General features: G+C 39.7%; 4 protein-coding genes across 8 annotated transcripts in view; 3 read left to right on the forward strand and 1 right to left on the reverse strand.

Moving 5' to 3' along the window:
* The window catches only part of LOC122965641 (solute carrier family 23 member 1-like), a 7,082-nt gene extending 4,699 nt beyond the window's left edge, over positions 1-2,383 (forward strand). Inside the window, exons 7-11 of the mRNA XM_044329797.1 lie at positions 210-463; positions 606-770; positions 866-974; positions 1,157-1,252; positions 1,445-2,383. Of these exons, the coding sequence (XP_044185732.1) occupies positions 210-463; positions 606-770; positions 866-974; positions 1,157-1,252; positions 1,445-1,701 (881 nt within the window). The 3' untranslated portion in view covers positions 1,702-2,383. The remainder of the gene's footprint in view (positions 1-209; positions 464-605; positions 771-865; positions 975-1,156; positions 1,253-1,444) is intronic.
* An 8,219-nt stretch (positions 2,384-10,602) lies between these two features.
* Positions 10,603-31,998, forward strand: gpcpd1 (glycerophosphocholine phosphodiesterase 1). Of its 2 annotated transcripts, XM_044376814.1 has the most exons (21): positions 10,603-10,958; positions 11,255-11,345; positions 11,773-11,863; positions 11,983-12,067; positions 13,303-13,378; positions 14,502-14,543; positions 14,890-15,013; positions 15,272-15,512; positions 15,706-15,868; positions 15,998-16,127; positions 16,254-16,308; positions 16,411-16,503; positions 16,976-17,053; positions 24,042-24,081; positions 24,762-24,820; positions 25,058-25,123; positions 25,228-25,364; positions 25,558-25,693; positions 26,306-26,466; positions 27,927-27,961; positions 30,276-30,425. In XM_044376814.1, exons 2-21 carry the CDS (start codon positions 11,288-11,290, stop codon positions 30,317-30,319), a joined length of 1,914 nt encoding a protein of 637 aa, XP_044232749.1. In that variant the 5' UTR covers positions 10,603-10,958; positions 11,255-11,287; the 3' UTR covers positions 30,320-30,425. The 2 variants fall into 2 exon arrangements, with proteins under 2 accessions (XP_044232749.1, XP_044232748.1); XM_044376813.1 differs by lacking the exon at positions 27,927-27,961 and having other exon boundaries at positions 10,604-10,958; positions 30,276-31,998.
* A 3,028-nt stretch (positions 31,999-35,026) lies between these two features.
* napbb (N-ethylmaleimide-sensitive factor attachment protein, beta b) lies at positions 35,027-42,629 on the forward strand. 2 transcript variants are annotated; one of them, XM_044329673.1, is made up of 11 exons: positions 35,027-35,265; positions 36,916-36,995; positions 37,203-37,319; positions 37,845-37,891; positions 38,414-38,491; positions 38,634-38,689; positions 39,722-39,806; positions 39,922-40,026; positions 40,109-40,177; positions 40,275-40,325; positions 41,338-42,629. In XM_044329673.1, the coding sequence occupies exons 1-11, from the start codon at positions 35,165-35,167 to the stop codon at positions 41,437-41,439; spliced, it is 891 nt and encodes a 296-aa protein (XP_044185608.1). In that variant the 5' UTR covers positions 35,027-35,164; the 3' UTR covers positions 41,440-42,629. The 2 variants fall into 2 exon arrangements, with proteins under 2 accessions (XP_044185608.1, XP_044185609.1); XM_044329674.1 differs by lacking the exon at positions 37,845-37,891 and having other exon boundaries at positions 35,247-35,265.
* Positions 42,630-44,022: 1,393 nt separating this feature from the next.
* On the reverse strand, positions 44,023-49,273 carry gzf1 (GDNF-inducible zinc finger protein 1). Of its 3 annotated transcripts, none has more exons than XM_044329500.1 (8): positions 48,900-49,273; positions 47,387-48,399; positions 46,948-47,131; positions 46,663-46,832; positions 46,040-46,134; positions 45,698-45,865; positions 45,388-45,545; positions 44,023-45,062 (listed from the first exon to the last, which is right to left on the reverse strand). In XM_044329500.1, the coding sequence occupies exons 2-8, from the start codon at positions 48,385-48,387 to the stop codon at positions 44,286-44,288; spliced, it is 2,553 nt and encodes an 850-aa protein (XP_044185435.1). In that variant the 5' UTR covers positions 48,388-48,399; positions 48,900-49,273; the 3' UTR covers positions 44,023-44,285. The 3 variants fall into 3 exon arrangements, with proteins under 3 accessions (XP_044185435.1, XP_044185433.1, XP_044185434.1); XM_044329498.1 differs by having other exon boundaries at positions 47,387-48,402; positions 48,900-49,269; XM_044329499.1 differs by lacking the exon at positions 48,900-49,273 and having other exon boundaries at positions 47,387-48,876.
* Positions 49,274-71,777: the final 22,504 nt, after the last annotated feature.

The raw sequence follows: 71,777 nt of genomic DNA on the forward strand, positions 1-71,777 counted from the left end.
GTTCACATGAATACTGTCAACACACCTGTTGTTCTTTAATTCCTTATTATTATTATTCTCTTATGTTTAATACATCAGTCAAAAGTCATATTACTACCGACAGGAAGATACATGAGAGCAAGAGGGGAGAATATTTTGAACACTGCTGAAAGTACTTAGATGTTTTTTTATAGACTATTGAATCATGATCATACTGACTTCACATTCAGGTCAGTGGGGTATGCCAACTGTGAGCCTGGCATGTGTGTTTGGCATTATGGCTGGAATAATATGCTCCATGGCAGAGTCTGTGGGCGACTACTATGCATGTGCAAGGCTGTCAGGGGCCCCTCCTCCCCCAAAGCACGCCATCAACCGAGGAATTGGTATCGAAGGGATCGGCTGTGTGTTGGCAGGGGCCTTTGGCACCGGCAATGGCACTACCTCATATAGTGAAAATGTAGCCGCCCTAGGTATAACTAAGGTAATGTATAACTAAATGTCCTTACTCCAGTTTTTAACATCCATTTCACTGATAAATGATATTGATATGATTTTAATATTATGCACAAAGTACTTTTATTGTGATTCTAAAATTACACAATATGGTGTTTGTGTGACAACAGGTGGGTAGTCGAACAGTGATTCTACTAAGTGGAGTTTTTATGATTTTGATGGGGATGCTGGGTAAAATTGGAGCCATCTTCTCAACCATCCCCACCCCTGTGATTGGAGGGATGTTTCTGATCATGTTTGGAGTCATTACCGCCGCCGGAATTTCCAATTTGCAGGTACACAGCAGAAGTAAAGTTTTAAAAGTCCGACAGATGTACAGTGTCGCTCTTAGCAGTGTTACTCCTCAGAATTTTGACATCTCATTTTGTAGTCAACAGATATGAATTCCTCCAGGAATATCTTTGTTTTTGGTTTCTCCATGTTTTCTGCACTCGTCATTCCAAACTGGATCATGAAGAATCCTGATTACTTAGTGACAGGTATGATGGACACACAAGAAAGGAAACTACCTTTTGCTGATATGAAAGTATTCAGTTTTTCATTTTTGAAAACTGCACTGTGATACGTAACACTTGCATTCCCTCTTATGAGCTGATATTGGACAGCAGGATCAATATCTATCTAATATCCACTCCCCTCCCCTCTCTTGTCTATGGCTCAGGTGTGACAGAGCTGGACCAAGTGTTGCAGATATTGTTGACCACTCATATGTTTGTTGGAGGGTTCCTTGGCTTCTTCCTTGATAACACAATTCCTGGTAAGCTCACGTGAGAGGTTAAATATCAAAATATAATGCACACGGTAGCTGTAGCAGGTTATTGGCATACCATTCGTTTCTGCTTTATTGTTCCTCGGAATACTTTTATCATTATGTAAGTTACATGTTAATATATAGAAAGGTGTGTTTTACTCCTCTCTTCTAATGCTCTTTCTATTATCACCGTTATAGGCACTAAACGTGAGCGTGGCCTGTTAGCCTTCGACAAAGTGCATCTTGAAAACTCTAGCAGCGTCTTGAGAGCTGAAGATGTATACGACCTTCCCTTTGGCATCACTTCTTACCTCTCATCTCAATCCTGGGTTCGTTACATCCCTTTCTGCCAATGGAGGGGGCAGAAATCTCAGTACGAGTCTAACGAGAACGATATGTCCCAGGGCCAGGACAGAGAGCATCTGCCTGATAACGTAACAGAATGTCCTCTATAAGACCACACTTCTCAGGGCACTCTATCTCTAGCTTTGACTTCTTGTTATTTCTCTAAATTGAAACACTTTCTATTGTTGCACTGATTGTAAGTTGCTATGCATTACAGCATAAGTCATATAACATAAATGCACTTTCTCAGCTTTTGTTTGATTTTTTTTTTTTTTTTGATGTACACCAAATAACTACTGCTATTTTATATTTTCACCATGTGAGCCTGTTTACAGAAAGAAATAAAGTGTGGACTGTAGCTCTCTCATGCTGTCAACACCAATTAAAAGAGAACTAAACGATCAAAGTGTTACTAAATCCCACCATTACTCAGAATCTTTCCTATAACTCACAGCAGGTCACGCAGAGACAGGCAACTAGAATAACATGCCCTTCGCTCTCTTTCAAATGAAAGTGAGTCTAGCCTGTGGATAAATTTATTATCACAGAGCCCTATCTTCACACACACATACAGGCGGCGGCTTAAAAACCAGCATCAACCCTTGAGCTACTATTGTGTTTCCTTTTGCAAAAGCAAACAGATAACACATCTCGTCAATCATTCTCTTTCTCTCCCGTGCCTTTATCTCTTTCTGTATTCATTTCCTCTGTCTAGTCAACTTTGAGAGGCAGGTGGTGTACGGTGTCATGCTTTGATCTGTGGAGTTTTTTCCTCCAATGGTCAATGATTGACTGCCCATCCTAATGTGATTACAGGATAGTATAATTTACATGTCAAAATCTCACCTTTTCTTTTTTGTAGCTGTGCCGAGAACACATTACAGAATATTAAATTTTGTAAATTGGTGTAAGTTGGTACTCTAGGAGAGGATTTTTGCGCAGTGATCTACTATAAGGTTTTATGTAACACTGCAGTGATCTGCATTTCAGTGGGAAATGATAATGATAACTCAGAAATTCGATTCTCATCAGGGAAGACTTCAAACTTACCAGCATCATATTTTTTTTCTGTCTGAGACTTCAGGCTTGAGGAATTGCTTTTATTTTCTCTCTTTCAAATCTACATTATCTCATATATTCTCCCAGCTTCAAGGCACTTTATTCAATTCAATTCAATTCAATAAATCATTATTGTCCCCGGAGGGTAATTCTGGTGCAGCATAAATAACATGGGGACAACATATAGAAACAACAAAAACACTATCAACAACAAGTAAAAGTAAGCCTCAAGTTTACAACATGCAATGAGTAAAAAAGTGAAGGTGGTGGAATGTACAAAGTGCAACAATAAAAGGCCGCCAATAGTTTATGGTTAATGGCAGCTCCTTAGGAAAGAGGGGGCCTTGAGCTCTGGAGCTCCTGAGCCTAGGGACCCTATACCTCCGCCTAGAGGGCAGAAGGTAGAACTTCTGGTGCAAGGAGGCCAGGATGGAGGTGGCCTTTCTGACCACGTGTCTGTTGTACAGAGCAGATAGACTGAGCTGGGACGCCCTTGTGATCTTAGAGCAGGTGTTCACCACTCTCTGTAGCTTTGTGATACTTTGCACCTTAAGGTTCCCAAACCAGCAGATCAGGACAAAAGTTCAAATGAATTCAATAAAGATCTATAAAAATGAGTCATAATGCATCAAAAGAGTTTAGCTTTCCCAGTAAAAACAGTCTTTGTTGTGCTCTGGAGTGGATGGTATTATCCTCCCCTTTCAGTTTGTCATCAATTATTGTGCCCAGGTGTTTGAAGATATTAACAATTTCAACTGTGCTGTCTGCTATGACAGTCTGAGATGGAGTGGGTGGGGTTTTTTATGTTGAGATCTATTTGTTAGCTCTTGAAAGCTTTCAAATACCCAAGTTTATCTTTCTGACATACAGTAAATATTAGCGCAAATGGAGTTAGGAGAACGGGGCGAGAGACTAACAGAAAGAAACAAGAGAGAGAGAGATTGTGTATTCATGACTAGTAGATGGGATCATACTGCAGGGAAATGTGATGGATCGCTCTAAACACTCCTCCTGATTCATTCATTCAAACACAAACAGGGTTAAGAAAAAAAATATCCAAACGAATGCACACATAAATAAATATATGCAAGCTGATTTAATTTGAGGGTACCCAGATTCATTCAGATGAAAAGTGTAATCTAGATGGATATGTAGGCAGCTATAGTGCCTTCATATTCCCTCCCTGCATTGTGGGTTGGAATTACAATATTAAAGGCTATTTTTCAAGCATCACAGGACAAAAAAGTATTTTTCTGAATTTAACCCAACGCTGACCTCCAAGGAAGGCCTGAAGGCAATCATATCCCAGTTATCACCAGCAATATTTAATGCCTTTACACCATGCTAAGTGCAAATACATCAACAGGAAGGATGCATTTAGATGTTACATATTTCATTTCAAAATTTGACCAGACATTTTTACAACATGTCTCTGCACACATCCTGGGAATATTGATGAATGAATATTGAATATTTATGAATATCTTATTCCAACCTCTATTCAGTATAGGAGTTCTGGTGATATACTGCAGGAAAAAACGGTGTAATACCCTCACGCAGCAACAACATGTGACAATAACAATAGTACATATCATAATATAAGTCAGGTTATGCCTTGAGCTCCTTTAGTGGGCCATAAGAGTCCTTTCATTTCATGAGCTCAGTGACATATATATCTGATATTTCAGTGCTCGGAAATATTGGATGAATCAGCCAATATTCAACCCTATATATATATAGCTTTATTGCTGACATAAGGAGCAAACCACTATGTCATACTCAGTGTCCTCTGCTGTTATTTTAATAATGGGATTAAAGTCATGCACACATACAGTAAAGCACGTTAAACTGCACTAACTGTATGTGTATAACTGAAGATGTTAATAACAATTGATTTATTGGTTGGATGTTGCCTAGTAACATCGCAGACACTAAGTTGAGTGATGTTTCATTGTCCTTACCTCCAGCTAAAGATGCTGCATCTGTGGCTCCAACCACGTAACCAAAAATAAAGCTGTTACCTTCCTGACCAGTGCTTTTTTGCAGTGATGAGAGCTACTAAATGTGGTAGATTTCCAGGAAGCTAAAGTACAGCTTGTTTATAGAATACACCAACTGTGTGCTTTATCAGATATACAAAGCAACATTATTGTATTCTGCATCTGCATTTGTTCTGTTTTGCCTCCTCATGTAGCAGCAACTATAATTGTAGCACTGTTTGCTCCAGCCTCAGGGCACTTTTACTCTAAAATAAATCTACTACAATGACAGAAAAGTGCATATAGAAAAACGCACAAATACACATGTGAATGAAAGAGCTCAGCAGGTTGCAACTGGTAAAAGTGATCTGTAATGAGAGCGCTGCTGGGTGCTGAGAGATAGATTGAAATATTCATAATGCTGCAGTCTCTCATCATGATTTCTCTCCGTCTCCTTTACTCTTTCATCAACATGCCTGTCTCTCCCCCGGTCGTCTTGTACCACATCAACCACGATCGGGAATTAGACCGCTGTTACAGACACCAAAGCAATCAGGTCCATACATATACAGCGAGTAAGCTCTCCAAACTGATAGGATAAAACAAATCCAGAGCAGAGGTTGTTAGCATTTTTCCCAGGTCAGTTGGATAACTCTCTCCCTGCCCCTGCATCATCACAGTGATGTCCCATTGGTGTTCATTAACAAAGCTGGACAAGAAATGAAGACAGCCCACTTTAAGGCAGAGTTCATACCGAAATGAAAACTCTCATTGTACTCATTAGTACTCTGCAGCATCTGCCTTATCTGAAACAAGAGGGATTTTGTAATCCCTGATTCGTTAAAAGAACTGAGACTTTTTAAACTGCTTTGTTTCCATACATGCGGGGTGCTGAAAATAAGCCAATTGTATGTCAAAGATCAGGGATTGTTCTCGTAATGAAGCTCAAGTCCTGACAGCGAATTTTCTGGGGAACTGCTCTAAATTATACTGCATTCTGCTCCTTGCCGGTCAGTGGCATGGTGTAATATTTCATTTGAACACTGAAGGGAGCTACAGGCTAAACTTTGGTTTTGAGTCTGGACATGAGACAATGTAGTCTCAATAAATGTGTTAATAAGCTCTTATCATGAATCAGCTGAAAGGAGCTTCTTGCATTCTTGTGAAGATGAAGATGTTTCTACACTGCAGCAGTGTTACAAACCGATTAAAATAATATGTCATTTAGCTCATCTGCAGCACAAGAATCAGAGAGAGACATGAACTATACAGTCTTTCTTTAGTTTGTCTGTGGTTTATTGGTTTATAATAGTGTGTAGGGTCAAGTAGGGTGGGAGTCACACTAAATTGAAAATGTTGTAGCAGCTTTAGACTTATCCCATCATTTAGTAATAGAGTAAACTCTGCATACACAACAGTCCTAGAAGGACACAACGGTTTTTAGTTGTGTTATTTAACCTGCTAACAGAGTGCACTGGCCTCAGAAGTTGATCTACATCACAAATCATATACGCTGGTATCATACATCATTTTATCATAGGCTGCCAGTGGTTGACAGTATAGTGAGAGAGTATAGGGTTATTGAGGATGAGGCATGAGAGTGATACTGAGGCACTTAAGAAGATGATAAATTTAAAAAGCCTTTAATACTTCATGTAATAGTTAGTCATAGTTAAAAAAATGACCATGCATTTTAGCCATTAAGGCCGTCATCAGGGCTGCTTCCTTTAAATGTGGGTAAATAGTCACATGATCAGTATGGACAAGTAGTGGTCACATAATTAATGTAGACAGGTAAAATCACATGACAGACACAAGGAAACCTCACATCTAAACATTTACATAATATCAAGGCAAAAAAAAAAACAGCAATAAACTAACAATATATATAAAAACATCAACATCTTTAAGTTTTCAGTACAAACAAGCGAAACAGCTCATGACACTGTTCAAAGAACCAAGATCCCTAAATCAAAGACAATTATAGAAAAGGAGAGAAGTCAAGTTCCCCATTCAAACCAGGATATTGTGTAGCTTTCAATGTATAGATTCAAAACGATTCTCTTTGTAAGAGAAGTGAAAGGGTCTGTTTCAATAGTCAAAAGAAGTTCCTTTGAGCAAAGCACTTTACACCCATCTGTTCCTGTGGAGCAACTCAGTGGTCACAGCTGGATAGCTGGTGTAAATAGCCTACATGTCACTGTGAAATAAATAAATGAATGAAATCATCCCGGTGCAAGATTCATCAGCTCAGGGAGTAACATGCATTACTTCCTGGGCTAACACTGTGCATAAATCAACCAGATCCATTTGAACACAATGCCAGGAGCCGTATTCACAAACGTTCTGAGAATATTGTTCCTAACTGAGCCTACACATTTCCAGCGAGAAGTCCTAGCTTAGGAGTGATTAAGGAAAATTCTCAGAGCAACTCTGAGCGAGGAAGGAACAGAAACTTTTACCTTACTGAGGTGTGGTGGACCCCGTATGACTCATTATTTTAAAAGGTGTGACTGGTTGATCAAAAAAGAAAAAAATAAAGGAAATAAAATGCACTCTTAATGATAATGGACATAGAATGAACAGTGAAATTGATTGGCCTAATCATAGAACTTAGTCTCTATTAAGACACGGTGTAATTATAAATACTATTTTATGTTGAATAAATTGTAAGGCATACTCTAAAAGTAGCCTATGAAATGTTTTAAAACACAGACCTACTTGTGCAGTAGCCTATTCACATGCTGATAATTGTTATATATATATATATTTTTTTTACATTTATTTATCATGCTGGTCATTTTGGTACTTAATCTATTTGATATTAACAGAAATGGCTCAGCTTTATATTTTTTCTGTCCAGTTGCCAGCAAATTCAAATTTTTTCGAGTTGCCAAATATCTTGATATTGTGATCACTTTCATTTCTGGCATTATAGTGTTATTGGGTTGGGAGATGTGAGTGCATCTCTAATGAGATCGACCACAAACATTATCCCTGCACCATCTAATCTGTAGTGTTTCATCAACTCTGTAATTCAGTGTTTGGAGAATATTTCTCCTTCCTCTTTGTCTGTCTGTCATTTTCTCCTCTACTTAAGAGACTCTTAAAAGTCCACCTCTCTACTCTCAACAGTTTTTCACCTTATGAGCTCTCTTACGGGCTAAGATGCTTTGTGAATAACTTTTGTCTTTACTAGGATCTATTCTTGTGAGGAGAAATTCTTAAAAAACGTAATACTTTTTCACTTTGTCACGAGGAAGCTTTATTATATGTCATCAATCAGAAGTGAAACCAGTCGTTTCTGGGGGGAAACCCTGAACTTCCAATCAAAACGAAACGTTGTTTAAAGTTTAATCGTAGAATAAGGGTGTACATGGTGGTGTTGATAGCAGATCATCTCCTCAATGCTTGTAAATCTGAGGATATTTGAGCTACAAGTCACCTGATCTCTGTCTGTCCCGGCCGGCCACACTGTGAAAAACGAGAATTTGTTCTGAGCCCATCAGCGTCAAAACAGCTGAGTTACCTTATCAAATATTAACATTTCAGTTCGGTTATGTAATTGATCGCTTTCTCAGAACGGGTCTTCTGTTTTTGTGTGTGTTTTGAAATATTTTCGGTCGCCAGTCAAGGCTGCAGTGTTCATTACGTCATTGTCCCAAAACAACTCGAGTCTCCTCCTATTTAGCGTCGGACCACGTCTTCAAAACAAGTCATAATCTTCCCGAAAATGTGCAAATGTATTGATTTCTTCTAACGGTACGTTCACGCTCTGTTGTCATTCTGTCGCAATGCACCGTCAGTGATATTTATAGTACTATTTACTCTGCTCAGTTACAGCTGTCTGTAGCAAACACACACAAGCCGGCTGATGCTGCATTTTACAAGACCTCGTAAACTTCTACACTGCCGGTTAATAACATGATCAAACCTATAATTATGTTATTATTATCTTATTGTTATTTCCAACAACCATTTGATCATAAATGACGGTATAACCAAAATGACCATGTAACAAAGATTTGTTAAAGGTAGGTAAAGTTACATAGTAGACTATTACAATGTACCGCAGATTTGAAAAAAGAGAAACCATGCAGCTATTTGTATGATTTTTGGCTAATTAATTCGCTAAAAGTTCTTAATTGTGTCGCTTTTACTGTCATTCACAGTATTGCGAAAAGATGCGACTTTCATGTTTGCGTTTACCACTTTTTAAAGGTCGAACATGGTGCTTTAACCTCAAAGAAATGCTGTTACCGACGGTACTTAAACACATCATATGCGACAGGACAGAGTAAGGATCCGGAGCAAGGCGGTCTGAACCAGCCTTGTCAAGCGGCGACAGGAAGCACGAACACAACATGCGACATGGAAACGTGCCTTCCACATAAAAGTGCGAAATATTTGTGAGGGTAGACTTGGACCATTTGAGTCCACATCTGGAAATATTGATTATCTGATTTATATTTATGTAATACTGAAGCCACGAGCATAAATGTTTCCATTGCAAGTTAAACCACCACAGAAACAGTTTGATCAGCCTTCGTAAAAACAGACTATTTTTAAAATGATTTACAATGACTGAAAATTATACAATCAATTTCTGGAAATTGAATATCACAATATTATTGTCTAGACGTTGTGTCAAAGGATCCTGTGTGGTATGTACGTAATTGTGGTGGCGAATACTAAATCCCTGATTTAACTAGTGTCTCAATATGGTCAAATTTGAAGACAGATTGTCTGTAAATATTAGAATTAGCCTTTAAAATCCAACATGTGTAATATTGTGTGTAGTCATAGAATGCAAACATCACTTTGGGTCATTAACCTCCTAAATTACTACTAATTAATATATTATTAATGGTCATGTTTTAAACCCACATCAGAGGGAAACTTAGGCTGTCAAAGTTGACCAAATTTCCACCATCAACCGCTTAGAGTGCCGTCTAATAGGGGATGCCAATATAACAAGCCAATTTCACTATGCGCCGGAAAGAGCTGCGGTTAACATGCTCCCAGCACCCTTATCGAATGCACTGGCATCCTCTGTGGGGCCTGCCCAGAGCACTGATATGTTTTGGTTTTAAATTATGTCATGTGGAAGGTTTTAGTTATCGGTGGTGTATTTATTTTAAATAGAATCTACACATTTGAGGCTGTATTTGTATTTATGTTGGATATTACTCATGAATATTTTGCATGTACTTTGTATGTTTCCAAACAATCGGCACATTTCCGTTCTATTTAAAGTTCACTTAAAATTATATTAATACTTAAATTCTATATTGTCTACTAATGATTTCCCAGTGTGAGTTTTGCATGTCTTTCTTGTGTTGTTAATTTTGATTTGATTTAGTCGTATATTGTAATAGTAATCAGATTTGCTACATAAAATTTATTTTAAATAAATCAAATATTGTAATAAACTAAAGGTATTCAAACTCATGTATTCACATTCCACCTGGGGTGAAGTTCACCTAGGACAGTGGTTCTCAAACTTTTTCACATCAAAGACCACTAAACTGAGACAAAATAAACCACAGACCCCCATTTGATAAGATTTTGTTCCAGGGTCCCCCATCTGATTTTTGCTTTTAGGTGCTTTATTACACAAAGTGTATGAAACCCATGACCAAAATAGTCATACATTCAGTCATTGTGTTACTTGTGGATGGAATTTAAGTGAAAATAAATGATTCCCCCTTTTTGCTGGGGACCCATGGTAACAGCCTCAAGGTCCCCTGGGGGTCCTGGACCTCACTTTGAGAACCACTGTTCTAGGGCACCAAATATGCTGGGTAGCAGTTTTCTGTGTAGTGTAGGCTTCATTATTAGAAAATACATCTGGAGTCCTCTTCATCCATCTCGATATAAATCATATGTTATAATTATGAATGATTTATTCCTCCTCCATTACACTGAAGCGTATGGTTTATTCTGAAAGTACACACCGGAAGTTTTGCGTTTTCATTTCCGTTAGCTTGATGTTTATGTAGCTGAATGTTTGCTAGCGGTAGTCAATCTTTGTCTAAAGTCAAACAGGTTATCCAACGCCAGTGTCAGAAACTCGTATCGCGGCCAAATTGATGTCACAGGGAAGCTTTGACTGAGCCGTATGCGTTATTTTTTAAAATTATTTTAGTTAAGTCTAAGCTTAACATCGAGACATTGTTTCGTTAGAGGCAGTGATGGCTAGCGGTAGACTGAGTTCAGGTTTGTTTTCGCTCAGACCGAAACCTCTCAACGCGATAGTCGAACCTGGTTCACTGTGAGTGCTCCATCTTTGAGGCTCACAAGTACCGACACCTAGCTGCCAAAAACAAGTAGGTAGCTGTTGTCTCTCCTGTGTTGTGGTTGTCTTCTCTTTAAGTTGAATGTCTTGCTATTCGTTGGATGTTAGCTAGGGGATGTTCAACTGGTCTATAGGTAACCCGTCACTAATGAGTCAGCTGTGTGATGCTTTTTTGATAACGGCTTTAAGTTATCGATACAGGCAGAAGCCGCACTTGGCACGCACGGGAGTGTACTCTGCCTCTGTATATCGCTTAAATTGTACCAGACAGTCAGTGAATGAAATAATACTATTTTTTGACAGCCTGTTTATGTGCTTTTTTTTTAGCTTGTTTTCCGCCGCAAGTCTTTCTCTGTGCCTATGCCCACCATGGAGACCGCCGAGGTGACTTTGGCTGTCAGAGGAGAAACATCCCCAGGTATGGCTGTTCAACTACACAGCTACAAATCAACGCGTCTGTGGACTCTTGTTACTACATGATCTGGTTTCATAACGCAAGTGTTATTACTTGCTTTCATCATTTACTATCTATTTGTGCTGTATAGTGCTGCCAACAAGTTGTGATGTGAAAGAGTCACTTTTGTAAGAGTTTAGTTACGTTCCTGGGGGAAAAAGAGGTGGTTAGGATTGTGAAAATATGAAATTTACCAAGTTTTCACACATTTATAAGACAAGTAGATGCAATATTTGGTGGCCCATGCCGGCATTTCCTTGTTTAGTAAGACATTTCAAACATGTTCATATTGAAATGTTGTTGTTAAAAACTGTAAAGGTTGCTGTTCATGTCAGTCATATATTTATTGTTGAAGTTACATCCGGTAACAGATCAATTTGCTGGTTTTTAGGTGAAGTGATTGCAGTTACTGGCAGCTGTGAAACCCTAGGAAGCTGGAGCCATCAGAAAGCTGTGATCTTACATCCTGATGGAAATGATGGGTAAGTTAAACACTTTAAAGAGTGTGTTTTGTTTTTTTCTATCAGGTTACATGCGAGTGGTTATCATCTTTCTATATTTCCTCTCTAAAATATCAATGTGTGTGGTCATTTTTTGACAGAAATACCTGGACTAGAACCATCACTATACCTAAGGGAATTGTTTCCAAGTACCGCTATTTCAAAGGCTTCTTTCTGGAGTCAAAGGTGAGCAGAGTCTTCTGTCTGTAACAAGTAACACATTCATTTGGACAACTTTTGAAAGCTGTGTTGGCTGTTTAAAAAGATGAATATGGGTAAATTTGATTGTGATACGTTGCAAAATTGCTTTTCCTCTACTGTCAAAAGTATTGTTGCATGTTATGTGATGATTTCAGGTGTTTTTTTTATAGCTTTTTATAGCTCATCAATAGGGAAAAAAAGAGAGATTTTGTTAGCTTGTTTGTTAAAGTTCTACATTTGCTACCGTTACAACTTGGATCAGTCACAGGATATCACGTTTTCTACATCTGTGTTTATGCTCTCAGAAACAGCTGTAGGCCAATGTTGTGGAATAGCGAGTCCTGGGCAAACTGCCAACTGGCTGGCTCTAATCTAGGGTCACGTTCAGACCAACATATGCACGTGAGCTTTTCCTGAGCCTCTGCTAAGCCTGCCTGTATGCACAAACATAGCAGGGATCAGATATCCCTGGAAAAAAGAGAGAGTGAGTGAGTGAGAGACAGAAATTTGTCAGACATTTCCCAGAAAAAAACTCTCTCGAAGTATTTGTGTGTTGTTTTTAATTTCAAGGGTGGGGCTTACATTGTGTGAGTCTTGACTCAACTTCCTCATGCCTCCATAGAAAGCCCTCACTTTGTAAATTACTTTGGCTTGAAGTTCCTTTGAGCTGAAACTTGACATTGGCTTTCTTTCCACAGTTGTTGCAATGTTAAAGAAGTTTCCCTGTGTGGTGATTTATTCATGCAGTTTGAGTCAAGCTTGAAATTTAAGATAGTTACTCCAAATACCTGTGGAGAAACGGTAGCAGTAATATAAACACCTTTTTTTTAAGTCATGGATTATGTTTTTTTCACAGCTGTTGTTGTTCTTGTTCACAGTGTAATATTTTATTCAACACAATCATGATGTAATTTCATTACAAAGGTCAAAATGTGTCGCTACAAACATATTGTTGCCATAGTTAACAGTGATTTTAAAGAGCAGCTTTAATGTGTAACACAAGAAATGTTTCGAAGTTGTTTATTTTCTTTCCTAACAAATCCACATTTCAGATTTCAACCCATGGTGGCTGACTGCCCTAGCTGGGGATTGGTGAATATACCAGCTCTAATTCCTTTCTCACCTTTTAGTCCAAAGACGACTCGGAGACCCGGACTGAAAATAGAATCAATGTATCTGATTTGAAAACCCTAACGTTGTACTAAACATTGGAATTGCAGAATGCAGATGGTCCCTGTCAAGTGATAGTCAATATGTGGGAGACCCATCATCAACCCCGCACGATGAGCCCCACAGGTATAAAACAACAACAACAACAAAAAAATGTTCAGTTTGGTTGGGTTTGGCAAAAGTGTGTCATACTCGAACCCCTTTTGTAGCTCCCATTGCTTACTCTATAGCACTATAGGTTAAAGTTGCCTTCGCCCCTCGAGTTTGTTGTTTTTGGGCAACATGTAATGCATTTAAAATAATTTAGATGTGTTATTTATGCTGCAATACTTTCACTATTGTTTCTTACCTCTGATTCAGACATAACTAGCCGAGTAGAACAGACGTTAGTTTGCCAGTAAGTTACAACAGTAGACAACCTTGATGTTACGCTTCAAGCCCAGCAAAATGCACGTGCATGTTTGTTGCGTCATTCAGCGGGAGCGGCTTAGCAGAGCGATACGAGAAAGCATCGTGAATGTTCAAACGGCCTGCCGCAGCTTTAACATACCACAACCTGTCTGCAATGTTTGTTCTTCAAATGACATCTGTGATTTATTGATAGCGCTCTTTTGCAGAGTGCACGTGCTTTGGCAAAGATGAGGGAGACCACTCGCTGGATTAATATATAGTCAAAGAGGAAGCACTCCAGTGCAGTAGATGTCATGAGCTGTCATTGTAGACCTGTCTAGTTAAAACACCAATGTGTTGGCTTACCACAGACAAAACTCATTGAAAGCTTTGAGCTTGATAGGAAGAATAGCTGCAGCCATGTCCGCACCCCGCTTGATGCACTTTTTCACTCTGGCCTGGCACCTCATCCTTGTGTTTTTTTTATGTTTTGTTTTGTTTTTTTTCTTCAAGAAAATCTCACTGAAATTTTCCCACTAGGATTGTTACAAATATGAGGTTTATGTCTGTATTACATTCAGAGATGTTTGTTTGTCTTTTATAGTTTTATTAACATGCTGCTAAATTAACCTTAATGACATGCTCACGTTAGACTTCCACTTAAAGATTTATCGGAATCAAATGTGTTTTATTGCTCAGTCGATACTCTTGAAGTGAGAGCAAACCAGAGTTACTTAAATTCTGTTGGAACTGAGATTTGATATTGCTTTTGGAAAAGCTCTGGCTTGATCTGACCTCAATTTTTGTATGGTTGAGATTCTTCTATCTTTTTTTCTAATTCCTTTTTCCTTTATTGCAGCATCACACCTGAATATTGACGATGGAGAATTTGGAGTTCACAGTAAGTTGGATAAACACAATAGCTACAACTAATCCTATACATCTAGGAGCTCTTGATTCTCATTACCTACTAAAATGGTCATGAGATGGAAGAACTGTAAAACTAAATTGCTTTCTGATGTACTTAACGCCTCTGGGAATTGTAATCCCTATAGACATTGTATTCACTTCCTCTTTTTTTATTTTTGTACAGTAGAGGTTTTTAGGTCGTTCCATTATAACAGAACAAACGGTTGCCTCTTCCCTGCTTTTGTTGCTGCCACCAGTTCTCTGGTCAGCAGTCATGGCAAACAAAGTGGACATACATTCTCATCAAAAGCTTCCTCTCTGTGTCCTTTTTCTGTTAGATGGGATGAATTGTGTTGACTCCGGGTGGCTGACGTGCCAGACGGAGATTCGCCTGCGTCTGCACTATTCTAAAATGTCTCCGGTTTCCATCACTAAGAAGAAATTCAAGAAGTCTCGCTTCAGGTAGGGAAGACACCCAGGTCGAATTTAACACCAGCCAGAGAAAGTTCTGCTTGAAAGCGCCGTGAGACGGATAAGTGGATCGTTACAGCGCTATTATTACCCTACCTACCTGTTAGTGTTGTGTAACAGAAACCCTGCACACAGAATGACAGCAAAACATAATTTTATTAAATCTTTTAATGTTTTGATGCGTTACTTTTTGTAAATATATGTGGCTCTCAATATGACCATAGCTGTTTATTTTACCTACCTATCCAGGATCAAGCTAACATTAGAGGGCATTGAGGAGGAGGAAGACGAGGAGGATAATGAGCTCAGTCCTTCATCTTGGCACAAGATGACCAGCACTCTGGAGACCAGTATGATCAGTGCCAATGGCTATAAGTCGCGCCACTCACAGCCTGAATGTGGGTATGCTCTGGAGCCCTCGCAGTGGACTGAGTACAGTATCCACACTATGGACCCAGACAACCTAGAGCTCACCTTCGAGTTCTTTGAGGTAACACTTAGGGGAATACTGCTTCTGATAAACCAGTAATTTTGTACAACCCATCTCTTAATAAGCTATAAAGAGGATTCTTGACTGCTTGACTAATGCGAGTGGAAAAAATAAGAACAAAACAAGCATCACGATTAAAATAATCTGGTTTAATTTGAGCAGGATTATAACAATCCATCATCTGTGTTTACAGGAGGACATGAGTGAGCATGTAGTCCACGGGGACACTCATCCCGGTCATGTGGGCACAGCTTGCCTCCTCTCTTCCTCTTTTCTGGAGAACGGCAAGGACACCGGAGTAGCCACACTTCCCATAATGGGTCGAAATTCCCGACAGACCATCGGGAAAGTCAGAGGTAAGATCTCGAACCAAAGAATTCCACACAAGATGTCAATGATGTGGCTTTGCAAAAGGTTGGAGGGGGGGGGGGGCTGCAAAGCCTACATTGCAAGTCTCAAACATGTTGCCTTACTTTCTGTTCCAGTGGACTACCTGGTGATCCGGCCCATCCAGGGGCTGCAGTGTGACATGAGCTCCTCGTTCACCAAGTACTGGAAGAAAAGAAGCACCCTGGATGTGGGCCACAGAGGAGCTGGTAGCACACATGCAGCCAAGTGAGCCTTAACAAGTCTTTAGCCCGGATAGAATAGAGTGATTTGCATAGAACTTGTTAAAAAGTAAATACATCTATCCTGTGTCTGTTCCATGTCAACATTTTTTTTTAAATTTCTGTCTTACAGGCACCACAGAGTCAGGGAAAACACCATAGCCTCTTTCAAAAGTGCTGCCAAGCATGTAAGTTAATCAGACGATTAATGCAGTTAAGTGAGTAAGTGAGTAAATATTTACTCATTACATTAATTCTGCCTTAATCGTGTGTCAATTCTGTTCATTTAGGGTGCAGCCTACATAGAGTTTGATGTTCACCTCTCCAAAGATGCTGTTCCCATTGTTTACCATGATCTCACGTGCTGCATATCCACCAAGAAGGTATGATGAAGGCTTGTTGTACTTGATGATGGACATACTGTATGAAAGTGACTTGGTAGTGTTCAAATGTGCTGCTTCTGTATTTTTATCTTGAATGTATATACTTCTGTAGGTTTTTATTTTTATTGAATTCAATGAGTAATTTTTAAAATATTTAGGAAAATTGTCAGTATAATTGTCAGTATAGACAAATGTATATCACAACTAAATTTGAGGTTATGCTGCATGATCAAATCTTCTAGTAATGAATAGAAAACATGTCTTTAATAAACCTTTAGAATATTATATGTAAAATATTCTTTTAGACTGAATCTTTCTGTTTAAATAGATCACAGTGAGTTTTTTTTAAAAAAATTGTATAGCAGTCACTGTACACTACATTTTGGACATTTGTTCCTGTGGGAATATTTTTTGTTGTGGACAGAAAAGGCTGTAAACAATTAATGTGATTCTTTTTTTGTCCTCTTGACAGAAAAATGACAATACTTCTCTGGAGCTTATTGAGGTGCCAGTCAAAGACTTGACATATGACCAGCTGCAGCTTCTGAAGGTAAGAGCCTGTGCTGGCTAAACCTGTGTGTCAGGGGTGTGTCACATTCATGCTTCTCAGTAACCATGAGGTCAGGTTAAGCTGCATGGTAAAAATAGGCTTCAGAGCTAGTTAAGTGGGAGGTGCATCACAATATGTATTTATGTTTTACAGGCCACAAAGACAGAAATTCAGAGAAAAAGTTGACATTTGGGGCTACAGCTCTACAATACTGTAACTAACATTTAGTAACATCTGTAGCGCTTCACAATACCGAGCACTAGTCACTCATCACAAATCCAGTTTGTTTACCATTCAGCACTTCATTTTGACCTATTGTTTCTGCTCAACCTTACCTGTTCTCGGTCTCTTGGACGACTGTCAGGCTCAAATATGTGTTAGACTGTGGACTGTCAAATGAGTTGGAGTAGGGCTGGGCGATATGCACAAAATCAAATATCACAATGTTTTTTGATTAAATACCTCCATATTGATATTGCGACAGTATTGTAGGGATGACTATAGTTGCTTTCATAAGATATTTACACAATGAAATTTTGGATAAATAATCATCAGTAATGTGGATATAATGACTAATGGGTAAAAGCAAATAATGTAACAGCTAGAACAGCTCAGAATATTACATCACTTTACTGTAATGCAGTCTTTGTGGACCCCAGGACGAGTTGCCAAGTGCTAATGGGGCTCCTGATAAACTAAACTAAAGTGAAGACAACACCATATCACATATAGCATATATGCCATATCACAATATTACGACATCCAACATCTAAGACAATATCTAGTCTCATTTTATGATATCAATCATAATATGGATATATTGCCCAGCCCTAAGTTGGAGTATGTATTTTGAACCCAATTAGTGTTCAACTGAAATTGCATCAGCGGAAAGACATGGTTGTGATGAGTAACCTTATTAACAGCTTGATTTCACTCACCTGGTTCCCTGTAACTTGGACAAATCTGGTTTATTACATGTTTGGCTCCTATTTTTGTATTTTATTTTATTTTTTTTTTTACCATTAAAGTAATTAATGGAGAAATGAGACAGTGTCAACAATGCCACAAAGAAGTCTGATGTGGCAGAAAACAAAAGTCAATCAGGAGGTTTTATTCAAGCCAGATTACATAAACCACTTTATCTGGAGATAAAACTAAAAGCCCACACTTCCATAGTGTCAGTAATAATTCTTAATAGACATTTCTCATGGAAAAGAGCTTAGCTGATTTGGACTTGCCACAGCAGCTAAAGCAGTGACTGCAGTAATTACATTACTGATGGCCCCGTTCCATTTAGGCCCCATATAAGCTGTATCAGGATACATCATCTGACAATGATATCTGATCCACAGGTCTTTGTTTTACACCTGGTATATGGAACAAAACACTCAAATGAAATGGAGTCATCATTAATGTTATTAATTACAGTGTCCTGACAAGTCGAACTGTCTGCTGTGATCATGCAGAAACACTATGTACAGTGGACAGTCTTGACTAATACTTTTATCATTTGTTCAAAACTGCAGTGATTGCATGGCTGCTTGTTTTTCTGGCCCCGTTGCTCTTCTTCTAGCAACATCATCATGCTCCTACATCTCAGTAATTAGCTTGGTGAGCATAAAATTGTTATTACTGATAGGAATGATGGTGATAGTGAAAACCATGAGCAGAGGACTCAAGTTGAAATAAAGATTAATATTAAAATAAACTAGCAGTATTACCTTTTTTAATCTATTATTAATGTTAGAAGTCAAGAACTTTAGTGTCATTATGTGAGAATTGCAAAATTGCAATTGCGTCAACAGCAAATAGTGCATTTGTACAGGAGGCACTGATAAGAGGAGCACAAAACCATTGCGTCTGGGCATGCCGCCATCTTGCCATGCGTGCCGCCATCTTATATCTATCAGAAGTCAAAGAGGTTGTGGTAAGAGCCATCAGCCCAGGACTAAAGCTGCGTGACATGCTTAAAATAAAGACTAATTTGACCCTGCCTCAGCTAAAAAACAATATTAAAGGGACATTACTAAGGAGATGACACATCAGACCTGTACCAAAAATTGATAAGCATTCTCAAGAACTAAAAGAGTCAGCACAAGATTTTGTTAAGAGCTATTGACCTGAAAGTCAGACTGCTCTTTGCATCCAAGGAGAGTGAGTCAGAGGAACACTACAGTGCCGATCTAGTCAAAAGGAAATTTCTGAGATCAGTGGAAACCGGACTGCTCAATGACAATATCAATTCAGATCAAGCCCTTTCTTGATAACCTGGATGTGACAGATGAAAAGATAAAAGAAGCAGCTAACCTTGAGGCTGAGAGACTCAACAAGTTAAAGAGGAACAGCACCAAGACACCCAGAGAAGCTGAGCTGCAGACAACCAGCAACACTTTGGACAGTTCACATGGCTCTTTATTAGCCCAGAGCACACAGCCGGTGAGGAACACCAAATATCTCTCCAAGGAAAAAGTAAAGGCCTGCTTACCCTTCACCCGGGCCTGTGGTGTACACCCTGGAAAGAGAGCTTCAAACAGAGGCAGCTGAAATGAAATAGATATTGCTTGTTTCCACAAGTACTGGCAAATCAAAGAACTATAAGCAAATGGCAGAGAGCAAGGACACGTGAAGGATAGGCTGCATGCTTTGCCAGGACAAAGGAGAGGCAAGAAGCTGTAGTCACTGCTTCAAATGTGGTCAGCTGGGCCACATTCCCAGATGATGTAGAGCTCCACGCCAGATGCAGCAAAACTGCAGAGGGTTGCTACTGAGGGACCGGCAGTGACTGTCAGAGTCACGCCATTGCCACTAATGTCTGCAGACATGCACAGACATGTAGCTGGCAGGAACACAAACCCCTGTGTACAGCAGTCAGGTTAGTTGAGCGACATTTAGAGATACAGAGAAACAAGTTATCAGAGATGTACAATCTTGATTACCTCTCAGCAAAACAAGGTAAAAAACTCCAATTGGGAAAAGTAAAATGGTGAAATGTACCTTTGATAATGTACCAGTGACAGCACTGTAGGATACAGGCACCCAAGCAACTGTAACAAATGACAAATGGCAAGCTGAACATCTGCCCAAAATGTCAGAGCAATAGATGAACTCTATTGTACCAGTACCACTAAATGGACTTGGCTGATCAGATGGAAATACCATTTATGGGGTGTATACCCATAGAATTCAAAACTTAGCAGGTCAGATACTATTAGTGCTAGTCAGCTAGTGCCAGTACTGGCTTCCAGTGACCCCCAATGAGGCAGAAGATCATATCATTGGCTTTAATGTAGTAGGGGAAGTGATTAATGAGCAACTGAAACAACAGCAGGGTGTTATATCCAGTGACAGTGCCACAGAGATCACTAGCGGTGCTTTTGACATTGACTCTGGTGCGGCAAAAACTTTAATCCAGCTGATGCACGCTCACTAGTCCAGTAGTGAGGGGATCATGGTAAGGATCGGCAAGAGTAAAGTTGTCTTACATCCAGCCGAAGTCACCACAGTGAGATTTAGTCGATTCTAGGCTACCCAGACCTGAATTGAACTGTTTGCTTCTCAGGCAGGACTGGGAGCTGTGCTGTACCAGCGCAGTCAAGGCAAGCTAGAGGTAAAAGCCTATGGGACCAAAACGCTCACCCCTCCAGAGAGCAATTATCACCTGCACTCTCGGAAGCTAGAGTTTCCGGTGCTTAAGTGGGCCATCTGTGAGCACTTCAGAGACTTTCAAGGATCCAATGTTCATAATTTTTATTTTATGCAGTATTAATGTTTGTGGATGTGCAGTATTGCAGGTTATGTTGTTGAGTCAGAAAAAGTGAGCTGTTTGAAAAACTTTGCCTCCCTACCTCTCTGACCTCTCTACCATTTATTAATAACATGAATTCACTACATTCAGTATCAAGAACGGATGTAATTCACAACACTCTTCAGGCTTGACAAGATGTAAAGAGGTTTTATGGATCCTCTGTCAGAATCTCTCTTAGCTCCTCTATTCTCCAATCCAGACCTGCGACCCTCTGTTGGAAAGTCCCTGTTGACAAAGTGGAAAGAATGTGGTACACATCAGTTTCACATCAGTTTCAACTTACTGAAGGTTCCCTTAAATCCTTCGCAGATCTAAGATCAGAGTTTGAAATTCCAAAACAGGACTTTTATAAATCTTACAAATTTGTCACTTAATTACGACTCTGGAAGGGTTAGTATGACTATCTCTGGGGTTGTCAAGTATAGAGGAGATTCTGGAGAGCTCCACATCATCATCACGAAAATCTCTTTGATTTATAGTGGTCCATCATAGTTCTTCCTTGACCCCACTTAAGATTGTATGGCAAAGAGATCTGGGATGCGATTCTAGTGATCTTTTGCACAGGATGTTAAGAAAGATGTATCAATATTCATCTTCTAGATTTCATTGTTATAAAATATGTACATGTATGGATATGTAATATCGATGGATCAATTATCCATATTTTCTGGGAATACAGAAAATTAAAACACTTTTGGAAGACAGTACACGATCTGACTGCCAAGGTTTTGGAAATCCCGTCAGACATTACACCAGTACACTATGTCTTTGGTACAAAACTGGACAGGACACTAGACCTCATATCTGCGAAGAGGTTTGGCATAATATCATATATAGCGAAGAAATGAATCTTGCTCAACATTTAATTTGTTCAGACAAATTCCAAACGAAACACAACTGGAACAGCGCACATATACCATTAAAAAATAAGGGGGATATCTTTCTGAGAACATGAGAACCTCTAGTGGACCTCTGACCTCTATGTACTGTGACCACGGTTGAATTTCTATTTATTTATTTATTTTTTGTTCTCATTTATCTATTCCTAATCATTTTGTACTTTATTTCACTCTAGTCACTATTACTATTATTTTTATCCTACCTTTATTTTCTCTGTACTGACTTTGGATTATGTTTGTTATAAGATGAAAACAAATACAGAAATAATTGGAAAAAGAAAAGAAAAAGCAAGTTGTGAAGCAGAAAGAGAAGTAAAACTCTGCTTGTTGTTGTTGTACATTACAGTAAGAAAAGAAGGCAGTAGAGTCTCTGGCTGCAACAGTAAGAATTAATTGACTCACAAAATACAAACAGAAAAACAAAAGATACACAATTCTGGCATTTAATCAACAAACAAGTGAGTCCTACCACTTCTAACCTCCTCCAAACCAATTTACAAATCTAAACCAACCCTTTACCAGCGCACCCATCAAACAATACAGTCATAAACATTATTACTATCCTACAATTTTCACTGTATTTTCATCTTACAGCACAGGTAACATGCAGTGTTAATACTGTAGAGCAGCACTGACAGTAAAAGAAGAGAACAATTATTAGCTTCAGTCAGAAACAAATAAAAATGATGGTCTTGGATTTTTTTATTATAGTGAAATTAAGTACTTTTCCACTGGCACCCATGTCTCATTATTTTGCATTTCTATTGCCTCGGTGATCCATTCTTTCTCAGTTGGTGTATTTAAAGCGATCCATTTATTCATGATTAGCTTCTTTGTGACCATACATAGCGAGAGAAAGATCTTTTTGTTCTTTGATGATACTCTGGTGAAGTTATGCAAATCTCCCAGTATACATGACTGTGGTGTGAGTGGAATGGCTATATTGGTTTGGATCATCGCTTGCTTTGTTATACCAAACTAAAGATCTTAAATTTTATTGTAGTCCCACAACAGACGGAGCAGAGTTCCTTCCCTGGCCTTTTTATATAGATGTGATGGGGTTTAATATAATCTGTTAAGTATTTTAAATTGCCTTAGTTTTATTTTTTACAACGGAAAGGCTGCGTTGCGTTCTTCCATGTATCGTTCCTGGAAATATCATTCTGGAGTTTATGGAGGTCCCTGATCCATTTCATTGCACTGAAGTCTTAAATTGATCATTTGTGCTTTTGGTGCAATATTGTGTAAAACATTTTAACTATATTTTTATTGATCAAGTTGTGGTTAAAAAAATATGATTCCAAATTCTTGTGTGTCAATTTGTCAATGGTAATATTCTTTTTAATAGAATGCTGTAAAGTGAAGATGATTTAAGCATTCACTTCTTGGGATATTATGTTCAATTATTTATTCATTACAGGAACAGTTATATGTGTTGGAGCTTAATGAGTCCATTGTCTTTCCATTCATTCCATTTTATGACTTTTGTTTACTGAGTTGTGCCATAGTGGTTGATTTATTGAGGCAGCTTTGTTAATTCAAAGGATCTTTGTACATTATTTTAAGATGTTGGACGCTTCAGTTGGGCTTTGCATGATTTCCTTTGGAAGTGTTTTCATAAAATATTGACATTTCATGTCAATGTTTAAACTTTGTAACGTAATTTCTTCAATGTGTTTCCGATATTTGCTTACAGAGGGATCAAATAAATCACTAACTTTCTGATAAGCAAAAGATAGATTACAGTGAAAGAAGTTGGGTAGCTGTAGTCCACCTTTTCTGTTTGAACTAGACATCTTTAAAAGTATGAACATCTTGCCTTTTTCACATGGTATATAAAGGCTGAGATTGTTTTATGCAAATCTTTATTCATCTTTGCTGTGTTCACTTGACCCCACAGAGATATGGGAAGATGTGACCATCGATCTATATTTGACTTTATTGTATTAAATATTTGTGTGATATTTATATCTTGTGTTTGGTAACTATTTAAGAATTAAAATTAAGAATATTAATAAACATAAAATGCCAAAAAAAAAAAAAAAAACTTTTAGCATCACTACCACCCTATTTACAAAATCCGAAACTGAAACAAACAACCAAAACCTCCACACCCCAACCTCCTCCGCCTCTCCACTGAAAGCAGCACCTGGGAAACAGAGCAGATCAGATCATGACTTTGAAGTAGCCCTGTGGCCCACTCAACATTGAATAAGTAAGATAATGTGTAGTAATGTAATCATTCGTTGATTATTGATTAATGTATGCTTTCTTTGTTGCACAGCTGGCCCACGCCACCGCGATGAAAGGAAACGATCACAAAGGTATGCACATATTGTTTGTGTTGTGTTTATTTTCTACAGACCTCACCACCATCTTCCAGGAACATGTTGAGAAGCATCTGGCCTTTATTGCAAAAAGCATTACAGTTTTGTTGCATGTAGTATATCCTCATACAAACTGTAGATTAAAAAAATGACATAAATTCAATTCTGATCCAGTAACAGTAAACATCTCTCTCTGATACATACAGAGTGAAATGCGGAACTTTTTTTTTGTCATTTTTGGGGTTGTTGAGTAGATTTGTGTATTGATGCTCTAGCAGTGTTCACTTTCCTTTGTGTTGGGTTGAACTTGGTGAAGTTGTTTTAATTGGCTGTTGTATTATCAGTTCTGGTGGTTAAAAGTTCATCTCTGTCAAATATACAGTTTATGGCTGTGAGATTATTCTGTTTATTTTATACTGTGTGTCATGTTTGCATGTTGCCATGGCAACATGTGCCGGGTGGATTAGTCGTATCTGTGGTTGTCATAGATTTTATTAGCGTCTAATTATAGATTTTATTTGCATCTAACAACTCATACGGTCCTACTGTCTCAACCTCTGCGAGAAAACTCATAAAAATCAATGCCCTCTCTCCTCCATAAAAGGAAATGCACAGTACTTTCTGTACTTGTACAGTACAGAAAGACAGAAAGTAACTTGTGTTTGTTTATTGTTCAGATCTGCTGGACGATGAAGAAGAAATTGATGAGCATCAGCCATTCCCCTCACTGTCACAGGTAAATGACTTCATTATTATCATTATTATTAAATATCTTCAGTAATCAGTATGAGTTGTTGCTCTTACCTTCACAAGGGCAATGAACTCCATCCCCTACACCGACAGGCGCTGTCTGACAAATCTCGGTCACATACATGTAAAATAACTTGTTTTTTTTCATCGCCTACTTCTCCTCCTCCACTGTCTTTGTCACGTCAAAGTAAAATCAATCAATAGCATCCTACGTCTTTTACAGATCTTCCAGGCTATTCCTGAGCATGTGGGCTTCAACATCGAGCTCAAATGGATTTGCCAGATGAAGGTGATTAACACAGTATATTGCAACAATTATTTTGATGGTAGGTTTCATTATGAATTATGCTCTTCTCATAATAAACTGATTTGATTACCGCTCTATATTGACAGGACGGGTCATGGGACGGCAACCTATCATCCTACTTCAACATGAACACCTTCCTCGACATCGTCCTGTCCTGTGTTCTGCAGAAAGGCGGCAAAAGACGCATTGTCTTCTCCTGTTTTGACCCAGATATCTGCACCATGTAAGCACAACGGGCAACTGAGGATGAATAATGCCTAGATTTGATCAGAATGTAGAAACTGCATAGTATTCAGAAACAAAATGACCTTACATGGTGATGCAGGTATTGGCCTGTATAAATGGTTTATTTAACTAATAATTTCCTCTCAACTATCAAAAGGTTTCTTGAAATCTTTTTGATGTGTTCCTCTCAGGGTGCGTCAGAAGCAGAACAAGTACCCCATCCTCTTCCTGACTCAGGGAATTTCCGACAGGTATCCTGAACTTATGGACATCCGCTGCCAGACAACTCAGATCGCCATGAGTTTTGCCCAGAGCGAGAACATTCTGGTGAGCAACAGTTATAGAGAGTCAAATATTTATCATAATAACCACAGAAATTTCCACAGTCTAGACAAACACATGTAATACTTCAGTGTGATGAGTCAGGCAGGATGTTGTATCTGAAACATTTTCTTCACCCTCAGCAGCTCAAGCACTAATATAATAACGTCAGTACTGTGCTGAAGACATTTGGCTCACATCGGAATTTTTTTGTTCCGTCTCTTAACAAGTACCGCTGCAGTGCCTCGAGCAAAGGATTTGAAGACATAGCTCAAACTTCTCATGTCAGTCAAAACGAGAGTTCACTTAACAGACAAGTCGGCAACAATAGTTCAGTGTCAGCTGTTTCTAAAACATGCTGAGTGTTTCTAGGAAGTGGAAAAACTCCAGACAGCTTATGCAGCGTAATCTGAAGAATGAACAGTGTTTGCATATTCATAGATTGAGTTCGAGTTTGAGGCAATTTAACATTTTTTTTTGTGGAAAAGCCATGTCAAATACAAATTATTATTCAAAGAGTCAAAAAAAGAGTATTTTTATATGTCTTATAACATGTCTGGGGGGGGATCATAAATAAAATCTTTCTTCTCACTGGACTTCTTCGTCTGCTCCTTTTAGGGAATCAGCGCCCACACTGAGGAGCTGCTAAAGCACCTTAGCTACATCGGAGAGGCCCAGGCTAAAGGTCTGGTGGTGTTCAGCTGGGGAGATGACAACAACGACCATCAGACCAGGAGGAAGCTGAGAGAGCAGGGAATCGATGGGCTCATCTATGATAGGTGGGTTAAAATGTCGCTCCTTAAGACCTCAAAGTCTTCTTCTGTAGACTAGAAACTGGGGACGGGTGGATATAAGATTCAATCTTATATCAGGATAAAAACACTCACACTAATTTAATTGTGGTGGATTTCGATTATCGGGATAACCGTGAATATCCTCACATGAGCGTGAATATCCTGTCTAGCTTACTAATGTTCAGCCTTATTGATTTTTGTGATTTATTTTGAATTGATATTTGCCACAAGGGAGAGCCTGCATCTTTCCAGTCATTCGTCACCATGGCTGACGGCTCAGAATGTGAATACATGGATATCAGGTTGATAGGTTGATTGTTTTGTTTTGTTTTTCCTCTCATTGTGATTCAGTTTTTCACCAAAAAGGATGTTCACAAAAAAAGATATGTGTCCTATGATGCAATAAAAAGATGTGTTTCTTAACAAAATGTAAGGTAAAGTAACTCAAGTATGTTTTAGTGCCATTTTAAAAGCATTTTAAGTATATTTTGATGATTATCAGGATAATATTGTTAATCTGCCATGGCAAAGATGATCGTGACATGAAATTTTAATATGGTCCCATGGCTACTAGAAACACAGACACAAGCGCAACCATATCTGTGCTGCACATCTAATATTAATAATTAGAGGAAAGCGTCTTTATGTTGTACAGAGTACTCTCACAAAGGTGAAACATATGTAGAGCATGTTTTGTGTGCCAAACCATTTATTCTAATGAAACATTCAGTTAATACTTAGTACTTTCTGGACATGTCTGTCAAGATGAACATTCACATAATTGTGCGTCCAGCTACAAACTTTGCCTGTTACGCAACACCCTGTATTGCAAACTGTCAGGCACTCCCTGTGCTATTGTGTCTCCGTTCAGCCTGAAGCAGCACCCGAGTTATCAAGCAGGGCTTTCAGTTTTATAAATATAATTACTGCGTTCACAACGCCGCTCCTTGTCATACAACTGAATGTGATTACAAGGCCCTTTTTAATCAGCGCAGTTTTTCAAGGGTCAACATTATATAAGCTAGCATTGGCAGACCTGTTAATCACTTGGCACCTACCACAGCTGTTGATGAAAATGGATGATTATGCATCGAACATTTTGTGTGTGTGACCGTGAAATTGGTTACATAAAGCTTGGGTTGCTAGCAGGGTGAGAATTTCCCTTTGTCTCAGCAAAGCTGCACGGACAGCAGGACCTGTTTGTTCAGCCGTTTCAGTTCTGTGTTTCACTGTACCGTGACATTTGCCCCATATTTATGTTTGCACTTTGGCCCAGACCTTTACCTACCCCCCGGCAGAAATCAGATCATAGGTTTATATATATATATATATATTTCAACCCATAAAAGTCCCTGCAGTTTCCAAATGCAACCTCTTTTTAACATCTCAAAACATAACATTTTACATCTCTAGGCTGATGTTATAACTTTGCCTCTTTCTTACAGAATTTGTGAATGCTTGGTGCCATCTCCAGATTCCCGTAATGTCTCTCTGGTTCCTGGCTGTGTTTTGTTAATTTACCCTTGGCTGGTTTTTGTTCTCCCCCCCCCCCCTTTAAATACTGCCTGAAAGCCCATATCTTACTTATTAATATGCAGCATGAACAAATTAATATCCCTTGACAATGATACAAGACGGTTGACTTTTCTACACTTTTAAACAGAGTTTTACGTTTCAGTGGCAATTATTGATTTATATTTTGAGATTTAAAAAAAAAAACTTGGATTGAACTTAAAGGGAAACATCTGTATTTTTCAACCTGGATCCTGTTTTCCCATCATTTTGTCTCTAAGTGACTAATGGGGACAACAATTTTAGGAAAAGGGGAAAATAGGGTCCAAAAATACTGAAGTTTCCCTTTAACATGGTTGTTTGATTGGTCAACTGCCATGTTTATCATGTCTCTCGCTGTCCCTAGCTGAGGCTAGTTTTCCTAGCTGATAGCTAGGTCACTACTTTTTTTTTTTTTAATGGCTATGATTTGTTTTGGATACGCTTTGAAATGCCTCTTTAGCTCATGCTTGGTGTGATTCTCAATAATAATCAGCTTCATTATTGAAGCAGAAGAGGCACAGTGAGTAATTGACTTAATGATTAGTGTATGAATTAGTGATATATTGGCTTCTGTATGACCCAAAAATATACATTTGCATTTAAATTGCTAGTTTAAATCTAATTCATTCAAAGGAAATGTTGTGAAATAACACCGAGCCACTTTGACAACCACACATAAACTCACTGTGTAAAACTTGTAAACGTAATGAAAGTGAATGGATGGATGGTGTCAAATAACTTGATCCAAGAGAAACCATTTAAGCCTCATATATATATATATATATACATGTAGCTATTCACCTCTCAGCAGCTTTTTCAGATGTCACAGCATATTCTTCACATGTATTTTCCATTGTTTGCACCTGAGTATTGTGGACAGTCTGCTTGTACTGCAGTTTGGTTTCTTTATGAAGCCGGTGATTGCACTGGATGCTCTTTGTAGGCTTGAAAATGAGTTGCACTGCTTTCATTTGGTGATGCCTTCAGTGACCTATCATATGAAACAAGCTGAACACAGAATATCTTTGAGTTTTTCTCGCTTGACAAAAAAAAATCTCTCATTTGCCATACTGGAGGAGAGGACTCAGGACTTATTAACCCTCAGCTTCCTGGGCAGATGGTTCTGTCGATCTGTGCCTTTGTCAATATTGGCTGGACCTAATCCCATCCATGGCTTAAACCCAAACCTTAACCACCTGTAACCTGCAGCACACAACTCTCTGTTGTGCAGTGAAAATGATCACGTCTTTGCATTTGGCCTATATATGAGCTTGCATAGCTGTGATAATGGGAAAAGGTATTTTAGGTTAGTAGGCCATTGTCCATATGGGAACTGAATGAATCTTTTGTTTTTCCATACTTGACTAGTGAGGATGTTGGCCAAACATGTAATTTGAGCTGGTAGCATGAACTTAGTCTGTTTCAGAGGAGGTTGTAAAAGTAAGCCACCCAAATGAAACTGATAAGCCAGCGGAGAGCGCAAAGTAAACTTGCCAATTTATTAATCTTATTTCAACAGACCCTCGGGCGTTGCTTCACAAAATGTGGCACATGCCAGGCAAGTAAAAAGTGAGGTGCCCTTAATGTATAGATGGCACCCAAAAATCATTAAAAACACATGAACTAGACGGAGGGTCCATGTCACTGTCAAAACGGCAACCGGTGCATTCATCCCTCTAGCCAAAATGGATGCGGCAGATGTTGTTGCCATTAACATGGATGCATGAAAAATGAGTGTGGAGCTACTGCATGGTTAAACTACCATTTTATTAGATAGGTCGGAGCAGAACAGGAGTAGTTGCATCTTGGCCGATGGATCTTCTACCATTTTTGTTTTGCTTATAGCAGATAATATTAAAAAAAACAAAATGAATCCACAAATTGAGTTTTTTGTAAGTTAGTACTTTTGCTTCACACATATGAAAGAGTCTTGTCTGATGTAATGCATCATTATGATTTTATATGTGATTTTTGCTTACATACAGTATGTAATATTGTGACACATAGTATATAGATAGGTCACATATTCATTTTGTGATATTTATTTGAGACACATCACTAAGCAGTACTACTCATCAGTGTGAATTTTAAGTTTTGAGTAATATTTTGTTAATGAAACGTCGTTGGATGAGGAAGATTCTACTTTGGTTTTTGAATGACTGCTCAGACATCAGTATACACTAACGAGTAACTACTGCCACCGATCTAACCGCAACGACGTCTCCTCCTTTTCCTTTTAGAATCTGTGAGGACCAAGGAGAGCAGCCAAACATCTTCCAGATAGAGGAACAACACTCCCTGCGGGAGGTTATTACAGAGGAGACCCTAAAGAGCTCCACCTGTTCCTGCTACTCCATTCCCTGCTCCATGGCTCCCTGCATCGACTCCAAGGCCCGCGCTGGCAGCGCCGAGTCCGATTCTGGCCTGAGCTCCTCTTAAAATCTTCCCTCAACTTCAACCTTCCAATGGACCTCACTGCACAGACATACTCAAGAGGGCCAAGGTCGGGGTGGGATGATGAAACAAAAAACATGTACTCGCTCGAAAATGACAGATCAGATTCATGTATATATTAATCCAAAAAGTGATTGAAGATTGTGGCAAGATTTGACATTCTCTCCATCCTTCATGCATGGTCACAGTAGTAAAACCATCTGCACTCCACTGTACTCATTGACAGATGTTGTCCATAGTCTTGTATCTTTCAAAAGTTTTATTTATGCTGACAAGGGTGCTTTGCCAAAACATTAAGGCAGCCATACAAATGTTTTGTTTTTGTGTGATTGACAAAGACATGTCTTGGAAATCAAAAACATCTATTCAGAGAGCTTCATAATAGTGCAAGGATGTCAAATTGAGAAATCTTAACTTCACAGTAGATATTTATTTGGCCAATATGTCGTATTTCTTCATAGTGTAAGTGCTAAAAATGTAATGCATGTGATATTTTACGGGTGTAAATGTGTAAAATAAATTGTAAACTAAATCATCAGGTTTATGATAAATCCAGGATGATCAACTGCTGTTTTTTTTTTTTTTTCTGTTTCTGCTATCATGTCTATTCGTGCATGTTGCCATTAACTTCAATGTTCTTTTCATTGTCTCAAATAGCTATGAGTAATAACTACTGATAACTATTTCAGAAATGCAAAGCACAGAAACAACTGGAGGGTCTGTAGCACATCCATATTTGGGTTACATTTACATATCTACAAGAAATATGCATTTATTAGATGAATGCTTACCTCTTGGCGGATAGACTACAGCACCTAGAAGATGCCCATACGATTGATGAGTTTCCTGTTGAATGGACTGTTGAAAGCACTTGCTCCTGCGTTCTGTACCTTTTATTCCTACTTTATTCACCATTGATGATTAATAGCTGTTATTGTTTAAGCACATACTGTATGTATTCTTTTTATCTACCTGATTTAAGGAGAAGCAGAAGAATGTTTTATTTGTGACAGTGCACATGCTTACCGCAGCCTTAAGGACAGGGAAATCATGTCTTTTTTCCTTTTTCTGCCTTTTCTTTCAATATCACCAGTACCTCACTCATCATCTATAAGAATAGACTTGATTTCTGTACAGAATCAACGAATACTTTCCTATTTAACTTCACAACATCCATACTTCTCTATCTGCTGTATGGCAGATTATCTTAAGATACACTTGAAACGATCCAGCATTTTAGTATTAAAATAGTGTATTAGTAAAAATTGATTGATAATGCTGCATTTTGAACACAACAAAGCAAACTCATGTACAGTATGTACTGTCTGTATAATAGGTTTCATTGCACAATCTATAACTACAAATCCTGATGATTGAGTCATGCATGGTCTGTATATCTGTGTGTGTGAATAACAAGGGAGAATGGATGACTCCGGTGTTTAATATTAACCACCACTTCAGGACCGTGTAAATGGAAATGTAAATAAAATCAAAACATGTATTTGCTTATTTTGTCTTTGACTTGTTTCTCTCTCACATCACCTGATATTTTTTTTTGCCTTTAGTAAACATTTTTGCTTTGCAGCAGTATAAAGTCATACAGAGTGATTGTTTTGAATAATATGCTCATTTAATTAGAAAGTTTCAGGGTGATACTACTGCAAATGTATTATATTTATCACCATTATTAAGACAACAGTTTCAACTAGTTCAGACAATTACAGAACATATGAATTGCTCACACAACTGAGCTTTTATCAACATAAGTCGTATTTTGTTGAGAGTTGCAACATGACAAAATTACATGAAATTTAAAAAATGCCAAGACCTTCACCGCAAGCCAGTGTGCTACACACTTCGGGGGGATTTGAACATGTTTTTATTCCATTGGACATAATTTATAAGAACTTATCAGTAACTCTAAGTTATTTCCAAAGGTGACGACAGACAGATTAGGTCACTCACTTTTACAGCGGGCTGTAAAATGAAGATAGGTGATTATTTCTCCATCTGTTTTCTGCTGGTTGATGTCAATGTTACATAATCATCCTGCAAGATCAGAAACTCACTTCTCATATAAGCTTGGGGTAATAATGCCATTAGAGTTGGAACAGTTGTATTGTTGTCATAGAGAAGTAACTGAGTAGCATTTCTGATACTTAATAGATGTTTTTTTTATAATGTTACATCTTAAATGGCTTATTTTCTGTTTAATATTATAAAATAACATCAATATGGTGGGCTTTTTTGATTGTAGCTCAGAATAAAAAGAACAGAATTCAACTGATAGGCATGATTTTATGACATATACATTTTATAGACTAACCATTTAATTAAAAAAATGTAATTGATCCATTCAACAATTGTGAGAAATAATAGTTTATTTAAATCTCTTTAAATTTATTTAAATCACTCTATTGGTAATTTTAGTGACTTATGATTTTAAGTCACAGTATGTTTGTTTGCACTGGCACGTGTGCCCATCATATGCTGTTAGCTAATAATGTAAGGTAAGGTAAGGATAAGGGGCTGACTGCATCAGAAGCCACTTTGCCCTGCATGTGCAGAGATACTGCACACAGCCTACACCCATGTAACACTACAGTTTAGTCATTACAATTAGTTAATAATTTATAAGATTAAAGGCAGTAGTAGGCACCAATGATTATGCTTTTTTTTATCTCAGTCTGATTGTCTCTGGCAGTGGATATCAGAGTGAACCTTGAAACTGATGTATCATCGGTTAGTCTTTTCATTTGCAAATGTCTGAGCTGTGTGTGCTTGATAAGAGGAAAAAAGTACATATCCTCTTGTAGGTGTGGGTTTAAAGAATACACCGATAAAAATGAAAGGATAACAAGCATACCTCCTTGCTTAGGTACTTATTACACAGGTGCTTAACCCTTAAGTGTTAGAGCAGATGGTGTTGTGAGCTATATAGGCTACAACTTACCCTGCTAAATTACAGATCATGAACTTCATAGTACCACTCACTGGGATTTAAAATTACAAGGAGATGCATACCTCTTCAGTTGAGGTTACAAATTTCTATGCCCATGTGGAGTCCATGTCTGCTTTATGTTAACTGGAATATATCATTTACACAGCAGATATTTTACAGGTCACAGCAGGAAAAGCATTAGTGTAATTAAGAACATTAATAATGGCTGCTTCCCATTTCGATGTGCCTGTTCCAGGGCAACAGCCTCACTTTGCACGCTGACTCGCAGGCATGACTTACTATATTAAAATGTAAAACAACTACAAGTATTACCAGTTAACTGTACTTGAAACGATCAAAACCAAAGATACTCATGTAGAATGTGATATTTGTTTTATTATTCAAATCAATGATTTGTATGTAAAATGTGAAGTTATTCTGCAAAGTGACTAGTAAGTATAACTGTAAAATGAATGTAATGCAGTAAAAAAAAAGTACAATATTTCCCTCTAAAACGTATAAAGTTGCAGAGATTAAAATAACTTAAAGTGTCATTTATCTTACTGGTGACACACTGTGTTTTTCCCACTATGTGAGTTGATTAATGGGAGAGGAAAGAAGAAAAAACAAAGTTCTGATACACAAATCTGTTTTCAGTTTTTGGACTTTTTCTCTAATCTTTGATTTTTGGTGAAATATTGGATCATTTGAACATTTATTGAAATGAAACCATGTGAGAAGTTTAGAGGGAAATCGCTATTTGGTGGAGCTGTTATCAACTCACGGACATCTGAAATGTGACCCAGACTACATGCTGCTTTTTATAAGACGTCAAAAGCCCAAAAGGTTGGAAACCACTGGTTTAATCTCTAACAATGTGTTGTATTTTAAAAGCTTGTTATATTATCTGTGTCAAATCTTCATGTGAAAAGTAACTAAAGCTGTCAAATGAATGTAGTGGAGTAGAAAGTAAAATATTTCCCTCTGAAATATGGTGGAGTGGAAGTATAAAGTAGCATAAAATGGAAATACTCAAGTAAAGTACAAGTACCTCAAAACTGTACATGAGTAAATGTACTTAGTTACTTTCCACTATGCTTAGTGTGATGTGAAAAGTAATGTGAGGTGTACTTACAACTTGTGTCGACCTAAAAAACATGGCTGAAATAAATCCAAAGATAAATTAAAACAAACGAATACTGACGTACTTAAGGGTGGTCTGGCTTACAAATTAATTAATTGGGACCCCTGCGAGGTGATAGATGTATAATTATTGTGTTTCTGAATCAGATGTAATGTTATAGCGCCCTCTGTTGCACAGAAAAGCAACGTGCACTGATTATGCTGCTTATTTGGTATTTTTCAGACAATAGGACATTGCAGAGAAGTAAAAACGATTGATTTGACACTGTGTAAAAAAAATAAGGATAGATATTAAACTGAACCTGAAATATATGCTTGCGAATTGCCATAAAATATTACGTAACATGGGTTATAAAAAAAATAGCATCACGTTTCCCTGGGAGTTGTAGTTCTCTTCTGCTCTGACGCAATTGTGTTCGTCTCGAAAAGCACTCCAACTCCCGCGATGACACGCGTACTCGCCTAAGCCGTTAACTGGTGCACGCCTACGCTGAATAAACCCATCGACTGTAATCCTCACTGTACACAGCTGAGTCCTCTGCGGGTATTTTCTGCTTTCACCATAACTTTCTTCTACATACAGCCACAAAAATGGACAACAGCGGGAAGGAGAAGGAAGCAATTCAGCTAATGGCCGACGCTGACAAAAAAGTCAAGTCCTCGGGCTCTTTTTTGGGAGGGATGTTTGGAGGGTAAGACAGCACTGCACCAAAGAACAGACAGCTAGAAAGCGTTAACTGTCAAAGTTGGCACGCAGCCTGTTTCTACATAGACATATATATTAAATTATATGTGTTTAACTAGCAAGACACTGTGCAAATCCAGTTAGATATTAAAACCAGGAAGGAGCAACGCATGACATCCATTTTTTAACAATTCCTGCAAATCAGTTTAGCTAAGTTAGCTGTTATCATTGTAAACAAGACAGCAGATCACGACTCCCTCCTGGACACAGCATTAGCCAAGGAAGCTACGCAGTACACTGTCATTGTTAGCATGCTGAAATATCTGCTTTGGCTTTGGTTGCAACCACTCCTATAGTTTTTACCCAGCATCCGCATAATGTCAGCATGCATATGTCCACCACCCTTTGTCACAGTATGTTGTCTTAACCTCTGTAAGGGGATTTCTTCATAGTACGCCCTCCTCACAGTGAAACCAAACACAACGTCTTCTGTTTTAAAGTCAGAATCCTTTTAACACAGCTGTATTTATAAAATGTATATAATGTAATCAGTATTAATGTTTTTTTTCCATCAGTGAACATTAACATTTGAGATAACCCACCAAAATACATGAAGCAAGGCTTCTTAAAGGATAAGGCAATCCTGCATGATGCAGATGCTGTCATAGGATGCAGGCTGAAGGTTTCAGGTGGTCATTCAGTTCCTCGTAGTCTTTTTTTATCAGATTGAGGTTCCTGATTTTTCAGATTGACTGGAGAGGAGACTGTGATTACATGGTATGGAGTGCAAACATATGCAGTTAAGTAATGACAGTGGCAACAAAAATGACTGAAACGAAGGGAAAACATAAACTCTAGAAGGCACCCAAATCTACACTTAACCTTTGGCTTGTCTGACTGTTAATAACAAAATTAACTTCAACATAACATATCCCTATTATTCATTATTCATTCATTCTTACATTCAAAGAAAATGGGAAGCTCCTCTTCCAGATGGTTGTCATTACAAAGATTATAAACTCTTCAAATCCTATCCAAGCCTTTATATGTGACCTTGGGGAGATCATTACTATGGTGTTGTTAAAATCTGGTTCATGCATGTCATCTTTTATTTGCATATTTTTATTATGTAGTAGAGACAGAACAAGGCCTAAAATACAAAATAACAGCAAATTGGCCTTTGTGACTCAGTTTTTTTCCAAAGCGCTGGCCAAGATGACCCCCACATGTTACTATTCAGCACTATTCTGGTGCGTGATCATTCTTGGCAGGCTTTATACTGGTAATTCTGTGGCTGACCAAGCAGTGATGTAATCCCCTGCCATGATTGAATGGCCTGAGTATTATTACAACTACAGGGAGCTCCCAGGGGTCCACTTATTGTCATGGAGGGACTGAGATCTATAGAGCCTGCGCAGGGGTAGTCCACCAATCTGAGCTTTGCATCTCCCTGAGAAACGCTGCAGCTTAGCACTTTATACATTTCATCACCTTTTGATACCACCTAGGCATCATTCATCATGGGCATAACTACAATACGTAGGCCAGACTAGAAAATCTTACCACTGTAACCTCAGTCTCCTGTGGAGACTTTTGGAAAATTTGTACTATATTCAATTTGTGGTCAGCTGTTTTTTTCCTTTCTTTCTTTATCTAGGGGACATCACAAAGTGGAAGAGGCATGTGACATGTACTGCAGAGCAGCCAACATGTTCAAGATGGCCAAGAACTGGAGTGGTGCGATAGGCTGTTTTCTTCTATGCTAAAAAAATATATTATATTTTCAACACATTTGAGAGGCTGTAGGATTTTTTTTTCCTGGCACTATAACTGCAACATGTAGCCACAAGTAAAAAGGTTGAATCATGTGCATAAATTAAGAGTGTATGCATGAAAGTTTCTGTTCTTCTCTCTTCTTTTTTTTTTTTTCTCCTTCGTCTTCAGCTGCTGGAAATGCATTTTGCAAGGCTGCACGTCTCCATATGCAGCTGCAGAACAAACACGACTGTGCAACCAGTTTCATTGATGCAGGAAATGCTTACAAGAAGTCCGATCCTAATGGTGAGACTGCCTGTTACTTCCCAACCTTTTTAACTCGACATGTATATTCTGTATATTCCAGTTATTGCAGTCATAATCATGATTACAACACCTATAATTTTGTGAGTGTTTTTATGAATACTCTGTTCAGTAAAGTTGGATAGTTACAGGAATGTGGAAATGAGGCTTTACAGGTGGGACATGTCATCTGTCAGGAAATGAGTCAAGAGTCAAGTATCTGCATTGCATGGCATTTACCAGTAGTTGATTTGTGGCTTAATTTAATATTCTCTTAAGCATAGACGTAGCCGTTGGTCTGGGGGATGGTAGTTATCAGGTATTTAGTTTGTAGAAAGTAGAGGGCTGTTTTGCTTGTGGATTTGTTTTATATTTTACCAGTCACATCTGACGTCAGCCAAAAAAACGTCCTATTTGATTGTGTTTCTCAGCTCAATTCACCTTGTTGTATGGGTCTAACAGATTTTAACCAAACTAACAATTCAGATGTCTAACTGTTCCTTCCTCTTCCCTTAATGCTGCCAAAAGAGGCAATCAAGTGTTTAAATGCTGCCATCGATATATATACAGACATGGTAAGATGCATATAGAAAGTACGCGTCTGTGCTCTGATCCAAAACAGTCAATCTGGAGTTATCATTTTTATCTTTGTGGCTGAGAAATGTCCAGTTGTGCCTTTTGTAACCTTTATTAACTCTCTAACCAAGACCGGTTTGTAGCATGTATCCAGATGTAGTAAATCAAAAGCAACTGAACTTGCTGCTTCCTTTGTCTCATTAGATCTGGAAATCACATCATCTTTATTACTGAAAATCTCTTTCTGCTTTTCCCTTCAGTCTCTGCTCTTATTGTTGAGCTCATATCAATATATTCATAGCACAAAAGTTTGTTTATTTAACACTGATACCTTGATCGTATTGCCTACTTGTTATTCCCTTTAGTGAGGATTAATTTCAAAAGCTAAAACCTTGTAGATGTGAAGCCACAGGCTTGTACTTGACCTCGCCTCTCTGACTGTAACACAGCACTTTCATTGACCTGGGAGGCGTCTGCGGATAGATCCGGTTAGTAATGATTTCTTCTCTCCTCCTCTCCAGGGAAGATTCACCATCGCAGCCAAACACCACATCAGTATCGCAGAGATCTATGAGTCTGAGCTGGTGGATATCGAAAAGGTGTGTGTGTGTGTGTTCAGTGTATAAGTTGAAGAGTTTTAGTCTGGTAATATGACCAGTAATGATTAATTCTACAGTTATTAGGCATATCTGTTTTTAGGAACATACTTTTACAGTATTTGTTGTTTTCCTTTCTGTAAAGGCTATTGCACATTATGAACAAGCAGCAGACTACTACAAAGGAGAAGAATCAAACAGGTACTTGCTTCTTCCACTAAAAGAAAATACTGTAGCTTATTTTTTTTAGCACAAAAATCTGGCTTTATTCACATGTAAGAAATCAAAGCAACAAATGACTTTAATTTCCTAAATTATTTTGCATCCCTGATGCATAAAGTAAAGGATTGATGTTTAAAAAAAAAGCTGTGAGAGAGTACTGAATAATGACTTTATGCCAAGCGTTGAGAATTTATTAGTGATGTCATATGAGGATATTATAAGGAATTAATTCAGTTTTTGTTCCAAGTCTATGATTTCTAGTGTGTTTCATTTTACATCATACATTTTTTAATTGTAGTACGCTGTGATATTCATTTGATGAAACTTGTCACTAGAATTTTGTTGTACAGAATAAATATTTCAATGAACAATTCCAACAAATAAATAGGAAGGTAGCTTTTATGCCAACCTGCTTATGGTTCGTACAGAATAAAATTTGGTCTTGTTGATAATAATAAATATTTTGACTTGTCATAGCAGGGAAAGCACATGTGTCATTAATGACACGAATAAGCATATGCAATTCAGCCCACATTAATGATGTTATTAATTATACCTGTGCTTTTCCTACTATGACATGTTAAAATATCAGTGGTTATCTGGCTTATCTGCACAGTTGCATAGGTTTTCTGATATGCCAAGTAAGACAACACTTAACAGATTTTCCAAAAAAAAAAGAATGTGAGAGAGCTTGTTAGTCATGTAACTTGAATATTCATTGAATTTCTCAAAAAGACAAAAGATGTCGACACATTAACACTTATTTCAGCATGAACTTAGATTTATTTGCCTTGCCTGTTAAGCAGCCAAAAAAATCGGCTCCTCTATCAAAGCTCCACTCTTGATTCAACATTTCATTATCTAATGTTATTCAGTATTCAGCTACACACTTTAAACTCTAGAAGTAGTGTATCAATTGATTTCACATACCCCTAAAATATATAAACAGCATTTATATTTCCGGTTATATCGAATGTGTTGCTTACTTTTGTCTTGTTCACTTTTCCTCAGTTCTGCCAACAAGTGTCTGCTGAAGGTGGGGGCTTACTGTGCTCAGTTAGAGCAGTACCAGAAGGCAATTGAGATCTACGAGCAGGTGTGTACTGGATCTACTTCATATTTTTCTGTATCATGCTTGTACTTTCTGAATCGACACCGACTCGGTTATTTTGACTTTTGTTTTACATTTTGTGTGATATGGATGCATCTAGGTTGGAGCCAACACGATGGACAACCCGTTGCTGAAATACAGCGCCAAAGAGTATTTCTTCAAAGCCTCTCTTTGTCATTTCATTGTTGATGAGCTCAATGCTAAGGCAAGTTTATATCTTTGGGGTTCAATCTCAGGATTTCGGGCGGGGAGTTGTGATAGAATTTCAACCTGCTGTGTCTCCACAGATTGCTGTTGAAAAATATGAGGAGATGTTCCCGGCTTTTTCAGACTCTCGAGAATGCAAGCTGTTGAAGGTAGCTCAATGCTAAGAACTCTGAGGAATACGATGGCGCACTTTCCTCTCCCTAATCTATTCATAACCCACCTTTTTTTTTTCTTTTTTTTTAACAGAAACTTCTTGAGGCTCATGAGGAACAGAACAGCGAGGCTTTCACAGAGGCAGTAAGTCTCTTGTATACTCTATGAAAGTTTTAGAATAAGCTTTTTGGTGAGCACAGGAATCCCACAGCTTCAGCTCTTGTAGTTTTGTTGGATCCCTTGAGTGTTCAAGACAGTTGAAGGCTGGATCCCAGGTATCCATTCAGTCCTCCAGGGTTGTGTGTTTATGTGAAACTAGTACAGCCTGATGGAGCGCGTCACTGCAATACCGATTAGTAACTATATACAGTTAGAGAGGGACTGTACAGCACAATGAAGGCTAAAGTCAGCATGCTCACAGTGCAATGCTAACATGCTGATGTTTAACAGGTATAATGTAGACCATGCTCACCATCTTAGTTGAGCTGTTAGCATGCTAATATTTGGTTATTAGCATAAATAACAGAGCACAGCTGAGGCTGATTGGAATGTCATTAGTTCTGCAGGTATTTTGTCATAAACTAAATGATGATGAAGCTACAGGAAAAGTTAGGATCACCAAAGTTATTACAGTTTTCATCCTGAGGAGGTGCAAGAATGTGTGTACCAAATTTAATTGCAATCTAATAGCTGTTGTGACAATTATCGGATGCATTATTGTACAGCTATCGTAACATCTCATTTAAAAACCACAAATAGCAATGTCATGGTGGAGCCAGAGGAGAGGTCAGGAAATCATCAAAGTCATTAAGATTTATCCTCTGATAACCATGAATGTCTGTACAAAACATCATTACAGTCCATCCAGTTGTTGTCGAGATATTTCAGTCTCAACTCAAAAGCAACCAACTGATCAACATTGTTATCTGTGGAGCCACACCACTCTAGCGTGGCTAAAGTGTAATTTTGCACACAAGCAATACTGATGGCAGCAAATGCACTTTACTGAAGCATACATTTTGTAATTAACAAGTACATCAGGAAAAAGAAAAGAGGAATCTGTAATAAATTAAACTGAAGGAGCAGAACCATCTCATTGTAATCATAACTGGGGAAAAAAAAAAAGCTCATGTCTGTGCTTCCTGTCTGCCTGCAGGTAAAGGAGTTTGACTCAATCTCACGTCTGGACCAGTGGCACACAACCCTCCTGCTGCGCATCAAAAAGACCATCCAGGGTGATGAAGGGGATCTGAAATGAAAGAAACCCGGGGGTAGAAATGCGGCATGGAGGGTCAAATCCATCACGCATGCATACATACACCCAGACACGCACACAAACACACACACACTCTTTCACTCACCTCACTGTGTATAGCATCTGGAGAGGGGGGCTGATGATTTTGAATATTCCACTGCTCACTGCTATACTGTCAAGAGTACTATCTTAGCTTTGGTTACGAGCGTTGTCTGAATATAGTCAGAATGTAAATCCTCTCGCCCTCACCTCTGCCTAGAGGATTGCTGCATACCTTTTATGCTGGAATCTGTCCTGGGGGGGATTTCAGAGCGGTATATTGTATTGAAACTGATGTTAGTATTGACAAGAAGCACTGCATGTTTTGTACAATTATTGTTTCTTAGTCAGATGCAGCTTGTTTTTTTTTTTTTAAACCTAGTTTATTATGTATTTAAACAAATTATTTGAGTATTTCAGTTTGTTGTACAAAAGATTATCATGGTGTGTGTGGATTTTAAGAATGTACCAATATCTTAATTTGTATTCGTCGGAGTAGAAGTTAAGAATCCAATCAATATCATGATTGTTTTTAATATAACCACAAAAAATTTATTTTTGTTTCCGTTTTATCACCATGGGGAGAGGCTGTTCTTGATGAAGGGCAATGATATGCACCAAGTGTAGACTGTTAAACATTTGTATCTAATCAGAGTTACTGATTTATTTTTTTTTCCATACATACTTGTGATTTTATTACTTCAGGATTGTTTATTATTACTTTAGGATTTGTTGGTGTAATAATACTTTGAATGTTTGAATCTGTAAGCTGCGATTTATAGTTGGGCTGTGAAAAAAATGAATTTCTGAATGGAAAAACACTGACATGGAAACCCCTTATTCCTGATCCCAGGGGTAGTACTCTTGGGGAAATGTGTATCATTAGCCACTCATCTCGTGGTGTGTTGTGTCGTGAACTCAACTATCATCGAAGGTTTACTACTGCGGTGCACCTTCCAAATGGCCAGTCGCTAAGCATGACATTGTGTATAGTTACGTGTTGTGTTACATTCACTAGTGTGAGCCAGACCAAAGTTTTTACTCAAGGGTCAGTCACCCTGTGTATCCAGCTTCTTCCAGGTGGAATGACAACGGACCTTGGATATGATCTGTATGCTTGTGCGAATGGACAATAATAAAGATATTATATCCCAGCTGTGCTGTCCTGCCTTTAGTCTTCATCTAGACAGCAGTGTTATATATATATATAAATAATAAGCTTCCATCTGCCTTTAACTCATCTTTTGTCCGCACCATTTGGTAGGACATTTTGTATTGTACGCCTGATGATCTACTGTAGAAATTTACAAGACATATTATTGTAAATTAACTTGCATGCAAAAACATTAACAGCTAAAATTGCAGTGGTTTTAACTGAGGCTTGATTAGCCTCTTCTGCTGCCCTTTGCCAACATGCTATGAGGCACACTTTCCACTTTGAGTATGATTAGTGAAAACAACAGCATTCTGATTTTTGTATAGCACTAATTACATCTCAGTAAACTAACACTTCACAAGTAGGGGGTATTCCAGTACTATGTGTGTGTACGGTAGTGCACAAGCCTTTGTAAATTAACTATAAGTATGATTCAAATTCATATATATACCTTTATTGATCTATTACATTCCCCTTGCCACTGCTGTAGATATTCTGCCATCAGATTGCAATTTAATACTTAAACATGACCATTTGATTGGTGGAGCCAGTTTAATCAATAATCTGTTACAGCAGACTACTTATGTAACCTAGTTTTGACATTACTGTGACATGCTATACATTGAGCCTGATTTATTTTTAGTGTACTTTCTCATGGCCACATGCCACTAGTGACATATTTTTAAAAATGTAATTAGCCTACTTCTTTGCAAGTATCCACATATCGTTTTTATGGAAACTGATTAGAATTTTGTGACGAGTTACCATTAATAAAAGAAATCTACATTCTTTGTCAACCTATTTGAAAAGAAGACACCAGTTGATTTAAACAGAAACCTGTCAGCTTCAGGGGTTATTCAACTCTTCTGAATAGTTTTGTTATTGGTTGCAGCCTAATTCAACCCTTAAGGATATTATGCAGGTATTGTGGAACTTAACTAATAGTTTGAAATACAGCTGGTAGGGAAATGGTCCCAAAGAAAGGAAAGTGCCAGAATTTGTAAGGATTTAAGCTACTTCATTTACATTCACCAGCAAAAGAAAAAAAAAAAAAGTATGTTGTCATTCCCAAGTGTATGGAAGCTACTTGAGGATTCACTGGGCTGCTGCCAAGGATTTCTTTGCACAGACCTGCCTCTTATTGCATTACTCGTCTGGTACACATCAGACACACAATGATAAATGCTGTGGTCTCCTTCAGTGCATGCTACAAGGAATTAGTTTCTCAGTAATGTTTGGCATTGAATGTAATGGCTAAACACTCCCCTTCAAATATTTTTATTCAATATTTGTGCGACATAACATACTGTATATTATAATGTATGTAATTAATTGTACCAAATGTATTAATTATGCCTTAGTTTTACCTCTAAAAAAGATGTGACTAAAGATCAACACATTCTTGTGATTTTTAATAGTATCTTGTGATGAATGCTGAGCCTCACATCCAAGTCTGAGTCACAATAAAACACTTGAATTAAGATGATAACAATGATGAAACACCACATGGTCAGAACACACATTCAAACACTGCTAATGCCAAAATACAATCAGACGCCAGGTCCAAGACATAAAATAACGTGAAAACATGGAGTAAAACAGGATTTTAAATTCCCTACACCCAGATAAAACTCTTTATATTCACATGCATTTTCTACAAATTATCTTGAGCTGAAGCCTCTTTAGGTTCAGCTAAAGGTTCGTCTGCTGTCCTTTGCTGTCCATCACTTTGGACGGCAGCCGTTTGTTCTTTTTCACACATCTTGTCGGAGACGATCACAGTTTGAATATTAGGCTGCAAAATATCTGCCTCAGAAGTGCCCTTCATTTCTGAAACTGGAGCCAAAATGGTCTGTGAGGCACCAGCTTCCAGGACAGATGACGTAGAAACAATTGGGGTCACTGAGACTGACGCTAATGCGCCATCGGAAACAGGAACTGAGAGTGTGGGTACAGACAGAGAGGTAGAGGAGGCTTCAGAGGACAAGGGGATAGGCTGAGCCATGGACACAGGTATAGAGAATGGGACGGGAATGGCTGAGCCATCTAAGGAAATGACGCTGGCCCCTGTGCTGTCAGTGGTTACGATGGGCTGGATCTGAGTTCCAGGTGGCATCTCAGTGTGGATGACAGTGATTCCACCCAGGGTGCCGTGACTGACCAGAGCAATAGCTCCGTGACTGGTCCAGTCAGGCGGGAGAGTGACTGGCTCAGCTGGCACCATGATGGACTCAGTGTGAGTTTTAACAGCATCACCGGCTGTACACACAGCAGAACCAGCACCAGCACTACTTTTTCTAGATGTGCTCTTTTTCTCTCCTGCTCCTGCTTTTTCTGTCTTTCCCTTAGTCGGAGTTTTGGGTTTCTTGTCCTCCACATTTCCCTCCAGCACCACAAGGTAGGTCTTCCAGGGAGCATCTGAGTCATGAATCTGAAGGTTAAAGAAGCTTGTGTTATTTTCACAGCAGTCTGATGAGTCAAAGAATTCTTTGCTATTTGGTTTAGTTGAAGATTCCCATAAATGTGGCCTGCTTTCCACACTGTCTTCTGTTTTTTTGCAATGTATATACATCACAGTATTTGAAGACAACTTACCAGGTGATAAACATGTACAAGTAGACATTATGCAAAAGCCTTGATAAAATTGAGGATATTCCTTTGGCACTGCCACAGTAAAAGTTTTCTCAGCATTGTACCCATACAGTTGAAAATACCCTTTCTGATAGTATGGCTACAGTAAGATAAGCACTGCTCACCATAGTGTGCCTGCGAAGGGTGGACTTGTCTGTAAAGGTGCGTGTACAAAGGCCACACATGTAGGGTTTCTCTCCTGTGTGAATACGCTGGTGCCTCTGGAGGGCATTGAGCTGGGTGAACTGCTTGTCACAGTCTTTACAGCTGTATGGACGCTCACCTAACAATCACCAGAGAAGAAAAAAATCACATCAATGCCAGAGTACAAACAGAGGAGATCAGTGAGAAAGAAAATAGCAAAAATGTTCAGACAACTGGTTTCTCAGCTTTGAATTTTCTCTCTAAATTAACAAGAACAAATATGTAAATTACCCGTGTGTATCTTTAAATGCTGGTGGAGGGAGTTCCTCTGAGCGAAGCCTCGACCACATTGTTCGCACTTATACGGCTTGGACCCGGTGTGGATATTTGAGTGGTGTCTCAGGTATTCTTTAGATGCAAAGCTTTTCCCACAGGCCTCGCACATGAAGGGCTTCTCTCCTAACGAGATAAAGACATTCCAAAAGCACAATCTTTTCACTTGTGTTCTGGTATGGGTACAAGCATCAAGGCTCACTTTAAAAAAAATTCTTAGCTGAGACAGAATATACCCGGGCCTTGGGTTAAAAATCTCCTGTCAAACTAAAGATGACAATAATAATACATTGCTCTTACCTGTGTGTGATCTCTTATGATAGGCCAACATGTGCTTCTGAGTGAAGCGGGCGTCACACTGGTCACAAGCAAATGGCTTCTCTCCTGTGTGAGTCCTAAACATAGTGAAACAGTTTAGCCCTAATCCATTTCATACATATGTACATGTGTATACATATGTATAAATGAACATCTACAACTGCTTTTCTTAACTGTCTTGTATTAATCTTTTTGCAGCTCTGTTGAATATCTATTAAATTAAGCTAAATGTACTATGCAGAGGGATAGCTTTCAGTGAAATTACAGGCATGCAGTTTAACTTAACATTCATAGTCAGAATGATTTTAAATACGTTGTATAACCACATCAGCATCTTCATAGATTACTGGTTTCCAGCTGTTTCTAGCTCAAGTTGTTTATGTTCACAATTGATGATAGGAATCATTAGGAATCATTTGAGTGAAATTTCCCTTCAGTTTATTCCATATTCATCGAGAAGGGGTCAGCAATACAAACTCAAATTGTTGTAAATTCTTTCTGACTGCCCCAAGATTAAAACCTGGGTCCTTTTGGTTACAATTCAGCCCCCTTTAGCGTCAACATACCCCCCTCCCCAGTGTCAGTTTCATTGAGTGAGTCAGTACCTGCGGTGCATCTTGAGGGCAGAGTTCTGGGTAAATCTGGCCCCGCAGTCAGTGCACTCAAAAGGTTTTGCGCCTGTGTGTGTTCTCTCGTGCAATACTAGGGCAGTTTTGGAGCTGAGTGCCTTTCCGCAGTCAGGACAGACATGACGCAGATTGTTGCGTTCATGTACCTGGGCAGCAGCAGGGATGTGAGACAGAAATGATCAAATCAGGGGAAAAAAACATACCATGGACATTATACTGTAGATACAGGAAGTGTGTAAAAAAAAATTAAATAATTCTGACTTGTCTTTGATGGCGGACAACATCCTTCTTTCGTTTGAAGGTCTTTGTGCAGGAGTCGCAGGCAAAAAGCCTCTCGTTACTGTGGACGTGCTTTTCGTGGATCTTCAGGTTGCTGCGGTTAGCGAAGGTCTGCTGGCAGGTCTCACATTGATAGATGACTTCTGCTTTCACTCCATGGTACGTACTGGCCGACATAGCAGTGACAGGTTACGGCATTATCGGAAGACAAAGTAAGTCACACATTAACCTTTTCACCGCAGTTAGAAAATAAGATGCCTACTATTTTGTGCAGGAATCCCCGATTGCTTTGTAGTTCAACTTGAAAAAATTCTTAAATTAACAGTATGAGCTTTTCATTTATTTTGGAAATTACGATATGGCACTATTTTATGTAACTATGGTATCAATCAATCAAACTAGGAGCACCATTATGTCCTACCTGATGTGCTTCAAATAGCTTCTCTCATAGTGGAAGGTCCGCTGGCACTTGTTACACTGGAATTGAGCTTTGGATGTTCTCTTTAATGTCTCCTTAGACTGTCCATCCATCTCCTCCCCCTCTTCCTCCTCCTCCTCCAGAGATAACAACAAGGGGTCTTCTTCAGCATCATCACTATGCACATCTGCCTCACATTCCCACTCATCCACATCATCAGAGACTGGCATTTCCAATGAAGACTTGTCTGTTTTCCCTGCTTGCTCATCTGATTGGGCTTCTGCTTCATCCCTGTCCTCGTTCTCCTCTGTGTCTTCATTGGTGTTTTCGCAAGCTTTGTTAAAAGTGTCTCTTTTAGTATTTAAACACCTCTTAAGGACTTTACGGCCGGCCAACCTCATTTTTAGCTTTTTTTCTTGTGTTTTTTCATCGTTCACATCGTTCTTTGCCTTACATCTTTTTGAAATTACTTTCTCAGAGCTCTGTGGGGAGAGCCGCCGCTTAAGACGTACGTTGATTGGCTGCTTCTTCTCATTGCTCGTTTGTTCTCTCTGTGCTTTATCGTCTTCATCTACAGCTTCGGATGCAGATGTCTTCTTTGTATGTTTTTGTAGGATTCCAGCACTCATGGCCTCACCACAAACGTCTGAAAGATCCTGACAGTCCAAAAATTGCGCCGCTGTTTGAACATCACCAATCTTGTCTCTGGCAACTTCCACTTTACCGGTGTACACAAATTCCAAAAACTTGGAGAAGTCACTGGAGTGCATATTTGAGAGTACTAATTTGTCTTGGGCACCATCCGGAGAGAGAAGCATCCTCTTGAAGTAGCCACTGGATGCTGCGAGCATCACCTGGTGGGCCTGAAACTCCTGCATGTCCCCCTGGTAGTCTACCTGTACTGTGACATCACTCAGCTGTCCCAGCAGCCTCAGCTGATACAGAGAGGCCAGGATGTTGTCATGGTGGGACTTAGAGGTGAGCTGGACCACTTGGACACCCATAATTCATTTGTGCTGCTGAGGAAAACAAAGCGGGGAAATGTGACTTGTAAGGTTGAAAGTAGTTATGAACGCACATCACAGACAGATGCAGCCACTGAAGTGACACCAATGACCTGCGTGCAAACGGAGGGTTTTGCCTTGCTCGAAGGCATAAAAGAAAACTGCGAAGGTTTAGCTAAATGCTTAGCAATTTCTTTAAAATAACCAACACGCCTCTTTCACATATATATAAACTCCCAAACCCCAATATCGCACGCCTATTTACCAATACAGCAGACTTAACGTGATATTTTTGTTGCTTTGGTTCACATTATGTTCACTGCTAGGGTTGGTAACTGCTAACAGTAACTGTTAGCATCACGGGCAGCAGTTAAGCTAGGTAAACTAGCTTAAAATTAACCGTTAACCCAAAACAAACGGGCGGTTCTACAGTAATACGACTTCAATGAGTGTATCAGTGACTCTGTCAAAGCGCAGCTAACTACACAACAACACGGAGCAAGTTTTCCTACCGTAAGGTCGCTAAAATGGCAGCCTCGACAATGTTCTTTCCAGCGGAAGGTATTTCCTGTAGAAAACGGCACTCGCCTTTTCACTAACCGACATCCGGTGCCGCGGTGGCTGATATGGGATCAGTCCTTTGTTATACGGTCACATTTAGAAGTCAGAGTTACCGAGAACAACTGCTGATCCTGGATCATTTCAGTTAGTTTACTGACTTAACGCCTGGAAAACTAGAGCCTCTCGACCTTTGTTTACACGTTACATTTGAAGCTTCCCCCAGACATTATTGGCAGGCCAATTTAACTAGCAAGAGTAAAGCTCTATAAAATAACTACACCGTCCATCTCACTATAACTTAGCAATATTAATGTGATGCACTTCTAACCTTACATTAAATCTCCTGCCATTTGTTTTTTTTAATTGGCAAGCTAAGCATAATCCCCGCCCTTGTGAAACATGTGTATAGGGCAAAGATATCAACTGTAACTTTTAAGTAGTGCTCGAAGTACGTAGTACCGGTTCCTTATCATTTTACTCTTTGGTGTTCCATGAGTTTTTCATATGCACTTGAACTTCTCACAACCCTCCCGATTCTCTTTTAAATGTAACGTCAACCGATAGTCTGTTTGTGAGGCGTTTAGGAGACATCTGTAAATTGTACCTACAGAAAATAACCTGGTTTACACTCTCCCCACTAAACTGCATGAATCTCTGCATGCATATCGGTCACACGCCACGCCACCCGAGTAAATTAAAAGTAAATTCTCAGCCTGCGGGAAACACTGGATCAGCTGCACTAGTGTTGAATGAGCTGAGTACCGACACTTGTCTTTTTAGACTTCAAGCGCCGCTTTTAAGCAGTGATTTTGTGTTACCGTAACTCTGAGTTTGAACTGTATGTCTATTAGTGCAACACTGAATTGTGTCCGCATGATGGCGCCATGGTACAAAGGCACACACACATGACATAAACTTGTAATGTTAGATTAAATATCAGCTTAGTCTGCGTCTTTAACACATGCTTTTGCAGCGAAATTTACATTCACTTCTGCAATTTTAATTTCCAAACCGATCGCTCTTGTCCTGGCTGCTAATAGGCCTTTCACTTGGTAGACCTGACTCATTAGGTATTAAACTAGTTGAGACCCATTGTATATCAAAGTAGCAGTCTGCTAGTTGTATGAGAATGGTTCCAAAAATAATACTAAGAGGGCCAACATGCTGAAGGATTTAAGCTAATTCATTTACATTCAGACTAAGATAAATCATCCATGGAGTTGCAGAATGCATGCTGTCATTCCAAAGGTGTATGGAAATCTACTTGAGGATTCACTAGGGTGCTGTTCTGCAGCTGCCAAGGATTTTTTTTCCTTCCAGAGGAAATCCATATACCTTACATTTGTCTTAATGAATTCTGCAAGCTAGCAATCTGCTCTGTTCCGGTGACTCATGCTGCTCTCTGGACCAAAGCGACGCAGACTTCAGCTCTGACCTGGAACACTGTGTTCACCTGTCTTTTATTACATTACTCAACTGCCATACACTCACTATACATATAACAGATTACACTTTTCATACAACTGGTCCTTCCTGATTTGTCTTAATATTAAAGACAAATGTGTGATGCACAACATCTGCAGATGTAATGATCTGCATATGGGAGTCAAAAGTATTTGCATAGATATTAATATGGTGTACATTATTACCATGAAAATAAGCCTAGAGTTTAATGGAATACCGAATTACTATGTGCAAATTAATGAGACAAGTCATACAAATGAATTCTCAGTATATTGCCACTGGTATAACATTTGACATGATTGAGATTAGAAGAAGGAAAACATTTTTCACTTTAGGCACAATAGTGCAAACATTTTTTTTTTCATTTGGTTCTGTCTGAAGGAGGGACTCAGTCTGCATATTATAAAAAAGTTGGCGAGTAAAATGATGAAATCATAAAATAATAGCTACATATTTAGTCAATAATTGCAGTTATGACTGGCTAGTTGACACTTTCATTTTCTTGTGCAGCATAATGTACAAAACAGAAAGTTCAGCTGTCTCAGGTTCAGGGTAATTTCAGGGGTAAATATCAAACCAAGCTCAGTTCAGCGCTTGTGGTTTGTTGTCACAGGATGCGTTGTCAGAGTGAAGATATGGCACAGAAACAGACTTGAGGTTTTCTACGTGTCATCACTGGTTGACGTGTAATCAAGGGGATGAACATATAGTACTTCACTGAAATAACAAAAGGTCAGCAGTCGTTTTAGAAACATGCCATTTAAATCTACTTTCAGCAGTGATACTAGCTGACTTTTCAAATGACTCCGGGGCATTTTGTGTTATTCAAAGGTGCTACAACTGAGCTGGAGAGAGAGAGAGAAAGTGGATGCCATGTAACAACAGTGAAGGGTTCAGATGTTGCCAGGTCTATGTCCAGCTGCATCATCAGGCCATTCAGTAACAAATTAAGTTCCCACAGATACATCATCAAGTTGTCAGTAAAGAGTATGCAGGGCAAATACACGCTGAAAGGTGATGGGCTCAGCAAACAAAACATTCTGCCGACGTTATGTCGTGTTTGCTCTGCTATGGGTAGACTCCTCCACACAACCGAAAATATCAGTGCTGACGTTCCACAGCGCGCAAACAACATGACAGCATGTGCATTGTGTGTGAGAAAAAGCCAAACTCTAAAGCCAAGGCTGATTTTAATTTGAGGCTACAGTGCACACACAGAGTCACAAAATTAAAAAAAAACACTGTAGAATTCAGCAGTTTGGTGGTGATGGCTGCGTCCGGGCTCGGTTTGCGTCCTGGACTTGTACAAACACTTTAATTTGGAAGCAGTGAGGGTAAGCCACTCAGTCAGTGTCCTTGCAAGACCTCTCTACAGCTCCTTAACAGGGCCGACTTATAATCCCAGCAGATGAACTGAACCAGTGATGGTAAGCACCAGAACATTACATGGAAGTGCGGACAGTGGTGGTCCAAGAATAACCGCAGTATTCTCTTTGTACTTGCCCATATAACCACACGGCTGATGCCAGACCAATCAAACACCAGTCCAACTCAGTATTCTGTGGTGACTTTCCCTTCCTCTGCAGTCAGTGAACTTGGTTAACAGAAAACATGGTTCATGAATTCATTTTTTTCATTTTTCTTAGACTTGTATTTCAACGGGGATCAATACTTTTGTCAGTGGCGTGTTGCTACTTTGCCGCCCTGCCCTGACACTAAAATACATTTTATTGATTTTATGTAGATTTGCAGAGTGGGTTTAGTTGTTTTAGTGAATGGACATGGATCTCCACCCATATTTATGTAAGGAAAGAAATTGGGCAGGAGTCAAATATTGTACATGTTTGTGCAGTCCTGTCAAGGCCAAGGTTGCTTTGCCAGGATACACACAGCAGTCCAGACCTGTCTTTGGAAGTTTAACCTAATTCCCTTCCCCATTGCCCTTCTCTTTTCCTTTTTGAGTGGCTGGGCGCCACACCACTCGCAGCCTGTCCAGAGTCAAGCTGGAACCCCTAAAACCTCAAATAAGATCAGGACATAAGAAACCAATGATTCACAAAAATTACAGAAGACATCATGCCATCATGTTGAAATGTTTCCTCTTGGCTAAGACAGATGAGAAATATTATTACAGTGGGGAAACTTTTCAGCGTCATTGTCTTGTGTAATGTGTATATGACAAATAAACAAACCTTACCCTACCTTACCAAAACTAATGGCCTTCCCATCATCCTTACCTGTACTTTGTACTTAATGGTAATTAGCAAATGTTTGCATGCTAATACTCTATTCTAAGATCATGGCAATGGTAAATATTATAGCATATTAGCATTGTCTTTGTAAGCATGTTAGCATGCTGACGGTTGCATTTAGTTCAAAGCACCGCTGTGCCTAAATACAGCCTCACAGAGCCGCTAGCATGGCTTTAGACTCTTAATCTTGTTTTAAACTTCTTTCACTGCAGTGTATTGTAACAAACAACTTCAGCTACATGAAATAAATAAGAGTGCAAAAATAACCTGTGAATGGTATCTGTCCTCTCCCCCTCAAATAGGCTCCCTTTCACCAAACAGAGATGTTTTTCTTCTCATGCCTGCCTGGTTCAGAGAATACTTTCCTTTCATTGATGAAAAGATATACGGCATTTCAGAGATGAAATTACTTTCCAAATGGCCTCTGACTCACCATCTCTATTCCCAGTACTCTCTAGCACTCACCCTCCCTTGTTCCCCCTCTCCACCTTCACTCGTCCTTGTGAATGTTCTATCTATTGTAACTGTATACAGCACTTAGCACTTCAGACGGCAGACAAACCAGCTCAAGGACAACCACCCACTCTTGCAATGTTCATAAATAGACTATTTGTCCAGGCTTACCAATCACCTTACCCACCGAGCCTGTGTGGGTGCTTGTGGACATTGTGTAGCTCGCACCAAAATAGATCTCCACTGCTGCTGTATGAGGGCGGTTCGGGCCTCCAGCCTGCAGTGAGAAAGACCAGTTTGCACATGGAAGAAGACAGTTGTGCCTTTGAAAAGTAACAATAATGACTCACAAAGTCTATCCCTTTATAATGTGTGATTTTTTTGCAATCTGTAGCATACTAAAACAGGTGGTGTCACCTCCGCAGACTTTCCCAGAATGCAACATTCTCTCCGACTGTGTGGGACATGACCGTCAGCACATTCCTGGAGAGCTGGATCCCCAGAAGCAACAATTCCTCCTTCCTCTCTTCCCTCCCTTCCTTCCTGCCGCCCTCATGTCCTCTCCTTCGCTTCCATGGATTGCATCACTCGTCTGCCTCCTGGCCTCCTCTGCTCGGACCCTTTAATCACATATGGCACACACACATACACACACATACACACACACAAAAGTAAATGTGGTGCACACCACAGACACAGACACACACACACCCATTGTGGGCAGAAGGCACTCTCGTCAGTCCTCATACTGGTTTTGTGGCTTCAGTTGGAATTTTATGGTTGGTTTGAGCGGAGGATTCTGGAGGCTTTCCAGCTGCCCTCCAAAGACTCCGCTCGTTTCTTTCTCCCTCCATCACTTTGTTCCTTCCCTCCAGCTTTCCTCTCTTTTTCTTTCCTCCTCTCCCCTCCCGCCCTGCTTCGCCCGCTCGCCCTCAAGGTCAGAAATATCCTGTGGTTTAGGTTTGATCCCCTTGGATATGCCTTTGCTCTCTCGCTCGCTCTGTCTCTCCCTTCCTTTCTGTCCCGCTCTTGTTCGCTCACACACACACACACACACACACACACACACACACACACACACACTTACACTTACTGTAAGCATACTGCACTACTCTAAGCATTCCCATACAGGAAACACATGCTGGGATAAGCATAGGCGGGTCTGTGTGCCTCACTCTTGCACTCACACACACACACATACACTCTCTCTCTCCCACCAGGGGTCAACAGGCTATCCGAACATGTAACATTCAGGGAGGGAAAAAAAAATCGTCACAGTTCTTTGAGCTGCGGTTGTCATCACTGAAGACCTTTTCCATCTTAAATCTGACGGTACAGTGACAGTAAATAAAAGATCCTTCTTCCCGTGGAGTCACAGTCAGTGAACTCTAATAGTGAGGGGACTGCAGCCAGGTTAACCCCGTTCCTCTGGGTTCACCTATTCTCCAAGTTGTGTAACGTGGCAGAAGTCCAGCACTTGTGTAATAACAGGGGCCTTGGCCGGCTGAAAGCACACCAATACAACCAGTCATCCTTTCATATCCGCAGGTTACTGGTGGAAAACAAAGTCTTGCCCAATTAAAGCCCTGATCCGAAGTCCCTCCAATGTGAGCATCAGTCATACAGATGTCCGGTTCAGGTTTTCGAATGGAAAAAAAAGCGGATCTTGCCATAATAGAAACTGCAAACGTGCTTTGTTCAAATATTCACATGCAAAAACCTAGCTTTTCATATACTGTGCGTACATCACTAGTGCCTACTTTAATCAGTCCCTGTGGCAAGAACTCAGTTATGGCTGAATCATGGTTTCCATGGGCCCCTGGATGTTAAATCTCAAAGGGACGTCCATTACATCCATTTCACATACCGTTGCATTAAACTTTTTTTCCATTTGTAACTTATTAAAACTCCATGTGATTTACATAAAATGACTCCATTAGTCATTTGCCCTTTCAGAGGCCATATTGATTTTATAAACCAATCTTTAATTTGTTTTAAATGAAATTTTGTTTAATATAGCAATAAAAAAGGAACATGGGTGGGCGTTCTGTGTTGCTGGAATACCTTTTCTAACCACATGGGACTTTCCTTATCTCTTAGTCCATGCAAGGCCCCCCCTCGGTAAGCTCGGCCCCTAGGTGTGCATTCAGGACACCCTGCTGGTAGATCTGGCCCTGAGCTGAGTCAATAACTTGCGGGGACAGGAGCTTTGACGGGGATTGCCATAGCGCTGCTTTGGTTTGACGCTTTAACGGGGAAGAGGAAAGACTCTCCCAGTAAAATAAACCACAAATAGTTCTCGAGAAACACTGCACCCTGCCGCTCGGTCTCAGCTTGTTGACACAACGGCTCAAGACAGATTGTTTTTCATATACGAAACCGGTTGTCAAATATACAGTGTCAAATTAACTATGGGGTTGCCTCCCAAAGGTCTGTGTTCTCCATACTGGATTTGTCCATTTTCTTTGGGTAGTCTCCCAGAAATGGAGAAGACCACAGACATGAAAATACCTATGTGAAATGAAGCCCAACCATACCGCCAGCTGGCTCAACCCCTTGCCTGCCTGTAGAAATACAGTAAGATGGCTAGACTGTTTTTAATTATTTTCATCATTTTTCCTAAATCTTTACAGTTTAATTTCCTCCGCCACCCTTGCTTGTTTCAAAAAAGGGCTTCACAAAAAAAAATCACACTGGGTGAGAAAATGATGGCAGTATTTGCTGTACTTTTTTGGAGTATCCAAGCCCTGAGGTAAGTTCTTGAATGCTGACCTGTTCCCTTTCGACTCTTTGTGGATCACCACAAAATCCAGATAATCCCAAGGAACACAGCTTTGCTTTAAGAGTCACCATTTTCTTTTTTGTGTGAACCCTGCTCTCTCTCAACATCCTTTTGAAAATGTCCAAAAATGGACAAGAGAGAAGAAAAAGAACATGGGGGGGGAGGGGGCGGGATGGTCTGAGAGTCTGCTCCAGCGATGAGACCCATGACTGACACATTTACTGTGGAACAAGACAAGTATGTGAGTGTGTGAAAGAGATAGACACAGGGAGTGAGAGGACAAGATAGACATAATACCTCTCTCTCTCTGTCTCTCTCTCACACACACACTCATACAAACTGAAGCTGAAATGTTAGCAGATAGTGTCTCTTTCTGTCAGCTGAGTGAAGTCACGGGACCGAAGCCCCAGTTCACTAATTTCATTGCATCCTGGCTGGCTAGGAATTTTGCAGGGGCACAGGCATCTCAGCAGGACTGCAATCTCTTTATACCCTGACTGTAAGCCTCACTACAGACACTGATCTGCTGCCATCGAAATGGCCTTCTGTCTGAGACAACTGTCACTGTTTATCCATATTATGAAGATAACAGGGCCATCTTCCGTGATTTGGTGGTGTCAGATGAGTGGAGTGTGGAGGAGATTGTCAGAGACGAGGAGAATGATTCATTGTGTTGCTCTGTAATTGAATGATCCAGCATTCATCGTGGGCATGATGGTGAGATCATCTCCCACCATTAGACCTGCAGGTCTTAGAGCTGGACTACAGGACGGCAGCATTGTGCACATATTTAAAGGACCATACTTGTGGTTTTACATGTCTTAGCTCATTTACTACAATTTGCAAGTTTTTCACTTTACCACTGACCAGTTTCTAAAGCAGGCCTTAAGTGTTTTAATATCCCACTTTACAGGCAGCCACTGGATTCCATTTATTTTCACCACAGTGTGAAAATCCTTTGCCAGCAACTTGAAACTTCCACGAAAAAGGTAATCAATCACAGAACCTTACCTCAACTGTTCTTGACAGTGCATTAAAGGACACACAGATATTTGAGGGGTTTAGGAGTTGGCATCCTTTTAAGCAAAATTCTTACTTGCTGGTCTTTTTGTGTTGACTTTCCAACAAGATAGTTTTTGAATCCCACGATTTTCAGGAGCCAACTCTCAAATCTTAGATGTTGGAGTATCAAAAATTCTGACCTTGTGTTCTTCTGTTATTTTGGCAAGGCGGTGCGTTGAGCCAAAAGTTTGGACACACCTTCCCATTTCCTTGAATGAGAAAGTGTGTTCAAACTTTATTTATTGATTTATTTATTATCTGTGCAAAATGGCGCCTGGCAATCCATCCAATAGTTGTTGATATTTCAGTGCAGCATTACCGTATGACAATGATGTATCTTTGACACAAAAATAAAGAAGACAAAATGTTCACTTTGATGCTTTGAAAAATAACGTGAACTAGGAATGATTTACAGTTAATTGTGTAATACGTGCAATGTTACTACTAAGTTGTAGAGGGCAGCAGCTCAGGAAGAAGTTGCATAACCTTTATTGGAGGAGTAAGGTTCCACTGATTGATAATCTGTCAATTTCAAATATGTTTTTTTTGCGGTGATTATCTGTATTGCACATTGCTGATGTAAACAAACCTTTAACAGCACCACAAAACATCAATGAATTCATATTAATGTGTTGCCGAGGGTTAGTCAGTGTGTTTAAAGATCTGTCAATCATTTTAAATGTGTCATAGGCATTTGTAATTCTGCGTTCAGTATTTTGGTGATGAGACAAACAATGTTTACACTTTGATTTCAGAATATATTTTTTTCTAAAAGGGTTTGATAATGAATGATGCAAGTAAATCCCATTCGTAGTACACCAAATGTGTAATAGGTGACTTGGTGAAGTTCTTTTTGAGAGACACAAGATAAGAAAAGGTCGTTGACAGTACAGGCTGTCCCTAATGTAAACAACACAGATACACTGAGCTTCATTGATTAACAACCGACACTGAGATGATAACTACGCCTTATTGTGACAGAGCTTTAATGCGTCATGTGACATTTGTCTCATCTGTCCTGCGCTTCACTTTGACATAATGTCAAGCATCCTTTTACATGTTACGACAAATAAACCGTCATTATAGTTGGAGATGTTATTGAAGTCAGATGGCAGTTTTGATTACACTTCATTAGTTGGACACAGTGTTGTCATGACATTGTGCCTACGTCTGTATTTGTAAAAGTGTAGCAGAAGTAGTGTGTGTGTGTGTGTGTGTGTGTTGGTGTGGGGGGTGGGGGGGTCACCTTGACTTTGCCACTGCAGTGCAAATCAGTAAGTTAGAGAAGGCAATCTTTTTCACATTTGTCTGGCGAGTCTCACATCAGAGCACAGAGAAGCAATTTACCTTCTCAGCGTTGCACAAAGTAAATACACAAGCTGCAGTCATAACCTCGCCTCCCTCCCTCCCCGCTGCCTTCCTCTGTGTGCACGAGTGCTAAAAGGCACAAGGACAGGAGAAAGACTACTAGGTACACAGGTAGATGGACAAAATGATCCAGTTTGCCTCATTAGAGAAAAACATTGTGTTCCTGGCGATTCTGGCAGAGCTGGGTTGTCATGGAAACCGAGCAGCATTGTCGCAGACTGTTTCCGCGGGGTTCTTGTCTGTCTGTCTCTCCCCATTTGCTCTTCATCAGGGACACTTAGATCACTGATATTCTACACCACGAGGCGATGACTCATACACATTATTTCTTTGCATCTGGAACAAAAAGGGGTGGGAACAAAATCGTGCACATGCACACACACGCTAGACAGCCAAGGAACACACACACACGCACACACACTTTGATAAACATATGCACACATACTCTATGCATATGCAAACATGCACAGGAGGGTTGCCTGTATTTCAAAGTCAAATGCAGAGCATAGGTAGCAACATGGACTTTTAGGATACAAAGGTTTTGCTCTTATGCCTTTTTCAAAACACAACAGATGTGCACCGACCGTGTAGCCCTCATTTCTGAGTGGTTATCTATGTGTCCCACTGCCTTTGTTATCTGGGCTGTTTTCCCTCATTATATATCAGGTAGATTATGTGCTTTAATCGCCCTTTAGTCTCACAGATCGGCTGATGTGCTCAGTGTGTTTCCTGCTTATCTAGGCCACCAGATGTCAAAATCTGGGGCCTTATGGAAAGCCAGAACAGCATCCTCAGCACCAGGCAGGGAGAGGAGATGACTGATGTGGAGGAGAATGCCAATGTACGGAGGAGAGGGGTTGCGAGAGGGGCATAATGTATATGCGTTTGCCAAAGATGTTTCAGGTACACCAGGTGATTTTCATTTGAGTTGAGGGTAGGGAGCCCAGCCCAGTGCAGGAAACACACATGCACACATGCACAAACACACACACACTCTGAGGTTCAAGGTAGAACAAAGCGATGAGTGACCTATTGTCTCATCGTTCTCCTGCCATTGCCTACAGCTGTTTCATCAAAACCACTCTTCTGGCACCTCATCATGTGCCTGCCCTCGATACACACTGAAATACACATGCATGTACAAGCACACACACACACACGCATGTCTCCTGCCAGCTTGATCTGGCCGCTTATCTCTTCAATCTTTCTTTTTTTACTCAGATGGACACACACACACGGATGCGCGTACACACACACATTACATGGCTTAACTACGTTCTACATTCCACATATGGCTCTATGAATGGAGGATAAAAACATGTTCAAGACATTTGATGTGGATTCTTTGTCAGAGAGAAAGTCTTTAATCATTACAATCCTTCTACTGCAGTGTCCTCCTCCTCCTCCTCCTCCTCCTCCTCCTCCTCCTCACTTATGGATCATGTGCTTTCAATGTTAATGAACGCTTGTAATGTTTGGTTTTCAGTCATCTTTGTATACACCATGTGTAATATTCATTTGCTCATTGTGGATTTGCTGTAAAACTTTAATATGCAGCAATTTCCATAAATGAGACAATGGCTGGTAGTTTCATCTCTGTCACACCAGCACCGTTACAGTCAGACGAATTTCTGAAAATCCAAGACCACAGTGCCATGAAAGCCCGGTTCCTGTTACAAAGAGAATGGTTGAGCCTCTCTTTGCCTCCTTGGCTTTGCTTCATGGTTGCATGGTAGAGGATAAACATGTTAGCAGTGATTTTCAAGCTGCCTTTCATTCGGTCTGCTATCTGCTATTTCAAGAACATTTTTCAGGCTTTAGCTATATTTGTCCAACAGGAACAGCAGATTAACTGAAAAATCTGACCCAGTAGCATACAATATAAAATGTAACAGACTATATTCTTTGCAATGTTTTTATTTGATTAAGGTAAATAAACTGTTCTCTAAAAATTAATCCGGTAAGAATTTTGAATATCCCAGCATAACAAATTTCATCGTCAAGCTTCAGCAGCACCTGTCGCCTGTGTATTTTCAGCATGCACCTGTCGATTTGACCTTGAAAATTGTGACATTGTTTATTCATTTATTTCCTGCTTTAGTTATGCTTTTGCTGGTATGTGCTCAAATTTGAATATTAGCCATTTCGGTAAATTAGAAATATAAAACCTTCTACACAGTCTGCATGATTTCCATGAATCTTCTTTAGGTATCCTAGAAACTGTTTAAATTACAGAGTCATGAAACAAAACAAACAAACAAATAACAGGACTCTGGAAGAAAAATGGCCTCAAGACCTTGACCTAAAGGAGAAGGACTGGAGCGTTGGCACACACACAGAGAATTTTGCCATCCTGCGACTGCTTTGCTCCAAAACCTTGTAAAACCATCTGTATCCATCTTCAAATGCATTAAATGAACTAATGAGGTGTGAAACTGGCAGTTAAAGTCACTGATTGCAAAGTGCAGGGGCTGCTTCCATGACAGAACAGCATGTAACATATAAAGGCAGCTTATTTTGCAGCCAACTGCAAATCAAACATCAGTTAACAAGAAAGTCAGAGACTCTTGTGTGAATCTCACTGGAGTCTTGAGCTCAGCGGTGCATAGCTGATGAGTTTCCTGCCTAACTGCTTCCAACCAGCCAGCCGCTCCCTGGCAAACCAGTCTGAGTATGACTCATCACATGGAGCATGTGATCGCTCTCTTAATGCACACACACACACACACACACACACACAAAGAGTCACACACAGTCACAGGGGCTTCCCTCCACAATACTGCACTACATGCATTAAGAAATCTCTGACAAGCATACAGAAAAGGGAAGCCCTTTGTGTTTAAGTTTGTGTGTGAGCGCATGCATGTGCAAGTGTGTGCCTGTCACTGAGACTGTTTATATTAGTGGCAGCACGGATAGATGTGTGAATGGGAGTGTGGTGATTTTCCTACAGGGGCACCGTTTGATGAGGGATGAGTCATCCGGATGGAGACCCCGAGGAAGACTGGCAGGGTGGTGATTCACCCTGCAAAAAAAAAGAAAAAGTGTCTGTGTGTGTGTGTGTGTGTGTGTGTACTTGCTGGTATATGCAGTATATAGGCGTACACATTCAATGCGTATTCTTTTTAGTGTGTACACATGCACATACTGCATGTGCAGGCAAAAATGAGTGTGTGTGACCATATGTTATAATTACAGTTGTGTGTGTGAGCGTGTGTGTGTATGTATGTGTATGTATGTGTGTCCTATGGGTAGACAACTTGCTTTGAGCTGTTTTTGTTTATCTTCCTGCAGAGGGGGGGGGGGGGAGTCGGTATATGCATAATCACAGAAATGCCACAGGGAATTGTTGACTCCATTAATCCAATACACAGGAGAGCGTTCCTCATTCCACACCGTACGCCCCCCAAACTCACACTTTGTATCAGCCCACTGAAACAATATGAATGGCATAATGCAACATAGATGCAAGCATCTGCTGTTATGTGCAGATGTGATTGAAGTGATCTCGTTATTTTCTTGTCAGAATATGTCTATACCTTCAAAGGATAGCGCAAAACTCTGCTGCAGAGAGGACTCCATCAAAGATATCAGAGACTGAGAGGACCAAATTGACATGCTGATGGCTCCAAATCTTTTTTATTAGTCAAAAGTCTTTTTTGTGTCTGGTTGAAAAACATCCTAGATTTCATGAAAGGAAAGCCTTGTTGAGAGATTCAGTTTGATCACATAGTTTTGCAACTTTCATGAAACTGCTTCTAAATGAAGAAGCGACTTCTAAATAAACTTAGAGATACTCACGACAGATGGAGGAGCATCATGACAAATGACAACAACTTCATGCTTTGATTAAACAAGAACCATTCATTCAGAATAATCTAAGGTCAACAAAAGCCTTCAGTTATGTTACGGATATACTGTGTAGCATATTATTCACAGGAAAGAACCCGTAATGAGCGATCATCAGATGAATGCGGCTGTGGTTAAAGGAGTCAGAGTCTATCTCTTTACATTAAGATGATTGATCAGCAAGGCGGGATGCTTGGCTGATGATGAGGCAGTTATCTGGAAAAGACAACAGCAAGATCATTAATCTTCCCCCGTGATGAGGATGCGGGGCTGTGTGTGTGTGTGTATGTGTGTGTGTCAGGATGCCCATATGTGGCTTTTTGATAGGTGAAAGCAGCACTTGTTTGTTCACAGAAGCACTGATGAGGATTTATCAAAAAAAGGGAACACTCTGTCTCTGTCTCTCTAGGTCTCTCACATACACTCACTCACGCATGCACACACACACACACACACACACACACACACACACACACACACACACACACACACACACACTGATTTGTTCTCCCAAGGGTCACCTTGAGCTGCACAAATTGGCTTTGGTTGGTTGAGGTCTCAGCGCTGGCAAATTAGTCAGGCGCTGCATCTCTTTGAAAGTCTGAACTCAACTTACTCTCATCCCAAACATCATCATGCTTCTCCTCTTTTGTTCTCCTTTCTCTGTTTTTGCAGCTCTCTCCTTTGTTTTTTTTTTTCTCTTTTTCTTACTAGTTCCTCTTTGCTTGGCCGTCTCATTCATCAAATCTGTATCTCTTTCTCTTTCTCACTCTCACTTTATATTTGCCTCCGTCTCCCTTCACTCACTTACTCACCCCTCTTCCTCTTTTCACTGCTGATGAATGGAGTGGAAAGTTATCCCCGCAGTATCACTAAACGCAGCTGCTGTGGCATTTCTTTACTCATTCATTCAGAGGGTTGTTAAATACAGTTCCGCTTTCCAACTGTTAGTCCCTCTCCGCTGTTTATGCGAACGCAGTACCTCAGCTTTACTTATCGCCGCAGTGAATGAGCCTGTTTGCCTGGCTGACATCAGGAACTTAGGAAAGTGCTGCTGTGTCACCAAAGTAGCAGAGACTATTAATTTCCTGCAAGCTACATTGTGAGTGGAAACAAGTGTTCATTCTGTCAGTGACATCAGCATGAATTCACATTAAAAATGAAGGATCAGAGGCGTGTTAACAATCAGGTGTGCAAATAAAAAGCGCTCTTCCATGAATGACAATGAGTACTAAATATGCACTGATAAATTAGCATGTAAACACAGATTATGGATGTTAGGTTTGGCATTTTGATTAGCAACCAATGTTTACTTCCTGGTCTTGTCAATACAGCATTTTGTATTCTGCATGTGATCAGGAGTTGGTGCACTCAATTGATTGTTTTCTCACAATACAGTAAGAACTCATCCTTTGTTCTCTCTGTTTGAATATGTAGCTGCTCATTTTAATTAGCATCATAATAGATATTTTTGCATTTCCTTGTTTTAATTCTCATTTGTCAGTTTCTGCACCTTGAAAACTACAATTAAACAGGAGCTATTTTTAGTTTCACCTTGATGTGGCACAGTACACAAACACACAGTGATGAATACTCTATAATATACTCTCCTTATGTTTACAGTATATCAGTTTCGGAAACATACTAGATAGCAAGAGCAACAGACTGAAGCAGTGGTCTCTTTGATCAGGCACAAGTGAGTCCTCATCTTTTGTCTTGCCGCTGGCTACGTTGGCATGGAAACCCCAGCAGAGTGGGGAACACTGTGGTCGATCAGCAAATGGGTCACATGGAGAGGAAAACAAGCACAGACTGACACGCACGCTCGCACACGTACTTAAAACTTGTGTGGCAACCCCCTTAACATCAAGTGCAGTGTTACAAAGTAAAGAAACCCCTGACCTATTTCACCACCAGCCGAAAAGAAAGAGCCCCTTTCTTTTGCACAACATGCTTATGTTGCAACACGCTATACTGTTAAAGTATAAGCCACGAGTCATATTTTTCACGTTGTTAGTGTGAGACTCAGCAGCATGTCTGTGCTGGGTCCCAAACAGACTATTCTAGACGATTGTTTATTTCACTTTCCTTTTAAACATTCCTTTTAAGTCATTTATTATTGATATCGTAGATGGCTGTCAGTCTGGAAGATGGAAAAGTCATTTGGAAGGCAGATGCATAGGAAAGTGTCGGGAGGAGCATTTGTAAAAAATAACATTTGGAGGCTTCAGCTTCCTGCCGGTGATGCTGAGGCAGAAGGCAGAAAGAGGGTTAGGGAGGCACCGGCCTCGCTGCAGTCGCCTCTTGCTCGAGAAGAGCCTTGTATTGTGACTCATTACTGGTTAGCAGGGAATATTCACTGCAGACAAAAGCACAGGAAGTGAGGAGAGGGGAAGAGAGGTGAAGAGAAGAGAAGAGAAGAGAAGAGAAGAGAAGAGAAGAGAAGAGAAGAGAAGAGAGTGAAAAGAGGTCATTGCACATCATTCTTTGACATTTATTCAGATCTCTGAATAGATGCCCTCCTGACCAATTCACAACCTGAGACTTTGTGTACTTCAACTCCAAAAGACTCCAAAAGACTTGCCTTTATGGACCACAAACCAGTCAAAGATTTAGTGTTACAGGAGTTATGTGTGTCTTGGTCCACTGCCACATCTTGGTGACCTTGTAAAAGTATCTGCAGGGCAACGTGACGCAATAAAAGATCATGTTTACTGCAGTGAAAAAATTGTGGAGGCAAAACTAGACTTTGCAACAGGACCTAAGTTCTCTGTCTGACACTCTTTTTGCAATTAGTAGTAAATAGTGATAGAAGTGATGTAAAGATATATAAAGAATGTACACACATTTCAGCATGTCTGACTGGCTGGCTCTCCTATTTGGTTTAGGGCTGGCATTCAGTTACATCATTCTTCAGAGAACGGAAGCTCAGATTACAGGAAAGGCAAACACAGGCCTCTGGGGGCTGTGTGAGTGTGTGTGTGTGTGTGTGTGTATGTGTGTACGTGCGTGCAATTGCACTTGCTTTGCCTGTATGCTCTTCTTATATAACCAATCAGAATGCCCGACACGTTTCTCTCTATGGATGCGGTTTCGTTTGGGTTCAGATTTCATCATTCAATTCGACACACAGTTTCGGGGCTGTTTGTATAGTTGAGACTTTGGTGATGTGTTTGTCTCTGTGTAACACACTTGTTCGCATCCTGCTGAGATATTCCTTGTTACTGTGGTAGAGTACACTGAATTAATTGAATTAATTGATTACAACATGTAGAAGCAGTTTCAGTATTTCATTAAAAATGTATTTTGGTCATATTAATTGTGTAAATCCATGTTTAATACACATTAACATATTGCAGTGCCAGCATGGAGGCAATACAAGTGCTAAATGAGCCAATTGTAATTTGGAGGCTTAAAGTGAAAAACATTTCTAAGCTGAAGAGGTCATTTGAGGTCGCGTCTTATTTCAAAAGTATAGCCTTTACTGTATTTACAGCAAAAATCCTCTGTATAATCTTTACTGAAAGGCAACATATTAGTACTGAAATTCTCCCTCAGTAGGTAGATAATATTTCCAGGCATTAGAGCAGTTAACTGCGCAAAGGCTGCATAATTACCATGGAGACGTACAGTAGCTGAGAGTGTCATCATCAGGCAGGTTGAACAGGAGATAAAGGAGAAGTCAGGACACGGTGCTCCACAGTTCACCAAGCATCTCCTCCCTTGTCTCTGCCACCGAGCGTGCAAGTTAAATTTGTGCTGTATAATTAACAAGACCAAATGGGCTCGCAGATGTTCCAAAGTCAATTGAACATCAATAACTCCAGCTGAGGCTGGTGGCCATCTCTCTCTCTTTTCTCTCTCAGTCTCTCACTTTGCCTCTGTGTGAATCCCTCATCCCTCTTGTATCTCCTTCTCTGCCTGCCTCTTTCTTTGTCTTCCTCCTCGTCTACAAGTCAAACTCTGTCCCTCCATCCCCCTCCTCTCTCTCTCTCTCTCTCTCTCTCTCTCTTCAAACTGTGGAGCCTAAGATGGATTTCACAGTCTGTTTGAAGCTCCTTTTCAGCCGTGTGGATGGATGGGTACAGTGTGATTCTGTATGCCGCTGCTGATGCTGCTATTTCTCTCCCCACATCTCCGGAGCTGCCAGGCTGTCATATATGTCTGCTATATGCTGATCTCCGCCACTCACAGCTTTCATACTCAGATCACTGCGATTTGAGCAAACTGTATCGATTATGCGTGTCACAGAGAGAGCGCCACCGAAGCATCATTCACATAACATATGTAGACATGAACGGCGCTGCTGCCCTTTTAGGTTCACGCTATGAGTCATAGTAACAGGATATTTTCACATAGAATCGGGCTGCACCCACCGCTAAAAAACAGGATCTGAGTTCAACTAATGGAAATCTGATGCAGCCCATTTGGAATTCACCCAAATTACAAAAACCAAAACATATTTCCTCTCTTACCATTAGTAGTATCAAGTCCTGCAGATAGTTTTGGTTTTATTTATCCAGGTATTAAATCCCTGGGTTTGTACCAGAGGGAGATTGTAACCTCTTCTCTGTCCAAGGATAGTCTTCGTCATCAGATTAGGATGGCCTCTGTGTTGTTTCTCTGGCTGTCCATTGACTGTGACCCCTTCGCAGCCGATGTTGTGACTGGTTTTGCTCTGATGTTCGGAGACAGCTGTTTCCAATGCTCTTTCAGTCTTCTTACCCAGGGTCTCTGCCATTTCACAATTTAGTGTTCCCCACAGCAGTTGCAAGTGATGCCATACACCACTCCAGTATCCCTCTCTTTTACGGATCTTTGAAGAAGTGTTTTAAGGAGATTTGAAGGTGTTGAAAGGTTTGTGGTAGTTGTTGGCTCTTTACGCCTCGAAGACTTTGACTGTTACTCTATTTTCCGACAGCTACAGCCACATAAGTGAGTCCAACTTGGCTGTTTCTGATGGTCCCTGTTGAGTTAGCAGTGTCCAATTTGGTTTCAAGTCAGGATTTGATTCTCATCATCCACACCTTGTGCCTATAGTGAGTTAAGTAAGTGAGTGTAGAATATTTAATGACAGATATGTATCCAAGGTCAAGAATAAATCTCCATGCTTAATGAGGACACAGTTTCTGGAAATACAAGATGATGTTGAAATTTTGAAATGTCATTTTCTGATTTGAGCATCATAAACAAAATTCCACTCACTTCCATCGTATGAGGATGACGGCAGAAATCTTGAATGCAGTTATCTTAAAAACCTACGCAAACAAAACCAAAACTATTAGCGTGGAGAGATACCACTGGAGATAAATCAGAAAATGTGTTTTGTTTTCTTTTTTGGTAATTTTTAAATCTCAGTTCATGTGGAATTGGGGAAAATTTAGCTCACAGCGCATCAAATATGACACTTATCTCCAAAATGAGACATTGTTCTAATAAAAGTCTACACATGCACACATTGATATGCTGACTCGATTTTGCCCAAACTAGGCCAACATCCCACATGACTTCAGAGGCTTGGAGAGAAAAAAAAAAAAACATACACACACACTCATTGTAGTTTTCCTCAGCAAAGATTCACCGAGAATTACAATTTTTAAAAATTTGGCTAGAACAGCAAGTTCTGCTCTTAATTAGTTCAAGAAATAGTGCACTTCCGCCTGAAGGCTTTATTAGCAGAGAATCAGATTGAGCTATGATTAATCTATGCTTTGGTAAAATTGAAGTAAAAGGGCATGGCATACTGCACACACTGAACCGTGCTGCAAGACACAAGCTCGCTGAAGTCTGAAGGCTAATTCACAGGAGGGCAGGACAGAAACTCCCCCTTAGTGAGTACAGATTGAATTCACCCCTGCCTGGAGAAGATTGTCTCTCCTTTTTCGCTCTCTGGAGTCTCCTCCACTCACTTTTCTATAATGCAATTCAGCAAGGTGACAATAATGTGGCCCACATGCAAAACCCGCTGGCCGTATGCAAAACACAGTCGCTCAACTCGGGGGGGGGGGGGGGACAAAGCTGATGAGAGGGCAGTGATGAAGAAGAGTGTGCTGATGGCTAGAGATTGATACCGGTTGAAGATTCTAATTTCAATTTCATAACTCTTTCATAAATCATAAGCAGAGATAATTATCTGTAAGCCTGCCACTGCAGTTGTTGTCCCTTCTTGACTTTTCCCGGAGATGACCAGCTTCAAAAATGTTGTGCCTATTATGCCTTTTGTTCTTTCCTCCCTCTTGAATTATGCTCTCTTTAATTGACTGACTCTATTGCTCTTCCTCTCTGTTTTTCAGTCTCTTTAACTGTGGCAGCCGCATGACTCATACACACTGATAGGGTGACTGACTGTTCTGTGCCACTCTGTTCCCTGCTTTTCCACGAAACATCACAAGTTTCATGAATTTTTCCCCTCCCTAACTCAGACTAGGCGAGACAGAGAGGGGAGATGATAAAAGTGGAGAGTAATGGAGGGGAGGAGGGTGTAGATTGACGGAACCATAGAGACACGCTGAGAAAGACAGAGATAAACTTTGACTTTTAGCTCTTGAATGAATAATCTGAGACAAGAGAAAGGCAGACAGAATAAGGAAACCGGGGGGGAAAAAAAGCTCTCTCTCCTCTAGAAATGTTGTGATGTGGCGTGTGAGGATAAGATGGTCTTCAATCAGCAACAGAATATAGTAAAGGTGTTACCACGGAGGATCCTGGTGGTTTTAGTACATCTTACTTGTGATAACACAACATGGAATATACTTGCAAGCATTCATGCCTTTGCACATCTACAATGTAAACAGTTTTGGACACACTTTGAAAGTAAAGATAATGTAAAGATCTTCTCAATGGAAAAAGATGAAGTGTATTATTTTGTAAATATGTACATATTGTATCCACATCTGCAATTCTCTCAATGAGCAAAACTTTTTTTACATTCAAGTGTAAAAATATATTGAAATATAAAAAATATTGAATATAGCAGCTTTAACGATTAAAGATAATTAAATTGGGAGTTTTTAAACAATACATAGTTGTAGTTATACATCCCTGTAACTACTGCAAATATGACCTATAATGATAAAAAAGGTTAAAAATCCTACGTGCATACATATGTACATGCTTATGTTGCACATAAACGCACACACATCATCATCATCATCATCATCATCATCATCATAGATCTCTTCCTTTACATCACACTCAGCAGTACATAAGCACATGAAACTACTATCGAAGCATAATTTTAATCAAATTTCAGACTCTACATGCTGTATTTTCTGCAACACTGTATGACTTATTTCCAATGTGACTTTGCTGTCATGCCGTCTGTGCCAGCGGATCATTTCTCAATGTCAGATGATGTAAATCTATGTAAAGTGTTTGCAAATCACTCTGGAGTAATGCACATGAACCACCTGTTAATGAGTAATTTGTCATCCCACAGTGTGAGAGATAGTGTTAAGACATCAAAGCATATCAAAGGTATCTGTAAACTTAGGAGGGGGATTTTTGGTTTAGCATGTATGCAGTTGCAAAGAAACAACGAGACTGAAACAAAGAGGCAGAGACCTAGAAAGTGATGTAATATATTAAATATTAGGAGGTTATTTTTTCTTTGAAAGGATGAGCAGTTTGTACAATACTGTCACTTGTTGGCTATTGGCCATCCTTTACTGCAATGCAGTGTATCACCACTGCAACAGTGTAAAGGAATCAAACATTTACTTTTCTGTCTCTGTGATAAATATTGGAAGTAGTGCAACTGAGACCAAATACATTTAAAACTGTGTCGCCCCAGTGCTTCAAAAGACGTTAAAGGGGTGAATTATTCACTGAGGCATCCTGATTAAAAAGTGATTAATCAGTCCATCCAGACCGGCCCCAATGGAAACACAATCTTCAAACACTGCAGAGAGGTATTAAGGTTGGTTGGAATATATGACGACAATCTCATTATAGAGGCCAACAGCATGTAATCTTCTTCTTTTTTTTTTCTCTCACTCTTTTGTCTCCCTGTTTCACTCTTGCTCTCTTATTCTTGTTCCCTCAAATATGCAAAGGAGGCATTTCCTCCTGTGCTGTAATTAGCACAAAATATGCAAAGCAGATCAAAAGTTGGAATTTAATAAGTTTCATATTCACAACAAATTAGGTTTTTATTGAGATGCCCCCTCCTCACCCCCCCCCCCCCCCCCCCCCCCCCCCCCCCCCCCCCAGCCCCAACCCCACGTGCAGTACATTTATGGGTTCACTTGTATTTAATTGCTGAGCCTCAAAGCTGACCTTGAAAAAATTAATTTACAGAAAAGTCACAATTTTCAACACAATTACACCGTCCCAGTGAATGACTGGATTATAAAACTCGGGAATGGGGAGGTCAAACATGAGCAGGTTCTTATTTTTATCAGGGAAGTGATGATGTGTGGGCACGGCAGCGACGGTGCTCTCTGAACTGATTTAACCTCTGCTATCTGCACAGCTAAAGGTCTGATGTCTGCAACTCAGAATCATTCTCTCAGTGTGTCAGTCTCTCAAACCCACATTCATTTATTAAACTAGGCCTGCTGAGTCACACCCACTCACACATACACATGCACACTCAGATGAAGATAGCTCAGACTCTATCTTCTGTTTGTGTGTCTGCATGTGTTCATGAGCTGTATGTCTGCATTGATGTGTAGGTGTCTGTGGGCGTGCATGCACATGTGCATACATGGACGCCTGACTCCTGGTGTGCGTGTCAACGAGTACTCATAGTGTCATTATGAAGGCACGCATCATGTACTCCTGAGATAATTTGCTTTTACCGAGCATGAACCCTCAGGGGTAGTACATTATCTTTAACTCATATTGCTAATAACTCAGGGGTGATAGTTATGTTCCTCTTGAGAGTGATTGGGTTTTCAAGCATTTGAGTATGACTGACTGAATTAAAAAAGAGAGAGGAACAAGTTCACCTAAAGAAAGTCAAGTATTTAAAATGTTGCTGGTGTTTCTTCACTACTTTTCATCTCAGTATGACCCAGAAGGTGACCCCTGTGGAATGGTATTATGGACTTAGGGCAGGAAACGCTGTGGTTATGTTCGTAATTGCCCTTGTGAAAAAAAAACAAGAGACTCATTGCCAGAGTGTGCATCGGTGGGGAAAAACAAAAACAAAATCCGGAGGCCAGCATGATCATGTCCCATCCACTAACCACACTCCACACCCACTGGCACGCCCACACAGATACAAATACGTACACCCACTTGTGCTCATGTACGCACGTGGTCCCCAACTTCCACGGGATTGAATTAGCAAAGAGGAATCAGTTTAACCTCTTTCCTCTGGAGTACTGAGCAGCAGTTCATATCCTGCCTCTGCCTGTCTGAGGAGGAGGAATTAATCTGGTGTGGCTTCCAAGAAAAGAATCAATTCCCATCCAAGCGTTAAAGCCACCCTTAAAATGAAATGGTTGAATTCCAGTCATGTACTGGGACAGATATATAATAAGCAAAAAGGTGATAATTAGTATGTCTGTTCGCATGAACACAACATGATTTTAACTTTATTTTACCACTGTCAGAATAAAAAGATTAGCATGAGGCCTTGGTTTGTTCTTCAA

Source organism: Thunnus albacares, chromosome 16 (genome assembly GCF_914725855.1).
Source record: "Thunnus albacares chromosome 16, fThuAlb1.1, whole genome shotgun sequence".
Taxonomy (NCBI): Eukaryota; Metazoa; Chordata; class Actinopteri; order Scombriformes; family Scombridae; genus Thunnus; species Thunnus albacares.

Coding starts and splice junctions, on each gene's coding strand:
- gzf1 (XM_044329500.1), bottom strand. CDS start 48,387: ATGGGTGTCCAAGTGGTCCAGCTCACCTCTAAGTCCCACCATGACAAC. Junction 47,132..47,386: donor AGCTATTTGAAGCACATCAG/GTAGGACATAAT, acceptor TATGTCGGCCAG/TACGTACCATGGAGTGAAAG. Junction 45,866..46,039: donor TCATAAGAGATCACACACAG/GTAAGAGCAATG, acceptor TTATCTCGTTAG/GAGAGAAGCCCTTCATGTGC.
- napbb (XM_044329673.1), top strand. CDS start 35,165: ATGGACAACAGCGGGAAGGAGAAGGAAGCAATTCAGCTAATGGCCGAC. Junction 37,320..37,844: donor CAAGAAGTCCGATCCTAATG/GTGAGACTGCCT, acceptor TGCTGCCAAAAG/AGGCAATCAAGTGTTTAAAT. Junction 40,326..41,337: donor GCGAGGCTTTCACAGAGGCA/GTAAGTCTCTTG, acceptor GTCTGCCTGCAG/GTAAAGGAGTTTGACTCAAT.
- gpcpd1 (XM_044376813.1), top strand. CDS start 11,288: ATGCCCACCATGGAGACCGCCGAGGTGACTTTGGCTGTCAGAGGAGAA. Junction 15,014..15,271: donor TTCAAGAAGTCTCGCTTCAG/GTAGGGAAGACA, acceptor CTACCTATCCAG/GATCAAGCTAACATTAGAGG. Junction 25,124..25,227: donor AATGGATTTGCCAGATGAAG/GTGATTAACACA, acceptor CTATATTGACAG/GACGGGTCATGGGACGGCAA.